This window comes from Micropterus salmoides, unplaced genomic scaffold, assembly GCF_014851395.1.
Source record: "Micropterus salmoides isolate LMB-PRFRI ecotype aquatic unplaced genomic scaffold, ASM1485139v1 Ms_hic_scaffold_9, whole genome shotgun sequence".
Classification (NCBI taxonomy): Eukaryota; Metazoa; Chordata; class Actinopteri; order Centrarchiformes; family Centrarchidae; genus Micropterus; species Micropterus salmoides.
This window is the reverse complement of record NW_024044681.1, coordinates 29091163-29161601: the sequence shown is the minus strand read 5'-3', so window position 1 is coordinate 29161601 and position 70439 is coordinate 29091163. Positions and strand designations below refer to the sequence as shown.

The following is a 70439-nucleotide window of genomic DNA, read 5'->3' as shown; positions in this document are numbered from 1 at the left end:
CAATATGCATACTGAAATGTGTACCGTGCAGTTTGTCAATTTGTGGGGAGAATCTGTGTATAACTGGCTCCCTCTCATGGAAGCAACTGGTCGCTAAAAGGTAACACTGTTAATGAGAGTCACAAAGAAACACTGTTTGGTTTGCAGGCATCATTTCTAAACATCAATCCACTCGCACTCAAAGTGGCTTTACAGTGCTGATAGAACACATTTTTCACATACAATTTAACAGTGTACTGATTTACTGTTTGTTTGATTTCCTACAATTTATGATGAGGTTCAGTGGATTACATCATGCTGTAATGTGACGATAACACATGCATAAAGGCTTCCTAATGTGGTTATGATGCCTTGTTACGCTTGATGTGCAACGCTTCCAAACAGCCTTGCACTGGGCTGTTGCTCTCCTACTGAATTGTTTTATTTATTACAGCTAAAATTACACAGTTTAGTTACTGATGGTCCACGACAGTATTCCGTACAGAAGAAATGTATCCAGTGAAGACAGAATTTGATAAACAAAACAAAGTTCAACATTATGTTGTTGTTCTTTCTTTTGCAAAAACTTTTATTTCTTGCAAAACCCAAGTGAGGTTTATAAACTATGGATCTTTTTTTGGAAGTCTTTGTGGCAACCCCATCAAATATTTAATATAAATCAATCAAATCTAAATTATGGTACAAAATGGGTGTGTGCCATGCTCACTGTTCCTAAGCATTAAATATTGGGAGAATACTTGCCTTGGCAGCAACACTGTGTTTGAATATTCCTGATTAAATCAGCATTCATATTAAAGGGCCCAACCCAAAAGCCATTTATTTTGTACTTGTAGAGTAATTTTGCTGGTGCAGCATCATATTTGTCCTGTTTAAGTAAGTGGCCTCTTTGAGGAATGCTAAAAATGTGAAGGATGTAAAATGTTCCCTGTGATCTCTATTGAACTTAGCAGCATGCTTCCAGACAACAAAACCTGTCTGGATTTCCAAACTGTACGGAATGCTGCCAGTTTACATGTATGTTGTGTCGATAATACAAATAGTGTATAAACTGATGTACTGTCAGGTAAAGTTTTTTCAGATATATACTTAAATAGTCGGTGTTGATGATTTTTTTTTTGTCTTTCAGTTGTTCTACCTTGTCATGTTTCCTTTATAATGCACACTCCTCAGAAGGAGGAAGAGCTGTTGTTGCTGTCCAGGTGGTCTTACCTATTTGGTGTGTTTTTGTCTTTGTTCGGTGCTTTTGTATCCACACTGATGTGTCCCCTGAGTGAACTTCACCCAAACTGAATCCCACTGTGCGACTGAGTTGTGTGTTTGTGAAAGATGCAGTGCATTCAAGTGAAAACGGCATATAACAACTCTTAAAGCCAACATGTGTCCTGTCATACACAGCAATGACCTTGTTGGATCTCAGAGTTACGCTCACGCACGTCTTCCAGAAAGTTCCCGCAGCCTCTCTCCCCCTACTCCTATGGACTCTAGGTTTAACTCTAATCTTCTCGTCTTCCCAAAAAACTGACAATGAAAAAAAACAAGATTAAAAGAAAAAAAGAAAAAAAGCCATAACTAAAAATGGGCCTTGGCGCTTATTAACCACAGAGAGAAGGCCTGAATCCTCAGGCACCTCCTGAGTGTTACCAGGGATTTAGACACATGTTGGACTCCTCCTTACAATAAGAGCCAAAGCAGGCAGCAGGAACGTACTGGCTTTTTTGACCACTTTCGGGAAGCAGCAAACAGGAATAATAACGACCAGCAATATGCAATGAGAACTACCAGCCTGCACTCAAGGAAGGGAAACAAATTCACCAGGCTAACAAACTACAATCAGGATTTGCAGGCTACACCGACAATCAGTGGTCTGCAATAATAACTGCTAATTGTCCAGACTGACAGGGGAATGAATCTTCCTTTGTAAAGCATGCATACGTCACTGTTCTTTGGCTCATGAGGGATGACTCCCTCTCAGTATCTACAGACACAAGCCCTCGATTCACCCTCTCTCCATGTTTGTCATCAGACCTGTGTACATTTCTACAATAACTCCTACATGAATTGAAAGGAGATGTCTTATTCTGGAATATTATTCAATAAAATAACATATATTTGTATGATTGTACGCAGTGCCCTTTGATGTTTTGTCTTCTCTTTCCCCATTTCCTTTTAAAAACTTCTAAAACGCTGTATTACTTTATTCATGATCAAGGCGCTGTAGGTTATCTGCATACCAGTATGTGTCCTCCTTCTATTTGCCCTTGCGGCCAATGAGTGGCATGCTTTAATAAATGAATTGTCTGGACCATATAACATCACAAAAAATAAATATATTTAAATAGGCAAATATACTGAACAAATTTATAAAACGCAACATTTGTTTTTGCCCCCATTCATCATGAGCTGAACTCAAAGATCTAAGACTTTCTCTATGTACATAAAAGGCCTATTTCTCTCAAATACTGTTCACAAATCTGTCAAAATCTGTGTTCTCCTTTGCCGAGATAATCCATCCCCCTCACAGGTGTGGCATATCAAGATGCTGATCAGGTGTGCCTTATGTCACGTTCGAGACCGGTCGGAACTGGGATATTTCCCAGTTGAAACTTCTGACTTCCGACCTCAAAGCGTTCCAGGTGCATGGTGGTGCATGACGCCGAAAGTGAACGAAAACCATGGCTGACCGTGACAAAGTGGACACACAGTTGCACCCTCAGCAGTGTTTTAGGAGTTAATTAAAAGGACGGCAGTTTAACTGCAACAACTGGCATGAATAGCCTATACTTTACTAGTTTTGTGTACCCCTCTAGCTACATCAGTTGGTAACCCTCAAGTCAGTCAGTGTTGTAGGTTATACTTCCTAATGTTTTGGCATTTTTAACAATAACTTTTATGTGGAGACGATGACTTTATGAGATTCTTTACTGTAGCCAGCTACCTAATAGGCCTAACATATTTCTACATCAGTGTACATGCACAACAGGTTTTACTATATGATGATGATGTATTATTTTAATTTAAATACATGCAAATATACTATTTGTTGCTTTTTAGTTTATGGTTTACCATTTACAATGTGTGCATCCATGGGCGCTGACATTGTTTTGTGACGTAATTCAGTTGCTACTCGTGAAGTCAGGGTACATATTTTTTCTCCGAGTTCACAAGCAGGAAATCCGACTTCAGGTGGCGTTCCAGGGTTGTTTTTCTAGTTGGAGGTCTGAAATTTCCCAGTTCCGAGTTTCCTGGAACGCAGCATTAGGCTGGCCACAATAAAAGGCCACACGAAAATGTGCAGTTGCATGCTGACTGCAGGAATGTCCACCAGAGCTGTTGCCCGTGAACTGAATGTTCATTCCTCTACTATAAGCTGTTTCTTCCTATATCTTTAAAAGGGAGTGTGGAATTCGCTATGAGATGGCTTGTTTTTTTGGAGTGGTGGCTATTGAGTGCTTATATATTATCTCCAGGTTTTTGTACTCTTACTCAAAAAACATTACCAATGTTCCTAAAAAATCTGCCTGTGCTTACTGCCAAAATCATATTTATTAAAATGATAAACAAATTTATAAACTTTCAGTGAACATACTCATGTTCACACAGCTCCTTTCAACATGTAGTGTATTTGACAATCAGTCTAATTCAAATTAGTCCTCTGGATAAATAACAGTAACACTAATATCTCAAGACTGTATGTAATCTCATAAAGCTACACCACAGATAATAATAGGCCTACAATAAAACCAAATCACTGAGAGGGCCCACATGCCACAAATACAGCAGCTATAGTCTACTTAAAAATAAATAAATGCCTGACCTTAAAATTTGAATTATTGAGTTTTGTGCAATGTAAACCTGAGATTGGTCTGCTTTCACATACAACTACAGCAGAAACACAAACGTCAGCTTTTCTAATGCGCACTTCATCTCAGAGTTGGATGTGGTTGTGATCAACCCCAGATGCAGAATACAGAGGCCACATCAGAGGCCAGGCATCCCAGGGGATTCCCTGCTACACCCAACACTAGTAGCCTGTATGAAACCCATGCTGTTTCCTAACAAAAACATAACATACTGTAGTTTCACTCATGAACAACACTTTCATCAATTGTGGATTTTTTTATAAACTTAAAAAAATATCAGCTGCAGTGGAAAATGGAAGGAGACAGAGCAACTTGCTCTAAGCATATCAATCAATCAAACAGTCGTTTTTTGGCGATTTTCTCAGATAAGACAATGCTTTTAACCTACAAACCATCCATCTCTGTCAAACGTCAATGATATCTGGCAACTTCAAGTCATACACTTACAGTAAATTATACAAACAAAACAAGAGTGGCAAATACTTGGCCACACAACTTGTTGCACTGCTAATAAAACGAGCAATCTTCAAATATTAGCACCAGTGGCAGAGCAAGCTGTCTTACCTTAAACCAGGTGTTTGTCCTTTGCATTCTTCTGTTAGAAGTTTCCCGCCACAGCAATAAATTCCAAAGCTTTCAAGACGGTGTAACCTTACTAGCGAAATTTCAGCTACGCTAGCTTGTTTCACAGGTTCTTTATTTAAGGTCCTTGACATATTTATTCCCACTAACTCCTCAGTTTTCCTCAGAGTTTGTGGTTGAATATCATCCTCGTAGGCTATTGTTGTGGCTGTCTGTTTCTTCCTTTGCTTCTTTCTCTGTAGCAAAGAGGTTTAGTTAGCCATCTGCAATCTGCCTTACAAGAAAATACAACATACTGTATAGAAAAAGTCTATCTAAGCAGCATCAGGGTAATTCAGGCTTTGCCAGGCTTTGTGATGGTGTTCCTCTCAATGGTCTAGACCTGGTTATCCTTAGTGATTATAAAATGTAATTGTCTTTGTTGTTGTTTAGTTATTTAATACAGAGCCTCTATTAGTCAAGCGTTTGGCATGTGCAAGCATCATTTGCCATCTAACTCTGTACATCCAATATGTAGGCTAGACAACTAATCTCTGTACAGAGAAGCTATTTCTCAAAATTAAAATTTTGGTTTAGTCTGAAATTGGTCCCAGTAAGGTTAGAGTTAATGTTATGTATTTATTTATTGCTAGATGTTAATTGGGATATCAGTTTGACACAGCATGCCCTGTTGCTACAGTGCATGTTATTACAGCAGGCTTTGTCAGGACAACTGATTTGGGGCAATTTGTTTTTGCCATTTGTGTTTTTCTTGTTGTCTTTTAAGTAATTGTCACACGGCCCTGATTGATTAGCCTTGGTTGAGAGGGACACAGCATGGACCTAAGGGTGTTAGGGATGCGGAGGGGGGGACTGAGGCAAAAGTCTGCTTAGGGGGCAGCCTCATCCTCTTACTTTTTGGTTTTGCACTGTTTTTGCATGGCCATAACCAAGAAACTGACCGCTTAGGAAGATTTCTAACTAACGACGACGAGCATCACCAACCGGAACTACTCTACTTAGGACACTAGAGCCCTACAAAGAGAGTGGTGACCGAGTGTACCATTGGATCTACACTCCTGCAGGACTTACATATCAAAAGGTGCATAACCAGAGCTGTTAGTCAGTTTTAACAAAGCTGGGCTAGCACTTTCTCTCTACTTCCAGTCTTTAAGCCAAGTTCGATTAAACATATCTGTATCTCTGTATTTGGAAGAAATAATTTGTAATGTTTCTCAACATGCTCAAAACCATGGAGATGAGGGAAGACTTTGGAAACGTTTGAACTTATGTATTAAAACACAGATAGGCCATCTGTCAGGTAATTCCATGTTAAGCACAACACATACATGCAGCATATAAGGCAAATTGTGATTATATATGAAAAAGCCCAGGCAATATACCGTGTTCATCTAGTCTGAGATTAACAAACTAACATCTGTCTGATCTACTGAAGAGTCATCTGTCTTTTTAAAGAACTAAGATAATTTAACCGATATGTATCAGATGGATTACTTACTTCTTGTTCACAACTAGTCAATTAGACATTACAATCTCTCAGTGATAACCATGGTAAATGGATAATGCCTCATGTCCCACAGACTGGGATAATTAAGTTACATGTCATAGCTGAAGTAGAGCAGCATCTGATCTGGCAGATTATTGTGTGCTCTGGGCTGTCATTGACTTTCACAACGAGTTCCCCTTTGAGACGTGACCTCAGTCAGGGTCAGACAGCCCTCTTTCTTCCTCTGATCTTCCTTATGCTTTACTGGGGCATCTCAAATCTCATGGAAGCATGACTCGTGCATTTATAGAAGATTATTCTCAGTAAACCCACACAGAGAGAAGCAGTCTGTGCTCAGACTGACTGGAGCTTTATATTTCTTAATGCAGCAAATAAGGATTAAGGCATTAAACCAAATATAGTTCTCACGATAGCTGAAGGAACCAATTACCCTCAGTATGCGCATGTTTCCATTACGAGCATCTACATGCTAAATTTGAACAAACATGGGAAAATCGCAACCTTGGAGGTTTTATGTGCGTATGTTGCATTGAATTATGCTTTTCCCAAGTACTGAATGCTAGTGTTCTTTTATTGATATTATTATCAGTAACACAGTGTCAGATGGATAGAAAACAATCACGAAATGATTAACAAAGTCCCCAGAAGTGCATGTGGTGAGGGTAATAAACAGAAAATGCTGAAGCAAAATATATCAGTGAAAAATTGTAATACAAAGACAAATTACATTTGAGATACTAAATTGAAGCCATTTGGCATTTCATTACACTATATTTTCAACAGACAGTACAGAAACAAATGTCACAATGAAAAATAACATCATATATAACTAAATTTTTTAATAAAATGTGCCTTACAGTGCCATTATCTATAAATGGAAAGAATGAGGCCCTGAGCTTCACTGTTTTTTTCTGCTTTGCTGCAACATAAGTAAAAGATCATTCCAAGCTATTGCTCCACTTCTCAGATACAGCTTCAACCAAGCCATTATACATATTATAGTTACATTTTAATTAATTACATGTCAATATGGATATAATTCAAACACTTCTAACTGTAAGATCATTGTTGATTGTGTTTCATAGCTGACAGTTTACACAGACATAACATTATGACCACTGACAGGTGAAGGGAATAACAAAGATCAGTGGGTGGAATATATTAGGCAGCAAATTAACATTTTGTCATCAGAGTTCATGTGTTAGAAGCAGGAAAAATGGGAAACCGTAAGGATTTGAGCAAGTTCCAAACTGTGATGGCTAGACGACTGGGTCAGGGCATCTCCAGAACTGCAGCTTCTGTGGGGGTGGTCATGGGTGGAATCACTTGGATGGGGGAGTGTGTGTGTGTGTCCCTTACTGGGGTGATCACAGGCACCAGGATGCACTATGGGAAGAAGGCAAGCCAACGGATGCAGTGTGATGCTTTGGGCAATGTTCTGCTTGAAAACCTTGGGTCCTGCCATGTATGTGGATGTTACTTTGACACGTACCATCTATACGTTTAGCATTGATGCAGACCATGTACACCCTTTCATGGTATTGAGCTTGATGGGCCGAATGGCAGTGGCCTCTTTCAGTAGGATAATGTGCCCTGCCACAAAGCAAAAATGATTCAGGAATGATTTGAGGAACACAACACAATGAGTTCAAGGTGTTGACTTGGCCTTCAAATTCCATTTCAATCCAATCAAGCATCTGTGGGATGTGCTGAACAAACAGGTCATGGAAGCCCCACATCTGCTGCTAAAGTCTTGGTGCCAGATACCACAGTACACCTTCAGAGGTCTAGTGGAGTCCTTGCCTCGATAGCTCAGGCTGTTTTGGGGGCAAAAGGGGGACCTACACAATATTAGCAGGTGGTCATAATGTTGTGCAAGCGACAACTGTTTTATCCACCACTGTCCCTCATGTGTGAATTGAGAATGACTGAGAGGACAGCCTTTGTATTGTCTTTGTCTTTTCACAATTTTCACAATTTTGTCATATTTGCTAATGTAATAAAAATAAAACAGGAAAGTTAGGAAATTTAACTAAAGAACCGCAATTTCTTCCTCTTTTCTGGAGTATTATTTTTATACGTCACTATATATAACCCCACAACAAAGTCATAATTTTGTAACTCATGAACTGTTTATTTCTTATGGCGCTCCTGTACAAAGAAAACTGGGAATCACTATTTGTGTAAAATGGATAGTTATTTTTTCAATTTTTCAAAATATTTCAAACATACAATATTTATGCACTGTTTATAGACAGTAGGAGTGTATTCTGGGAATACCTCTCCGCAATTAACCAACTGTTTCTACATAAACAAAAATACAGTGAGTTTATTAGATACTTTGAGAAATCTACTTAAAATTGTTCTCAAGCATGGTCATCTAAACATAAAGCAAGAAAGGCTGTTTACAGCTTTGTTTTATATTCACAGAAACCATCAGATGGCAGCATAGAGTTTTTTTCATCTAGCCTTGTGGAACCTTTTGTCCTACAGCCTGTTCCCTAGAGTAATGGTGCAACATGCACACTCAGGGTAAAAGGATTACAGTAAGTTATTATGGTAACATCAACACACAAGTGTCAAATAGTTAAATCCTAATTGGAAAACATCTGATCAGAGAGAAGAAAAAGTGCTTCTCCACCCAAAAGTATGACTCAAAATATCAAAGGAATTTTGGGGAAAGATGTTCAGGCAGGTAATAACTTTACCTTGATCTCTTTAGTTGCTGGGGAAGAACTTCTTAATAGTGTAATTTTATGAAATTGCCTGCAGATATACGCGATCCAACCTAAAAATAAATTTACTTTAATAGTAAAGGCTGTTACTGCTCCTCTGTTTTTGAAAGTTCGGGTAGCTCCAGAGCAAATAATACTGTACAAACTGTACAAATCAAATCAAACTTCAAATTATTTGTGTCACTGACTTGGGATTTACCTTCAAGAGTGTAGTGAATAAATTATTACAGAGGACTGAGACAGCTGACCCAGAGTGGACACGCCCTGTGAAGCAGGATAAACACATAGGATTTGTTCCATTCAGTGTCATCTGTCTCTCTTCAGATGAGTCATTTGACAGGTCAAAATACTTGTGACGAGTAAAAATGTACTACTTTATTTATTTACTTCTATTTTACCTACAGTATGTGATGACTCAGAGAGTGACTGTGGTATCAATGTGAGAAGTCTCACTGTTGCGCAAGTATCATAGTACTTTCGAAAACCTCACACTGACTGTGTATGTTTAGATCTCATCATGCACTCCAATACAAATGTGTGAGAAGTTCACATGCCTGTACTTGTTAGGCTTTTTTGTGCATGGGAATCGCTTTTTGGCGGCATATTGAAGTTTTCTAATAACCGCTTACACACCAGCAGCTGCTCATTAAAACCTGTTTGACCTGTGAGATAACAGAATCCACTCCAACTGTAAATTCAAGGCCACTGTTGTCGAAAGGGAATTAGTCAAAAGAGAAACTGAATCTTCCAGGCGCCGTTTTAACATGTGAAATGCATTTTCACCATTATACATATTTATGTGTGTAACAACCGTTAAATTTGAAAATCCAGTCCTCAAGAAAATACCACAGCAAACCTGACATGGTGTACAAGATATCCGGCTGAAAACTGACATTTAAGCTCTGGGATTTCCTCTCATGTTGTCATAGTGAACAGGTCAGAGCACTGTCATGTCAACTGTCATGTGAAAACAATTCTCCCTCAGGAGTGTGCACAGTGCTCCTGAAAATGAAACTGCCAGCTGAGCTTCCTGGATTCATTCTTAGATAGCTATCTTTTGCTAGTGTGTCAGAAGAAAGTCGTTTACTTTAATGCAGGCCTCTAGGGAAATGACTTCTTGTTGTGGTTGTTGGTGGTGCCCACATATACAAAGTGCAAGGTACAAGGTCCAGGGTAGATTTATTTATTATTTTACAACGCATAACGAGAAGTTTTATTTCCCTTTATGTTACTCACAAAAGCAAATGTTATATATAAAGATCAGAAACAGTAATGTATTGTATGCTCACATAGTTACTAATACATAAAGACTAAAAAGAAGAAAAACAAATAGAAAAATATTACAAAACTGACAGTGAAACATACAAAAAATATACATATATTAGACACCAGCCCAGAAGCATGTATGATGTGAAAGTTAGGCTTACAGAGGATAAACACAGTCATAAGTGGGATATGACTGGAACAAACACATTCTTTTTTCCAGTGAGTAGATGTATTGGAAAGATCTTAAGGACATTTACTTACTAGTCAGCTAACCCAGACCCTAGCAAACATCAGGAAACTCTGACTCATACTCATAACTGGTGATAGTTGCATTGAAAGTCTACATAATACATCTGATGTTCTCATTGTTGATTGGATATAGTACTATATGGTGTCATAACAGCAGGAAAAATCAATACAAAGTACTCATACCTACAGCTGAACTGTGTCTCAGCTCTGTAAGCCTGTTTGTTGACCTCCTCCAGGGCAGAGCAGAGTTCAATTCATTTCAGCGGACCTATGGCAGATAAAACACCTACTTCTATCCGTGCAGTCTACACTTGTAACTCAAGCACATGACAGTCACACACACGTGTTGAAAATAAAAGTTACAAAGCCAACAAAATTATATGTGTGAAAGAATGTGATATTTTTCTTTGTATGTGTTTCTAAATGTGATACCCCAGTTAATGGCCCTCAGCTGCCATTTTTAGATGTTGATTTGTTAATTTGCTATTCATATGGTCCTGAAAATAGATGGTGAAATGGCTTGTGATCACATTACACAATTTAATGTCTTCTTTGACTCATCCCCTGACGATATTATATTTATTATATGGAACGTAATTATCCATTCAACTTCCACCCACATTAATGCAACTTCCTATTTTGGCACTCTTGTGGAGCTTAAACTGTAAAACAAACAGGGTGTTATGCTTTGTTTACTTCACCTAATGTATGTATTGACATCATGTCTTGGGTTTTATACACACACAGCAATATAATAGAATCATGACTCTCTCTTTGGTACTCTACAGAAAATATGTGATTATATGAAAATATATACTACTTCTCCAACATATATGGGGCTGGAATTATAAGCCTGATCTAATACATTAGCCTACAATATACTGTTTTCACTGTGTTGTTACACTTCGTAGCAATACATACAATTATTCTAATGTATTTTAAATGTAAAATAATATGATAATGTTGCAAAATGGTGGTTTTGAATGTTGTTTTTTTCCTGCTTACCAAGCATCTCTGGCTACAGACTTCCAGTGGCCTATGAACAATGCTTGCTCAAAAGTGTCAACTTTTATTGTTGTATATCAAATAATATGACATTTAAAAACATTGGGTTATTATAAACAGTTATAACATTAACTTTATTAGTAACATTATTATGCTTTGTGTTGCATAATAATTTATATTGAGACTATTTGAAATTATACAAACCAAATCATTATTAACCAAGCTTCACAAGGCCTATATATTTTTGTAATTGTTAAAATATTTGTAGGTTGTCAGTGTTTCAAGCCTGTTGAGGTGTTTCACCGGGCTAAACAGATAAACATCATCTATCTGTCTGTCTGTCTATCGATCCATCTATGGAGTCTGTCTCAGCGTAGGAAACACTGACATCATGAAACCTCAGTTGTTTGACGCTACGTAAGATGAGTCGATACTGCGTGCGCGTCCCTCTCCCTCCACCTGTAACAGAAACCGCCTAGAAAAGCTCGCTCCCGCTCCTCCCCTCCCCATTCAAGGTGCGGCTGAGGAACAGGTGCGAGAGGAATCACTGAGAGACTTTATAAACTGAAACATCACCGTTGTCTGCTGATTTGTTTTCAGAAAGCTAGGGAAGACGCAAAGAGAAAATAAGAGACAGACACTTTCCTCAGCAACAAAGCAAACATTGCTAAAACCCGTCCGATTGTTAAGTTAGTGGGGGATTTGTACCTTCAGAGCAGGTGGACGTCGTCTTTGTTGATTCGCCGCGAAGTCGTTGAAGCAGAAGTAGCGTGGTGGAAATGGCCAACAAAGGTCTGCAGCTTTTGGGATTCGCCCTGGCCCTTTTGGGTGTAATTGGACTGATAATTGGCACAATTATGCCTCAGTGGAAGATGTCTGCTTATGTTGGGGACAACATCATCACAGCGGTGTCCATGTATGAAGGACTGTGGATGTCCTGTGCGTTCCAGAGCACAGGCCAAATGCAGTGCAAAGTCTACGACTCAATCCTGCAGCTCAACAGTAAGTAACACACTTACTGGATTCAAATGATGTGTCGTTGAAGGCTTGGAACAAAGTTTAAATTGTTTTATGTTTATACCCATACTACGGGCAGGCCTTATAGCTGGGAAGCTGTTAAATGTTGCCGTGTGTGTGTGTATGTATATTTTTTTCTGTAGGCCTCATAGGCCTAATATCACTGAGCGCTTAGCTCGGCGATGAAACTGGCTTTAAAGTTAAGTCATTTTAGTGACTACAAAAACATGTAATTGTTTAACAATAAATGCTGTAACACACTGGCATGCACCTGTTGGAATTTAAACCTAGCAACTTTTTTTGTTTTAGGCCTTTTTTACAAGAAGTTCTGAGCCGTCTTCTATGACTCTTGGCTGTTAACAGATTCCTGTGGCTTGGGCTGACCGTTTCTATCACTTATTAACCGTCTTTCTTTCACTCAGAAAGCCGTCATTTTGTTTAAACCGCACCAAGGCCTCACCTGTAGGCTACTTGTAGCTTGATGACTCAGTGCCGGAGATTTCTTTCGACTTGATAGGCGGGAATGTGTGCATCACCTTCACACTTCCTATAGTCATTGGCCAGTACAATTGCCCCTGCATTGTGGAAAACCCCGTAGTGTCGGGCTTGCATTACAGCGCAAAGGTAGTTACAGGTTAAACACCCAGGAGCCACTGTTTAGGCAACAGGTCTCAGTGCCAGCCCCCACAATAGTTGTTTTGTCTTAGGCCTAAAGGGCATCAGATTACCACAAAACCCTTCTTTGCTATGTTTTTGTGGCCCAAAGGGTTGACTCCTATGTAATGTCTGGAAAAACTACTTAATTGACTAGATATACTAAAATGTTTTAGCACAACACTCCTTTTAAGAACCAGGCTGAACAATTACAAAAGGCCCTTCTTCCGGTGTATGGTATATGGCGGTATTGTTGTTTTGAGATAAATGTTAGTGTTTTTCACTGGCAATCATACAGCCCATTTGGGGGGGAAAAAAAGAACATGTTAGGTTAAATGGGACAGTTGTCACATTTCCTTAATTTTTTTTTTCTGAAAGTCAAATCACATGTGCGGTTACTATCTATCTTTTATGACACATCTTATCTTTAAGAGCACTGGCAAAATGGGTCAACAGCGGTTGGATTTCCTATTATACAGGTTTTGATCAGTTCAGTAACTGATCTCCTCAGGCATAAACTGCCTGAGGAAAACCTTCTGTACACTTAGGTGTATTGGTCCCTCCCTGTGTTTAATCTTTACTTATATTCACTACAAAGCACTTAAAGCTTCAAGTTACTTATTGACTTGAGTTAGAAGTTCACAAAACCGTCTATTTTCTCCATATAGCTTAAGTGTCTTTTCTTATTTCTTTATTTTCTATCTCACTTATCAAAACAGCTGATTAAAATATCTGTAGCACAATGAGTCTTATCGCCTTTTCAAACACGAACACAAAACAACTTTTGATAAACATTGTGTGATTAAAGCTGTGGTTAGATATGGAGCAAGTGTACAAATAATGCCTCATTATTCAGAAGTACCTGCTCAAGATCTAGTGAGTCTTTGTTTGAAACCACACGAGGCATTCTTCACTTTTTTTTTTTTTTTTTTTGAGAGGGCCCGTGTCTTGGTAGTTTGGAGCAAAAAGCCACAAAATGTCCACCTGCTGAAAAGCAGGCTGCAAGTACCTGAAATTGGGAGTGTCTTCCTTATAATGAAACCTGAAACCTGGTTAGACCTGTTTTCTAACACGCATACAAAGCCGCCCCCCCCCCCCAAGAGTTCTCACTTCCGGTTAGAGCCGGTTTCTGCTTTTCTTTTTTTTTTTCTTTTTCTTCTCACTGGGAGCGGCAATGACACGCTGTTATATGAACAATGCTTATTTGCACTGCTTCCCCCCCACTCCAATGTTGGATGCGAAAGCATAAGTAGAGGCTTTTAATAGAATCACTGTAGAAATTAATTTCAAATGCTACGTTATTTCACTCTTGTTTAAGCCTGTCAAGTCTTGCCGCACCCTCGTCCCTATGTACCAACTATTAAGTGTTAAATATTTGCTATTAAATGATGGATTAACCCTATCCTGTCCTCTTATCCAGGTGCCCTCCAGGCAACCCGCGCCCTGATGATTGTGAGCATTATTGTAACAGTGGCCGGCTTGGGCGTAGCTTGCATGGGAATGAAGTGCACCAACTGTGGAGGAGATGACAAAACCAAAAAGGCCAACATTTCAATTACTGGTGGTGTTATCATCCTGGTCGGAGGTAAGAAGCCATTTAATGTTTGTTTTTGTTTTCTTCTCTTTGGACGGTTTCAGTGATTTATCTTTACTTTCCCACAGCTTTGTGTTCTGTTGTTGCCTGCTCCTGGTATGCTAATGACATCATCAAAGCCTTCTACAACCCTTTCACCCCTGTCAATACAAAGTAAGTATTTTGAAAATTTAAGATGGAAACTACACCTTTTATTCACACCTTTTGCATCTTGTGCTGTTATTTAATTTTTTATTAAATAGGCTAAGTTTTGCAGTCCCACTCAACAATAGGCTAAACATTTCCTTTAGCTCAGTACAATATCTCCGAACATGTTGGATGTGCTGGTTTGTTTAAGATACCAGCTTGAAGCTCTTCCTCCTCCCCCTTGTGTAGCTAGACATTTGCATGTGTCCAGCCACTCTTGCAGTGCTGATGAATGCATTGTGTATGTTTGTTTTTATATTAGCTGGGAGCTCAGCTGGCATCTGTTAACCCTGTTGACTTACTGTAACGTCTCTCTCTGAAGGTATGAGTTTGGTTCTGCCATCTTCATTGCCTGGGCTGGCGCAGCCCTGGCTGTAATAGGAGGTGGCATGATGTCCGCATCGTGCCGCAGACAAAAATCTACACCGAAGTATCCCATCTCCAGACCTCCCAGCAGCGGCAAGGAATACGTTTGAACAGGCAGGACTCGGTGTTAGAGGCTGAAGGAACACTTTGACATTCACCCTAGTCCAACTCAGAGATTGAAAGGTTGAAAAGATATATCCCAGGAAGTGATCAGTACCAGTTTTATTTTATTTTTTTAATTTGTCTCTTAGTTTCTTCAGGGAGAACCTGTGATGTTACTGTAATATTTTAACAAATACATTAAAGTTTTAAATAACTGCTGTTTACTACTTAAAGAGCTTATTTGCTTTTCCCTGTCTACAACTTACTTACTATGGTGTATACTGTCCACTTTGTTGACGTCAGTAAAGCACTAAGTTCAAATTAAGGAAGGGAAACGCCAATATTACACAACTTGGTAGTAGAAAATATCTTTCACCTGCTGCATGCCACAGTGTACAGAGTGTTTGTGAATGCACTGAATAGAAATCAGATATGGCAGTGGACACCATTTTGTTACTGTGTATGCTGAATCTATGTAGGTTAATATCTGGCACTTGAGAAACAATTTCCATGTATTTGTGCCTTATTTTGTTTTTTTATTTATATGAAAATGACAAATCATTCAGTACCACTATACACTGTGTTTTAATCAAGTGCCGCAGTGAAATTGTAACTATATAAAACGCAATAAATTCCTTTAACTCAGATTGATGACCTTTTTGCTGAAATACATACAGCGTGATGATGTGATGTATTTGGTGACTTGTTCTGTAATTGCTGTTGGTGTGGAAGCGCTTGCTTATTGCTTTTGTTTTTTTTAGTCAATAGTTTCACTCATCACATTTTCATTTTTTTTAACCTTTTCTAAAATTGTGATTTGTGAAGTTTGTACATAAAATAAAAGTGGAAAATGTACCCTTTCTGGAAATGCTGTTTATGCATAATGGAACTTTCATCAAAGGAAATGCAGCTCCGAGTGCTTTAAATAAAACGGATTAAAACCATTTAAATTTGAAATACTTTTTTTTTTTTTTTTTTTTTAAAAGGAAGTAAAATGAACACACGAGTACACACAAGCTTTGTCCTTGAAATAGTGTTGAATACAAAACAGGCATGCCCTGAACCATACAGCTGCCATGAGCAGATGTTATTCAATTATGAACACACTTTATTGGCATTGTAGGTGAGCAAACCTGCCAGACTCAGGTTGTGGATGATTTTCTTACTGAAATTGTAAGGGCCGCACTTTACTCTTGCTGGAAGCCATCTTCCTTTGGGTTGACGGGTGCACAGCATCATAATGGCTAACGAAGTAAAATGTGCTTTGGTTTTACTGCTACTGCTGGTGTGTGTGTGTGTATATAGGTAACTGCATTTAATTGGCTCAGATGTTACTGTATGGGTGGATGGATGTACTGTACATTATACATAGTGTTATATTTTCAAGTGTCAGTAAAACTTATTGTGTGTGCTGGCTCAGGACTGCATTTTTAGAGCCATTTTAAGTTGCGGGAATTAATATTTCACTGCAGTGGGGCATTTTCACTTGAATTCACCTCATTCCTCTTATCTTTTTACATTGTCTCCTCTACATCTCCCCTCACTTTGTCAGTATATGTCTCCGATTAATGATTCTCCAGCAGTGTCTTCCGCAGTTCTCATTCTGCCTGCCATTCTCTAATCATTCTTTCCTCCCTTTGGGCCAGATCAGAAAAGTAATAATGATTTTACTCCTAAGTGCCCAAACATTTTCCTCCCTGCACAAATACATCACAAATACATCTGTAGGCTCCTCTAATCGAATCAGGAAGGTAGGGCAATTTATCAGAGTACATGCAGGCCATCACAGCACATGCTTCTGTGCCACTCAATCACTGAATGCTGCTGATGAATTATTACTGGTTATCACCCTGACAGTAGAACTGCTCTATTTAAATGGTCATTTATTGGACCATTACAGGTAATAGTAAGCAGGAAGGTCGAATGACCTTATTATCATGACCGTGAACCCACTACCCAAACTGTCAACACATAAACAAACGTGCACATGCTAGTTCTTGAATGACTCGAGACCTATGCAAGAGACTTGTGTTTTCTTGTGGTAGAGCTGGGGTAGGCAACTTTGGAGAAACTAGCAAGACACAGCTAGATTTTTTAAGTATCAAACCTAAAATCTCACCCCCTCCCCCTCAAAAGCCACTCTCCCAAAATCCATTTTCATGCGCAGTGAGTGCACAGGGACAGTATCAAGGCAGGCTGACAGGCAGGTAGGCCAGCTGATCATTTCATTGCTTATTACAGACCTGCGATGGTCGCAGATAGCTACTGAATTCTTTTTTTTTTTTTTTGTCAGAGCATTTGATTTATTGAATAAATATATTGCATACCCAACAGCTTTAAAGCTGCATAGGACAAGACAATATTTGTTTTTAATGTGAAATAAATCCAGCCTAAATCACAAAGCATAACTGGCTCGTGTCCCCAAAACTTTAATTGAATCGAGTTGATATTAGATATGATTCTCCCACTACGCATAATAAATAAACTCAGTTCAGCTTTAATTTTGAGGTCTGCATTCCCTGGACTTTTTAAGTACCTTCGTCTTAACGGACAAATTACCTGTACGTCTGCACACGTCAGATGATTAGTTCAATAAAGAGCTTATAAATTAAAATGTAGTGGGATGGTGAGCAATATTCAGTGGATTCTGAATACAGACATTTTGCTCAATATTCTAATCTGTCAACCTACAGTAATGTACTTCTTCGATATTTGTAAACATCTGCTCTCACCATTGGCAGCAGTGTTAAAAACACAACTTTCTGTCACTTTAATTTTTCTGTAACGTCACAGTCCTCAGTACAGGGCGAATCTGCTGTCAAGACGACTGCATGACCATAAAAAAATGAATGGTGATTTGATCAAGGGTCACAAAATACAAACAGCGCCAGTGTAACGCTCTCTGTTGGCCAGTGTGCAATAAGTGACCCTAAATATAATCACAGCAGTGCTGCAGTTTGTTACAACAGAAACAGAACATTACAGTTATAGCAGTCTCAACATTGTGTTATATTCTGAAAGACAAAAGAAAACATCAGAGACACACAAATCGCAGTTATACTTCAGAGATTTGGAGGTAAAAGAAATTAAGCCTCCCCTATACTTTTCCTCACTAAAATCTTATGCAATCTTAAGGAAATCTTATATATATATATATAATGTGTTTTGTTTATTAACAAAACACATTTTGGCTACAGAATCTGATGAGTGCAATATGAACTATATTTACAGAAACATAACATGATATGAGTAATACATTATATTATATATTGAAGAGCCCTCATGCCAGCTTTTGAATTTCATAATTGTCTTACTAAAGTACAGAAAATAAGAAACCAGTTTGCTACTTTCATTTTCTGTTCTCATTTTTTCTAAAGTGGTAGGATGTTGTTCGTGACATCACTTTCAGGTTTGACACAGCTCCCCCGGAGCCTCAAAATGCTTCATTTAACAGTTTTCAGTAGTACTGCTCAAGACCTGCGAACAGACCTTTAAAACAATCTCTAAAACAGACCAGAGGTCCCAAACCGGGTTCCAATTACCGCAAGATTAAAAAAAGAATTCATGAGTAAAGCACTCTGTAGCTTATGGGATCTCAAGATGTAATGTGCATCTTCACCTCTTTAGTTTCAGATACCAGCTTGCGCCTCCTCCCCCTTTTGTAGCCAGATATTTGCATGTGTCCAGCCGATCTTGCAGAACGAATGCATTGTGCATGTTTGTTTTATATTAGCTGGGAGCCCAGCTGGCATCTTAAACACTGCACATTCTGCAGTCTTCTGTGCAAATATAGAAAGAAGATGACTTACACCTTTGATTCTACACCGGATGTAGAAAGAAACACAAGACATCTTTGTGTGCTTGAAATTTTAATAGATTGTTGCACGTAAAACAAATTAAGAAAAAAAAAAAAAAAAGGGTCATAACTGAATTTATCTTCTATTTGGGTAAAATGATCAACCCAAACCCACAGCACATTCAAAGTCATCCAACCTTACACTTGCTTCTTGAGAACAATGGAATGATCTTCAGCTATAAGGAGGCCTCGTGCATCAACATTTACATTTAATTTGACTTAAACTGGTCAAACAAGAAGAGAACGTGTGGCTTAATTAAACTTTTGTACAGGGGTGAATTTCTTAGAACATTTTAACAACTGTAAATCCTGGTTTGGAAAATTATGAGCAACTCACACTGGGAAACAAAAAACAAAAAAAACCCGACAACATAATTTGCAGATTCCTTCTCTTCATGCACTTGCAGAGTAACTACTTAACCCGTGGCCTATTGGCTATGAGTAGTCATAGCAAAATTAAGTCAGAGACCCAATCTCCACGTAGGCCAGCGTCAGTGCTAAAATGTGAAGGCAGCTTCATTTATGAAATAGTACCCCACAAAAGGTTAACGCACCTTGTTGCCTAACATCAAATGGTCGATTATCTCCGGACGGTAGTATAAATGAAGTGTGACAATTCTGACACAATGTTTGAAACTGAAACTAGAAGGACACTTCCTGTCACGGGAGATTTTCCTTTGGAATCTCACAATAGCACAAACATTCAAAACATTTTAAATAGTGCAGCATTTTAACCTTTACTACTGTACTTGACAAATCAATATTGCTCATCAATATCATAATCACTGTTGACGTCAGCCAAAACATTTGCTTTCCCAAAACGGAAAAAGGATGTGACCACGGCAGACATTAGCCGTTTTGACTGCTTAAAATGGATTAGAAGTTTCTTTAGCCGCTTTTGTTGCTGGTGTTCTGTGCTTTGAAGTGAGTGATAATCTGATGCATTTCTATTATTCTGCATGAGGCCAAATTAACCTGTTTATATAAAAAAAAAAAAAAAAAAAAAAAAAAAAAAAACACACATGAAGATGTCCTCCATACTGGGGTGCCAACAATCCAGCCGGAGTTTTATTTACACAGTTACAAAAGATGCAAATTTGTAAGTTGGTTCTCCCAGAGTTAATTCAACAAATCATTTCTCTGCCCTAATAAGAGGGTGGTGGAGGAGGGAGCTACAACCATCCCTCTCATCTCTTCATACAGGACGGGCGGTGGTGATGGACTGGGCTTAGAATTAATGACGTGAGGCACAGAGTTTGGCTTCAGAGGGGTTTGAGGTGCGCTATGGGTATAAACAAGTCATAAAAAGGAGATAAAACTACTGAGACTGTTATTTTGCATCCTTCACCGTCTGTCTCCACTTCCACAGCTCCGCAATAACCTAAGAGAGAATCAAAATTGTTAAAATGGTGGCCCAATACACGTGGTTAAAATGTCTAATTACAAACGGAGGGAGAATCAAGCCAAATCAGTACTGTTTCAAGTATTTTCTGTGTAGCTCCTGTAGAATAAAATCATTCAGTGTATTTACTTTAAAAAAAAGACACACAAAGTGTAATGTTTAACATTTTAGCCTTTGGTGCTCCCTAGTGGTAGGATAACAAAATATCAAATTTTATTTGAAACATGCCAATTTCCTTTCATTATTACTTTGAACTAATATTACAAAATATAAATTCACATTTTAAATATCAATACTTTGATTCATTATTTATATAAGACCACTGGTTAAGGTTTGTCCTTCAGTCAAGTTCTTTTTATAGTAGGTAGAGTGAACTAATACAATTTAGGACACAATACAGCTGTTAAGTGAAAGTCTGTGGAAAAGTTAACCATGACTTGGGTCAAATAAACTGTTTGAGTAGGTTGAAAATGTCAGATTTTATTCAGACAGATGTTATGGGAAGCATCAGCAGTACCAAATTTGTCTGTCGAAATCTATTAAGCTTTTTAGAGCAAACAAACTCAAAATAATATAATTTATAGTTTCCTGATGCATTTTCAGAAAAGCGTCTTAATATTTGCAGGCATGTTAAACTTGTACGGTACCTTGGCATCTGTGACTTTATGACCATGCTTCAAGAAGTTCTCAAACCTGGGCTGGACCTTAGGTAATGCTATTCCCTGTTAAATGGAAAGAACAACAATGAATGAGCATTTTGTCATTAGTCATGCCATATTACATTATTAGTGAAAATAAACAGATTTACAAAAACACAAATAACAAACAAACAAACAAACAAACAGGGACACCAACCTTCTTCACTGCCTCCATCAGCTTGGCTTTAATCTCTGGAAGTGTCACATTTGCTTTGGGAGTTGGTGGGGTTTTAGGTGACTTGTCACCCTTACCTTTAGGGGTCTTTTCCTATAAAGAACATTGAGTTTAGATCTTGTCTTATCAACTGGGGGAAGTAAACTGGATAAGAGAAAGCTTTACAGGCATTTATCATGTTTGATAAAATATGAATTTACTGAACAACAGTGGTTAAGCAGTCCGGTTTGTGAAAACTAACTGTTACCTGCTTTGCGGCGGGGGCGCTGGGTTTAGGACTCTTGCCATTCTGAGCAGGGCCTTGCTTGGATGGTGTTGGCTTGGCCTGTAACAAATAAACAGCTGTTAGATGGGAAAGGAGTTAATTTATGCTAGAACTGCCAAAACTGTATCAGACAGGTGCTTGCCTTAACAGGTGACTCCTCTTCTTCGCTCTCTTCGTCCTCATCATCATCATCACTAAAAAAACAACCAAAAAAAAACAAAACACACATTTAGAAGTTATTTAGAACTGACGCAAAACATTTATAGGTCTGGGAGAAAGGCTTGTAAGGAAGCAGCAGCATTTCCACTGTTGTTCAATTAAATCTGTTAAAATCCTCTTTAAGAAAAGTGAACTGTTTTGGTCTTTTAGAAAAAAGAAAGTAAGCAAATACCAACTTAATATGGTCTTCTGGGTATTATTAGTTTTTAAAAAGGAATTTAAACATAACATTTTATTACCTATACGTGACCAGGTTGTAACCTCAACTAAAAATTGAGGCATTCACCAACTTTCTCAGTTGCCTATAACAGCCTGTTTAGGACTACAGTTTTCTATGTGAAGGACTCAGATTTCCTGAGAAAATCCATCATCTTACACAGCCTGTGATGTTTGTGCGCAACATTACTGCAAAACATGTGAAACAGTGCGATTTTGTGTTTTAGTTGGTTCAAACTAGATAATGTTAACTTGCCTGCAAACGCTGACCAGTTGATAACTACCTGACGCCTTGTTATATTTCTGACCTTTTAGTCCCATACACACCAGCACGTACCTTGAGATCCTCGGGCAGAGGTCTGCTCTGTTCCAGAGTCTCGACTGAAAACTAAAGGGGACAGAGCGTTTGCTGTCAGGGCCCCGAGGCTCTGGAACAGCCTGCCCGAGGAAATCAGGTCGGCTGAGTCAGTGAACTCTTAAGAAGTCCCTTCTTAAAACATACTTTTATAGGAGAGCCTTTCCCGATCTTACTTGACTTTATTTTATCCCTTTTATTTTATTAATTTTATATTAATCTGTATTTTAGTCTTTTCAATGTTTTGATGCTCGTATCTTGTTTTTTGTATTATTCTTTACACTTGTTAAAGCACTTTGTAACTTATTTTTGAAAAGTGCTCTACAAATAAGGATTATTATTATAGTAACTTATTTTCAGTCAGAAATATGTAAAAGCGTATGCTGTTGGTTGCAATCTGAAACCTTACTGCTAGAAGCCACTAAAAACCACACAGCCCACCTTTACCTTACATTTACTATAAATAGATTTTGAGACTGTAAAACTAAACACTCTTTTTGTGGTAACTTTCATCGACCATTGTATCAGTACAACATAATTCAGAAGGGAACAAAGGTGAAGAGAATAAACTGAGTGATGGATAACGTTGGTAGTATAGGCAGTGTGGCACAGACATTTGCGATCAACAGCTGCTGTCTGCATCCTAAAGCTGATTTGTGTAAACTTTAGTAAAACAGATGTAAAATAGAACAAGGGGAACGTGTTGCTCTCAGGAGGAGGCTAGAAGCAGCAAATATTGGCACAATGGCATCCTGGCTTTTATATTAATGTTAATTATATGTTGTTACTATATTCATTATAATCTATATTCTATAATAATTTAGTATATAGCTTACCACTATTATGATATTAATTCCAGTTACAGCTGTTTCATTTTGGGGTTGTTTTTTATTCATTAACTTTGTGAAAGAAAAAATTTCTACAGTTAGTCTAACTTAAATTTTAAGTAGGCTACTAACTCGTCAATAATCATAACTATTTAGGCAGAAGGATTAGTTCAACATTTGGAAAGTTTGCTGTAGCACATCAAACTTTAAATAAAAAAAAAATAATAAAATAAAAAATTCCTGCTTTGTCCTGGCTGTGATTAATCTGTTCACGAAAAGTGACGATGACGAGCGCATCGGCTTTATGAAAAGTTGAACGTGTTTCAATAAAAAAAAAGGCACAGATGTAGCTAAATTGCCAGCTAATGTTAGCCAAACCAATATGCTGCCTATATTTTCCCTGTTGTCTTCTTTCTTACCGCTTCACCTGCTGACAGCGCATCTTGCTCTTGTTTTTGAGTAACGGGGCTGTTCAAGCGGCCACAGCGCTCAGTCCGACCATGTTTTGAACAATTAGCATTGGGGATCCGGCGTGGTGGAAGGTTACGGTCGGTTGTGCTCGTAAATCAGTTTTCCGGTTCGCACGGATCTATTTTTAGGGGCGTACGAGAGTGAAAGGCCCACACGGTAGATCCTAGATCCCTGCGCCTAACGTTACACAGAACAACAATTGAGACATGTCCCCAGCTTCCTCAGTGTAAATGACACCTATGAAATAAATACAATATTTGTCGCACTAAGAATTCTAATGGTGCGATACCAAAAATACAAAATAAATTGTGCAGTACGAGTTGTTACAATTAGTTACACCTTGGCTATATATACGGTAATGTGACAATTGCTTCAGTGATTATTCATCCTTTTCGGTTTTTACATCTAAATGCTGCTTGAAATATAGTATTGGCTTGGAAGCAGCAAGGATAAGGAGTTGGGCTCCAGTTTGTTTTTTCCTTGTCCCGGTGAAGTTTAATGTGCGTTAGCATGTTGGACGTTTCCATTCACATGACAGTACCCTACAACAGTGGCGCAACGCCGACACACAGACATGGTCCTCGTCTCTCCGTTGCTCTTGTAACGTCAACTGACCAGTAACCTGCAGAGGGTCTTCCAGCTCAGCTGTTTCATTACCGCTTGCCACAGTGTGACTGAATCACACACCAAGCCGCTTGTTATGCTAACCTCAGCGCCACTGCCCTCAGCATCGTCTGCCAGCTTGTCATTGTCACTGGCCTTCTGAACTTCAGACACTTGCCCATTCTGAGTCAATGAACTTTAGCTTGTTAGTACCACTTCAGAGACGTTTTGTTTTCTTTCCTAACAACTGGCTGATTCACACCAGAGCTTGGATGGCAGAGCTTGTGCACCGCAAACACTCAACAGTCCACAGCGTAAAGCTAAACACTGACGTAAACAGTAACGCTACCTGTACTGCTGTTTAACATCCAAGTAACACCAAACGGAGGAAATTCACACGCACAAAAAGTATTTACTGATGACATTACGGCATTTATTTAATGCTACGAAAAGACAAGAAAAAATTTAAGACCTTTGTATATGAAATTTAATACTTTTAATGCCTTATTTTTAGAATATGAAATTTAAGACTTAATACTTTTAAGACCCCGCAGGTACCCTGGAAAAAAAGCTTAGTGTTGTGTGACACTTGACACTCACTCATCATCTTCATCCTCGTCATCCTCCTCTTCCTCTTCCATTTTCATTTTTTTCTGTAAGGGGGCAGAAGGTGGATCGTCGTCATTTGATTTTTGACACATTTGAAACTGAAATAGCACATGATGTAAAACAAACCTGAGACTTGGGGGCGGGGGAGGAAGCAGGTCTTTTCTTTGATGTGCTGACATCTTCTTCCTCCTCCTCTTCTTCATCATCATCATCTTCATCAAAAGACTGATCAGCCTCCATCACTTCACAGTCGATCGAGAGAGATGTTAGACGAGTTTTAAACACCAACAAAACCAAATCAATATTGCTGTGCTATAAAAATCCTACTTATTCACACTTCTGATTAAAACTGGTTAGTAAAGCATAAACCCTGGCAATCCCCACAGTGACCAGACACTGAAAATACACACACACATTCAGTTTGTCCCCCTGATCAGTTAACACATGAGTGTACTCTTGCAACAAATACTCACTGACAAGGTGCTGTCCACTGATATGGATTGGACCAGAACCTGCCTTCAGACGGAAAATTGCTGGGGGTGTGATTGTGAAACCACCGAGACACACCTGCAACAAACACGCACATGAGCATCCACTTGTACAGTGATGATAAATGTGCTCTGTACCCAAGCAAAGACAACAATACGTATACTCACACTTGGCAGGGTAGAGGGCTTAAGTGAAACCAGTGCTGCTTTGATTTTCTGACCCTCCGTGTCTTGTCCTTCCACCTCCACCATGTGAAGTTCATCTTTCGTAGCGGGGTCCACACAGGCCTGAAGAGAATAAGGCAACAGTTGATTGTAAATCTGTGTCAGCCTTTTAGGGTGTTCTTCACACCTGACCTGTTTGACTACTCATGTGACATAATTTATGGCATACGAGGTCCAGTTAAAGTCTATACTACAAATGCTGATTATTTCTTTTTGACACCCGGACAGATAAAACAAACAAAAAAAAGGAGGTTCAGTCAAGTGCAACGTGACTTGCTGCCAGCGACTGGATTTTGCTTTGAGGAAAATTTGGGAGAACAAAAAGACCGGCAGGAATGATGTTTGCATGTCTGTACCTTAAAATTAAGATGGGGGAAAAGGTTATACGTTGCTCTTGTTAGAAGGGAGTTAAGACTCAAATCGTGTTTCGAGCTCAGGCATGTGACATTCTGCTGCTTGTGCCACATCAGGGCACAGCGGACCTTATTCTCCAAATGTTGGGTGGAGGATCGTTTCTCAGAGGCTGCTAAGATAATACTATTCACTTAGCCAGCCTCGAGCCACTTGACACTATGCTAAAAAAAAATAGCAAGTAGTTAGGTTTATTCAATCAACTGTCAATCTGTGTGCATAGTGGGAATTGCCATGCAATGTGAGGCATTTCTTTAACGCTCGGTCGCACATATGGTACCCTTTGTTTCACCAATGTTCAAAGCTGCTATAATCCATACACAGTGGTCAACAAATTTAAAAGACGTGGTTTCACAAAGCGCAAAATCTGGTCAGCAGAGAAATATACAACATCTGAAAACCTTAAACAGCTTAAGTGTCAGGGTACTTACCATCCTTAGATCTAGCTGATGCTCAAAGTCGTCATCCTCAGGATTGAACACCACCTCTTTACCAGCTTCCAGCACGCACCCTGATAAAAGATTTCAAATAATAAGACAACTTTCGCAAGTGTTCCAACAGTGGCAATTTGAGGTTTGAAGCATATAAATACTGAGACTTTAATCTGTGATGGATTAGTCATTTTCTTTATTTTAAATGTGGCAAAGTGTCACTTATTCGGGGGTAAAGTGCTATGTTTCAAATGCACACAAGAGGGAGCCACACTGACTACCGATTTGAAGATTCCCACATGGCCACAGCACAGGGAATCCCCTCAATTGGGTGAACTAACTAAAATAATTTCCTTGAATGGTGCAAATTTAACACCCCACCTATTGGGTGAACGTGATGCTTCATAACAAACAGGTGATAGTGGGGGGAAAATGGCAGATAAATACAATTTACATGTACTTCTTAATTAGTGAATAAAGCTTTTTCAATAAATAGCTTTTTTTGGTAAAAAGTACTTTGCTGTGCACAGTGGCCTCACACAACACCCAAAAAACAGAGCGGCAAATTGACCAAAAATCTGCGTCTAAAAAAAGAGAAAATAATTTTCACATGTCGCATGTGTGAAAAATATGAGTAATTTCAGCATCACGAGAGTGTATTATCCTAAGCTCCTGTATGCGTTATAAATTAAATCATATCATGGGTAAAAACCTAAATGACGTGTTTGCTGGGAACGGGTCAGATAAGGTAAGGAGGTCTACATTTTTATCCCAGAGGAGGAAGTCAGCAGGGTCCGCATGTGTTGAACCCACGTTGAGACGGCTTTTCCAGACGAGCTAAAAATACTGCCACGTCTAACTTTAGCCTACAGTGTCCAGTTAATCAAAAGGCGATGTAAATTCAACTCTAAAACATTGACAGCGTCTGGTGTGAGGAACATGCTTAAATACCAACTTTGTGCACAACACATGGGCGCCGCCATGTTGGTAGTCAAACACGTGCAAGTTCTAGCTAATTCAGACTTGTCTAAAGCCTCGTTCAACCTCCTGCTACAACATTAGAATGGGGAATAACGCGCGCAGGATATTTATTCCACTTTACATGATTTAATAGGACAATAGGAACATTAATGTTCATTACGTTCAAGTACAAAGCTGAACCGTTACATTTAATCGTGCTCTTGTCCCGAGCTCAGCACTCTCACACGAGGACACGTAACGTTACTGCTAAACACCTTGAAGTCACATGCGACATGCACAAGTTATTTTACCGTAAAGAAAGGTCTGTGGTGCCATTGGTTCTTCGTCCATTCCGTTCATTTCTGCGATTAAAACGCTGACAACCTGCTGCTTGTCTGCGAAGGAAGAAAAACCAACTACTACTAGTTACGACTTACTAACGTGGGACTCCGCCTCCGTTCTTCTTCTCTGTTTCATGCTGAGGAGAAAGCCAACGAGAGTAACAGCGACACCCACTGTGGCACAATGTGTGGAGTCCGACTCAACAAACAGCACAGCACCTTGGTCATTAGCCTATATGTATAGATAAATAAAAATTAAGGACATACATGTATTTTTGTGGAAGCCATACAGCTATAGTTGAAGCGCTGGCATTCTTCTTCTGGCCATTGAAGTAGGCAAACAGATAAAAAGACTGTGTGCACTCTGAGATTTTTTGGGAAGTGGAAAGTGTAGCGATGATTTATGAATGTCAGTTTTCCACGAGATGGTTCGACAAAATCCTGAAATATCCTGGTGTACAGATGATCAAAAATAGAAATGGTTGTTTAATTCTGATGTTTCTGTGTTTGTTAACTCTGTCTCAAAAGCCTGGAAAAGAAGGAGAGATGGACTATTTCTTCAGCATTTACTCGGATTTCTCCTGTATTAGTTTCGTAAATAGTTGTATTTGTGGTAAATGTTGTTGTGTACAATGAAGGTCTAAAATTTGGATTGGGGCTTATGTGAATGTGTGGTGCTCTGTAAGCCCATGTGGGCTGGGAATAGTCATGTGCATGACACTATAATACAAATGTCAGTCACCCATTCATTAATCCAGTGTGGAGGTTGTAGAAAAGGCTATATAACTTAGCAAACATTCTGCACAACTATGTGCATGCCTGTAGCTTTTCAGAACAATTAAGAAACCACAATATAGAGCAATAACTACCAGTTACACTACTTTTTTATGTATGCAAATGTATATTTTGTTAGTGGGATCAACATACCAGAATATTACCAGAAGTTGAATTGTATAAGACAAAACAAAATAAAACCAAATGGGTTGGAATTTGGGGATTGTGAAGGCCATGCCATATGACTCATGTAATGTTCACACACATCAAACCATTCACACATGCCTTATGCTTATGGAAGCACCTGCATTTGTTATTTTTCTCTACTCATTTATTTAGGTTTCTCCTTTGATTTATCATTATATTATACATTTTCTTAGGAGCATACAGATAATGTATGCACACAGCGACAGACACATGGACACACGCACATTTGCATGCAAGAAAGGGCAACTGTAAAGTAAAACACCACTCAATTTAAAAATGTACATATTTATTCTTATGGCTTGGAATTCGTTTTCTATCTTTGTGAGATTTAACAACTCTGTTCTAAACCCAAATATCAAAGACCAGAGGTTGTGATGTCACACTGATGTACCATACAGCGGTGAGCTGCTCCACTGAAAGCAAAAAGAACAATGATGAATATTTTAGTGCTTGAACTACTAGATCCTTGTGAGCTTTCTATTATGGTGGTACTTTCAAACACACCGCAACTCATAGAAAATGATGTGCAGGCAAATGCATTAGTCACCCTGTTCCGTCTGTACGTTCTTATATACAGTCTATGGTCTGTACCTGTACGCTAGTGTGACATCACGGATTGAGATTGGATGGAGGAGACAGTGCCAAATGTTCACTAATACAGATGGAGCTGTCCTCAGTATCTTCAAAACATTCCAAAGCTGCCATTCAGTAGTATTTCCCTGCAAGATCATCTGAAACTTTCTCATACCAGGACTTCATTCACACAGCCCAGAGACTACCATCTGATAATTTCTTGTGTAATGACATACCTTTGAGGTTATACCATAAAAATATTTTACTGTCATCATTGTGTTACTCTCTCTGTTACACCTTGATCACCTGTGCAAATAAAGATGTTGGTTTGATGATCACAAGCCTCTTCCCAATGAATTATTCAACATCTTTGTTTTGTGGGCACTCCATCATAAAATGTATGCACATTTATCACAATACGTTTTTATCTTTTACATTTCTGACAACACACTGATTTGACCACAAGAAGCAAAGCAGCAGGTGAAAATAAAAAGAAAAGAAAAATAACCTATCTTATCTTCTTTCTTTTCACTAAAACCTAAGTTCCAACATTGACAAAGACAGGCACACACAAGAAATGTTTCCAAATTGTTTGACTTTCTACGGTAAGCTTTAGATAGACTCTTAACAATAAGCAACATACTCAGTAGGCAAGCGACAGCCAGGTAGATCATCAAAAAGGTAGAGGGGTCACTGCAACAGTGAAAGCAACACATGACATTTGAAATATGCCATATCTGTCAACCATCAAATGCAGGAGATAAATACAGAAGTCCTTATGGCCAAATTCCCATCACAAATCTGACACATGTTTTGAGAAAAAAACTTCTTGCAAAAGCATGCAATTATATTTTAGGCAAAAAAAGAGCTTATTTTGGTAAATAAAAATAAAAATAAAATAAAGTTCCACTAGTTGAACATTTACAGCATTTTATTTTAATGTAGGAGCATCTTTATCTTTTAACAGGCCTATCTTCAAGACTGAATTGAGAGCAATGTCTTATGTCCAAGTCTGTCACAACAGTCACTTCGTATTGTGTGTTAAAACTCTGCAGGAAGGGTAAAATTCCAGTCCAATTCCTTCCTTCAAGTCATTGTGGGGCAATCTGGCTGCATCCAGACCACAGCTGGATAAGATGGGAAGAGGAGGAGGGACTGGACATATTGCACATATGCATCCACACACACACACTCACACTAAGCCCTCTCATTTTTCATGTCTTAGTCGTCATCATCTCCTCTTGTCCTACATCACGTTTTCAAACAGCTGCATCGATCTCATCATGGTTTCGTCCTGCGGAGACAGAAGAAGTGATCATGGCAGAATGATGCAATTGACAAGCATTATGTTACTAGCATTTTAGCATGGCCTCTGGTTTCATGAGAAGAGCTAGGCCTTGTATATTTAAGTTATTATTATTATTATCTACTAGCAATCTACTGTACCCCTGTGTACAGTAATGTATCGTCAGCCTTGCTGAATAAGCTGCACAAAGACAGCAGCTAACCGATACAGCATAATTTTTCAGTGCATTGTACATATATTATTGTTTATATTTTGCAAAATATAAATTTAGGCTACATGTAACAAAATAATTCAACCTCAAAGGCCCACTTACTCGTTTTTGAAACTTTAAAAATACATTGTATTTTGCTTCACTGTGTTTAACAGCTCCAAAGGCTAGTAAGCAAACCTTTGTGATTGCATTTAATGTTGCATATTGTTTTCCAAAGGCCAAGAATGAACTCTCATGCTCAAATTTTAAATGTATTTTTACATACATTTTATGATATTTTTCTTTAAATATTCTTCCCACTTTGGCACGAGAAAGTTGGCAACCTATGGTGACATGTTTTAAGATCTTTTCATATATTTTAGTAATATTACATACAGACATAGACGACTGAGATGTTGGGCAATACATACCTCCTGGCAGGCTATGACAAACTCCTCTAAAGTCACCACTCCATCTTTGTTTTTATCCATTTTCTGTGGAAAAAACAATGTAACATAATGTGAATCGGCATAAAACAGAAGCGAATTTAAAAAAAATATGTTGTGGAAATGTTTTGTGTGAGTTTAAGTTGCAACCAACAGTAACTAACCAGATTTTTGCAATTATTGCAATTATTTATGTGAATCTTATGTCTTAGAAATTAACCTGAAAAAAGGCATCCACATGCTGCTGGGGAACGTCTCCCTTTAGGGCCGGGTAGGTGTACTTGCCCATCATGTCATAAATGGCCCTCACAATATCAGTCATTTCCTAAAAGAAGAGAATATGCACATTGTGGTGAGACACTTTAGGTGACACACAAAGCACTGTTTATGTTGTTGTATATTGTGACAGCGTAGCCTCACCTCTCTGTTTATGTAGCCATCTCTGTTAATGTCATAGAGGTGAAACGTCCACTCTAGCTTTTCTCTGAGTGTTCCTCGCAGCAGTATGGACAAACCCATTACAAAGTCCTGGCAGCAATGGAAGAACAGAAGACAAACTCAGATTCTGAAAGCATTATAGCACATGGAATAAAGAAAGGAGCAATATTTTACCCAAAACGCAATTATAAAGAAGGATGACTGTTTTTCTTTACCTTAAACTTAATGGATCCGTTGTTTGTAGTGTCAAATGCATTGAAAAGATAATGTGCGTACATGCTTGCATCTGCAACACAAAAAAATGAATGTGTAAGGTCTCCTGTTGTGAAAAAGATTGAGAGAGCAAGGAAAGAGAAACATTGTACTTTACCTCCATGAGGGAAGAACTGTGAGTAAATGTGTTTAAATGTTTCCTCATTCACCACACCACTTGGACATTCCTGTGGAAAAAAAGAGGAATTAAGGTTACTGTACTCAGTGACATGGATGATTTTGTTGGAAGAATTCACCAGAACTGTGCAGTCTCACGCATGTGACCCTAATTATCTTTGTCCCTGGAGTATATTCTGACACAAACATATTTTAGCATGTTAAATGTTCAGCAGTAAATAAACACTTCACAATATTTGTTCATAGCAAGGTCTTTAGCTTGGGACATATCAGCTACAGTTGAAGATGGTTTCATGAAAATAACATCAGTTCTGTATTTCTAGCCACTGTAGCAGACTGTGGCTTGTCCCACCAAACACTAGACTAAAATATCTCAACAATTAGTGGATGGATTAAATGTTGTAAATAGTCATGGTCCCCAGAGGAAACATATGACTTTGGTAATCCCCTGATTTATCATCTAGCGCCACCAGCAGTTCAAAGTTGATACTTTTTGACCAAATACTGGCAAAAATAACAAATTCACATCAGTCTCAACTGTTCTTTGTGTTTTGTACTAACTAGTATTCATACTAATGTCTTCATACTGACACACTCACATTCTCAGTCATCTAGGTAATAGGAAGGTTAAAATCAAGTGCAACTGGAGTTAGAGCATTACAACAGCCAGGAGCACTGACAAACCGAGCAGCATCCATCACCTTGATAACGGCCCCGCAGAGGTTAAATGGCTGAGATTCCCTACCAGAACTGAATGACCTTGGATGGGAGGCGAGGCGTCTTCAAACGTGAGCTAGCCAAGTCCAGCTGCCCTTGATTTTAACCTTCCTTGGATCATTGTGAGTGTGCTAGCATGCTAACGTTTGCTGTGCCCAAGTAGAGCCTCATAGAGCCGCTAGTACAGCTGTAGTCTTGTACAAATAGAAACATTCTGCATGGCTAGATACCACTAGGGGCAAATAGGAGTTAGGGTTATCTAATTTTTTTAATGTTTGAAGTATCTGGAATGAATGCTATGTATGTACTAAAGTAATCTAAAAATAAAATCAGAAAATGTGTGATTTACATTCTTGAAACCACGATAGAGGATCTGCAGCTCCTGTTTGGTGAAATTAGTTTGGGCTTCCAATTGCTCAAGACCCTCTGGCCTGTAACACACCGTTGTCATCTCAAGCTCATCATCTGTTTTATCTACAGGGAAGAGAAAGAGAGAGTGAGACAGAAGAATAGTTATTACAGAGAGTCATGTCAAGACTTCTACAATCCCTGTTGAACATATGTTCTTCCCAGTTTTTGGAAATATCAAAACTATTACACACAGGAAAGAGAACACTCAGCGAAGCTTGAGATTGTTAAATTGGCAGGAAACGTCAAAAGTTTCATTCAACAGCAGAAATGAGCTTACAGAGATAACAACTCAAGCAGTGGAAAAATGAGGCAGAATGAGGTCAATATAGAGAGAGAAAAGGCTGGATTTGAGAAGAACTACATGTACGTCACAAATAGATTTGCCCTTAGGAGTTAAGGGACTTTATTAATGGCAACATGGTGCTCAGTATCGGGTGTTGTGGAGATGGATGGTGGTTAATGATGTGAAGAGTTCTGGTGCTGCTGAGAGCAAGTGTTTGTCACTATGACTGCCTTCAGCTACAGGGCAATGCTAACATCCTGTTATCCGGCAGTGGACACAATCCACACAGCAATGAGTTTTCAAACATGAGCAAACATCCAAGAGAAAACAGCAACATAAAGTGCACTCTTGATATAGTTTATGACACTCACTGGCAGGGGCAGAACATTAGGAAAAAATGGACAAGAAACTAAACCTAAAGTAGGCGGATCACACACATCTGCTGCTTTATATTAGTCTGTAAGGATGACATGTTTGCACATGCTGGTCTCAGTACTTTGGATGATTACTTTTAAGTGAAATTACATAGTACATCCTTAGATTAATAATTTTAACACAAAGGTCAAAACCCCATTCAATCTCGCCAAAGTCCACAATGAAAGCTGACCAGAAAGCAACCCTTTTACGACTTGACAAATGTTCTCATGTGCATACACGTGAGTCCAAACAAGCTTTAGTAGCTGTGTCAGCTTAAGAAAAGGAGACTGCTTTTCGATGGATATGATGGCTCACTCATTTATGCCCATTCAACAGGGGTGTCAGGATGAATCCTCAACACTGAAACTATATCTGGAATCATGCATCATCTGTCAGAGACAGGCTAATCTTAATTACAATTTTATATCAAATATCCTGTTTGTCATCCACATCCATTATCTGCATTTGTGTCTACTTTAATTTTTGAATCATCTTCATTTCCATCCTGCTTGTTATTTATTAGATTTCAGTTATGTAAGTTACACACGGTATTTCTGTGGCTACCCTATTGGCTTTATGCTCATATAGAACTAATGTGAAATTACAAAATATGAGTTTGAAAGAGATCTTCCACATGTATGGAAAACTATAAGAACAGCCCAGAGAGATCAGTTATCAGCTGAACATACAGTATATGGTTATGTGTTTCATTTGGTTATGTAGCTCATGTTCCTCCTCTGTGGTTCTTGTTGTCATGGGGATAGACAGAATGTGAACAGTAGTGGGCACACTGGATCAACTAATCAAAAACAAAAAGAGCTATCAAACAGAATTTGTACATTTATTTTCCCAGTGAATAGAAGCCCCCCCATCACACGAGGTGTCAATACTTGTATGCATGTATTCTTGCTGCCGAAGGTGGATTTGCTTTCCTGCAAATGTGACAAGTGTGATAAAAAAACAGATGAAATGATGTGAGGGTGAGAAAAGGAAACAGGCAGAGGTGTTGATTAGAAGGGGTGAGACATGGGGCGTTGGGGGAGAGAGAAAGGAGGCGGAGTGTGAAGTAAAAAGGGGAGTGAAAGAGAACAACACATGGCAGGATTACACAATATGTTTGGAGGACACAAAAAATAAAAAAAATGGGATTTTATGAAAGACAAACACTCAAACACTGAGCTATTGATCTGTGAGATTTTTATGGAAACCGCAACTATGGGCTTACAGTCAAGTCAGTGAGTCAAACACTGTCACTAACCTTTCTGACTTCATGGGGTCAAGTGTCAACTACTAGAACGTAATTTGTTAACAGAAGCAACTACTCAGTGACTTCTTTACATAGAATGGGACACATCCTAACTTGGACTTCCATAATAACACACAAGGGAGCAAGCACGCTAGCTCATATTGCTTATAAAGACCAGAACTATTGATAATGTTGATTGACAGTAAGACAGACCAATCGGTTTGTTGCACTGGAGTCTATGCTTATTGCCTTTCCTCACAGTGGCGACAAAACACCAAGAAGCTTCTCTTCCCGTGCAGCCAGGAATTAATTGTGGCACATAAACCCCACAAAACCACAACAAGTCTTTTCATTTTCAATTTTTATACATTTTAGTTAGTGAGCTTTGGTGCTGGTAGGCATATTTTGTCTGCAGAAAGTGCCAGGCTAGCTGTTTCCCCTTGCTTTCGGTCTTTATGCTAAGCTAAGCTAATTGGCAGCTGGCAGCAGCATCATATTTACTGTACAGACAAGATAGTGGTAATCTTCTCATCTAACGCTACAAAGGCAATAAGTGTACTTCCATAAATGTGCAGTAGTGTCTGTAGTATCTGATGACAAAGAAGGTTGTTTCAAACTGACAGCAAATACTCATTGTTTTCTTTTACTTTCTATTTTTTGATATTCATGTCATGGAACGACAGCAGCTGTTGCTACAAATCAGCAGTGACTTTGGTCTGTGTCCTCTGTTCAAACTTGTGCTGTGATTTCTTACAAACCAGGAACCACAGACATATCTACTATACTTGTAACATATACATATAGGATGGCTGTACTGGTGGCCAGCGATGCAGAAATATGTGTTTTTGACATTTACTGTATGCTCAGTGGCCTACAACATATCGTTGTATATACTTTGGTTTTTCACTCTGACTTATTTTTATTTTTATGCTGCTTCAGCCTACTTCTCTGCCCTGTTTCTTGTGCTGCCATAATACTTATTTTCCCTCCTGTGGATCAATAAAGCTTCATCTTGTCTTATCTAATCTCAAATACCTCTCCATTGCTGGTATAACAAGACAAACTTTAATGGACCTTAGTGTGGTGTTTTTTTCTTTTCTCTTTTGCTCAAAAGCTATTTTTTCAAAACAAGGATGAATGATCCCATCTCATCTGTGCAAAAACAATTACCAAACACGCCCCTTGTCCTGCGGGGTGTTTGCTGGTTCATCTATTTTATCTCTATGTCATGTTGCTATAAATTCATCATTCACCCTAGCTGAGTGTTGTTCACACTCTCCTCTTATGCCCCTACAACCCAGTCTCCATGACAACGAGGATCTCAGGCATAAGGCCAGGGAGAGGTATGATATGTGAGCTGCATTTTAATTCCCATGCTCTCGCCTGAACCCTTTCCCTTTCACATATGCACAACACACACACACATGATCACCTAGTCAGGGGGAGTGATTTTGCTCTCTAGTTATTTTCAAGGACATCCTGGCATACTGTAATTTCTCCATCATCACTGCAGTACATATGTTATGCCTTGCACCTCTTTTCACTTTATTTAAAAATAGCTACTCTTACTTTCTGTTTATCCATACGCTTGTATATGCATCAATGCTAGTGGTTAATTTACTTTACATGTTAGTAAATCCATTAGCCTGTCAATTTTTAAATGATTTCCTTGTTCAATAATTTACAGTCACTCCACAGAAATATGGCAAACACGTGATGTCCTTGCTTACGCTAAATGTGCAACACATAGACAAACAACAACCACATGTTATGAGTGACAGCTGGTCTAAATTCTCATCTTATTCCCTCTGCTCTCTCTCTCTCTCTCAGTTTGGTCTCTTTCTGTTGCTCTTCTGTCTTCTCTCCATCTTTTTCTGACTAATGTTGACGTACCTCTGGATGGTCTCCTCCTCTGCTTGGTTTGCATGGTCAAAGTGCCCACCACTGCACCCATGTTGTCACCGTGGAAACCAGCCTGGTCAAACAACCTAGAGAGAAATATTCCTCTATTGTCTTTTTCACGATTTTGTCAGCCAGTCGTTCTGTCTTCATCTGCCTCGACAGCTCTGTATCTTTGCCCCTGTTGTTTCTCCTCACTGATTTCAGATCTGTCACTGAGGGACGACTCTATTCTGTGTGAGCTGATTCTCTTGGATTTCTGATCTCTTTCTCCAAATACACACACACACACACAAGCTGCTCCTGCCTTTCTGCGCCACTCCCTCTGTTCTGTTCTTCATTCTACTCATCTGTCAGCCTTTCCCCCTCTTTCTAGCTCCCTGCCTCCTCATGCCCTCATGTTACTGTGGAGTGCTGGTAACCGATGCTGTACTCAATAATAACAGTGCTCACAAGTGAATGGTAGCAGGTGAAGGACGTGCGTTTAAAGCAGACAGATCGTGATCACTAAATTCTCTCTTTACTGCCCTAAAATACAAAGATACACATATATAACACAACTCAATGGTTAATGAGGAGATTTAGTAGTGCTGCTCTGCTCCCTGACGCATGATTTGTACCATAATGAGCCTGTGGATACATGATAGCCGTGAAGGCTGCCCACTTTGTTTGTGTAAAATCCACCAGAGCAACGCAGCTAGACCTTTCTCTCTAATGTGGAGGGCAACAGAGAGCGAGTAGTTTTTTTTTTTTTTTAACTGTGGTACAAACAAAAACATTAATGGTGTCAATGTGTTTTCACAGAGCGGCTTCAATTTAAGAAAATGGCTGTGTGCATTGGGGGAAGGAAAGCAGTGGGAGTAAGTAATGTTTATTTCCCTACCAGTGGTTACTGGAAGCAGAAGTAAACATTTATTATATTAACAGTATATCATTCAGTGTGGTAGAAGCAGCTTCTGAGTAAAAATATAACTTAGACAGGATATTACTGCAGTCTGTGTTAGGATTTGATATATTATCTGACATATAGGGGCAGTGATTCTCTGCTGGAGTCTCAGCTGAAGATCAAAATTCACAATTATGTAATCTAAGGTAAGACATTAAAAAAGTTGCTGCTTTGGTCTAGGTCCATGTGCTGTATGGAGTAAAGCACAGAAAATGTGAATGTCTTTTTAAATATTCCACTGGCTGCAGACCATAAATGTAAATGCCCTCTCTGCCTCACTCTTTCTTTGTGTGTGTGTGTGTGTGGGCTTTAGAAAACCTCTCTTGTTTTAAAAAATTCATGGACTGCCATTTCTTCAGTGGCGTTTCAGCTTTCTTGTTTCTTGAAAGTTGCGTTCTACTTCCTCATTTAGAACTGTAAAAAGAGTGAAATCCATCCGCTGGCGTTGACTGACAAAAAATACGGAGGCTAAACTCTGTAGTCTTTCATAAATACATTATTTATTCCGTCATAGTTATGTGAGCCTTCAAAACTTGCCATATCCCTGCTATGGCTTTGTCTACAAAATTTAAATAGGAGAGGACTGCACAGAACCAAGTATGCAGGTCACTAGTATTCAAATAAGTGTGTGTGTGCGCACGCGTGTGCGTGTGGTTTGCTTAGAGCAGTCCTGTGATTGCGCAGGTGGACCTGAGGTAAGAACTTAACATGTGCCGATTAATTAAACATAAAGTCATGTATAATTCTGATAAATCTCACACGCTAGGTGTCCTACCTTTTGCTTCCAGTCCCGTTCCTTTCTGCATGCCAATTTCCACCTTTCAAATACTATCACACAAAAATAAAGATCTGACCTTATCACATTAGCAAATATTTAACCCTTGTGCATTTTATGCAGTGATTTCCCTGTTCCCAAATATTCTTATATATAAATATACTTTTCCTTACTATAAAAATCAGCATAGTCAGGTCATCTCAGACCGGGAAGCATAAATTTCAAAGTGATATTAATCTTTCTCCTCCTATTCTCCCAATATAATTAAAAATAAGCCCACTGACACATCAACACACATATAAACACTTGCACATGGATAATTAAGTATACAGATTACTGTAAGTAACAAGTTGTAATCCCCATGACAGATGTTTGCCATCTGGAACTGCTTTCCTGCACTAAATCACCCTGCACAGTGACAAGCACCGAGGACACCGCACTGCAGTCAGACTTCATAATCTCTTCATTATCCTTTAACCAGTTCATGGTCTACACATGTCAGCTCACCACCACCGACAGGACTCACCAGTCACAACTGCGTTACAAGCACTGTTGAAAAGGTGAAAGACTAATGGAAATAACAATCGAGACACAACCAGCATGAACACATTTGTTACCTTTGTTACTCGATTAACCTTTTATCAAGATTAATCGAGTGTTCACTCACTTTCTCCTCTGTGTGCCAATCTGCCAATTCACATCCATAATTATCAATTGATTCATGACTTGTTTACTTCAATTTCTGAATTTCCTCAACTCTGCCAGTCTCCCACTGCATTCTTCTTTAATGTGTTCTGGAAAAATACGAAAAAAGTCACGAAAAGCCATTTAACTCCTTTATCACATAATTTCATGTAAGCTGATGACCCTGTCCTCTTCCTTTATCTGACTGAAACCGTTCTTTAAATGTGATAAAAACACTTCATTTTTGGAACGACCTGTCGACAGTTTACATTTATGCTCACAATACCCATGTGTATAGAGAAAATTATGTTACAGTAATTGACACCATCTCCACATTTAAGAGTAGGCATAACACTTTTCTCTTTGATAAAGCTTATAGTTTGGGCTGGCTCAAGTGAGTCCTGTACCATATTTTGGTTATTTGAAAGATATTGTAACAAATATTACTTTCCCACCTATTTCATTAAGTGGTTTGGCAAAATACTGATTTTAAAATTGTGTTTGGGGAATTGAACATCTTGAATCTGAATTTTTCTCTTATATGAATAATGTATTTACAGTATGTTAAATGAATGAGAAGTTACAAACGTGGGGAGCCTAGAGTAAAAGACCTGTTGTCTTCCACACTGTTCTCATAGTGCTCATACTGTACAGAGAGGAGCCCTAAAAACAAGACAGATAGTCTTTGGAAAAATATACCACTGGCTCTGTTCGATGAGATGTATTGTATTTGGAGCACAAAAGTCAAAGCCAACTTTTGACTGAGCAAACACACTCAAGTAACTATGTCTAAAGTGAAGAGTGTGATTGATGTAAGCCAGCACAGCCACAAATACACACACTTTCACCCACATAATTATGATGGTGAATGTATCTGTGTGCTTTATTGGTTCAGATCGTGAACAGTCACAACTCTTTTGTGAATCTTTTTTAACTTTGTTTTGTTGTGGTGTTACTGTATGAACAACAGGTGGCAGCAGAGTACACTATTTCCTCATGCAATAAGCAGCTTGGTTCTTTTGCAAGCTCATTTTGCTCTAGACTCAATATAACTTGAACAAAAATTAACAAAGTACAACAATGACCATGCAGGCAGAACCTAGAGTAACCTACCTCAATACTACACATCACCCAACCATCACCATACAGTTAACTGCACCAAATACTTTTCTATCAAAAGGGGATTCTGAATGTAAATATCAGATGGTAAAACAATGAGACTGGTGATAATTAATTTGGAGACTGAAGCACACAGAGGAAGCAAGAGATAAAAATAAACCTAGAAGAAGACGGTTACATAAAAGTGTGTAGCGAGGTGATGTAAAAAATTAAAAGCGGCCACACACTGTCAGCTCCAATCCACTGCTTTCACAGCCACAGAAGAAGAGGACGAGACTGAGAGGAGAAGGGAGAGAAAGAGTTTTAGGGGATGACATTTCACAAATGCAGGGTAATGCTGTGTAATTATATTTTGGTCATGGTAGAGGTTTGGTAAAAGTACACAGTACATAGATCTGAATATGTCTCTGCAGTGGGGGATGATGTGAATCTTGCTGCAAGGTTATGCACTTAGAGGACACTTGTGACTTGTAATAGCGAGGGACAGGTGCAGCATGGGTCCGGATGAGTGGGTTTCTGTCTTCACCAACACTCCTACTGTTTCCAATAGGACCTGAGTCTATACGAAAAATGGTGTAGGCTCAAACACAAGAACTTGTATATTATAGTTTAGGCAAACATATCAAAAGAACCCACATCACCAACCTGGTTCTTTAAAGAAACACTGTAATTTCTGCTGAATAGTGGCTACTGTGGCTACACATGACAACCATGGGACATACTACAAAAACTACTTTTTGGCATTTAACTAAAATGCCAAGCTATTTGTAACTGTAGCAAATGGAGAAGAGTGATCAAGTCAGTGAACTGACTCCATACACTTTGTTATACAGCAATGTTTACCTCAAGTTTGCTAACATTAGCCAAGATTAGTCACTCTTCTGAATTGAACTTTCATTTGCAAGTGGAAAAATATGTTATTTGTTCTCTCAAATGTTACATACATTTAACACGAAACATTGTAAAGGAAGATGTATTACGTTTATTTTAAGGGGCCACGTGTAATTGTCATTGGCCTCTAGCGGTGAGGTTTCAGATTGCAACCACTACGTTTACAAGCGTGTTTTCCTGCGCATGCTCAAACTCGACATCAGCCTAAGCAGAGACAGAAGGCAAAATGCCAGAAACTCAGGTAAACCCCCAATGCAATGTTACAGTAATATTTTTTATCATCTTGACACTGAACTAACGAACGCTACGCTGACAGCATTTAGCCGACATGATACGTTGTGTATTTTTCACCAGAGAGGCACAGCAGTGTCAGCATAGCTACAATTTATTGAATGATAACGAAAACGGTTAGTGAGCTAGACTGAATGTTATAAATGAGATTGTTGCCACACTTTAGACACTTAACAGTTAGACCGCAGTAAGTAATGTTACTGGATCTTTCACTGTGTTGTGGTTCTGCACCATTATGTTGCATTATTGTATATGATATGGGTTATGTAAGTTACTTTTGGGTGTTTTTTGGTGTTCACATTCCCTATTGACAAGTTAGCACTCAGCATTGGCTAACAAACAAGGATTTATTGAATGAAAACAATCCACAACAATGAACTGCTGTATTGACCAACTAGACTCAATATTATACTTGTGGTAAGCTATATAGCATGCACAGGAATTATAATGAATACACTTACATGAGCCCTAATCAAACCTTAACCACAGTGTTGTAATATCAGAAAACAGTTGTATTTGTTAAAAAGTTGAAAAAAATTGTTGAATCTAAATCTTTTTATTAATTTATACCTAACTGAGCTGATACATACCCCAAAATGTGAATGGGGAATACTGGCACCTATTTTTTTTTTGCAATTCAAGCAGTGAGTACAGTACGGCAAAGCCCAGCTGGTGGTCACTCAATTCTGGGTTGAGATATTAACCTTTAGCCTACCAGTCCATATTACACATTACCGTTACTATCCCCAGTTTGTGCCTCTGTGAGTTTCCTAAAAAGTGTACCAGGCGAAAAGGAGTGCTCGGACTCCACTAACCATCTGGATGAAAAAAATATTCAGTTTTTTTTTGCACAATAAAAGAGATTTTTTGTTTCTCAAATTGTGTCTCCTTGTCCCGGTACCTACATTGGAGGTGATTGTGGGCCCCTCCACTATCCTCTCAACCCAATTATTCTAGCAAAAATGACTGTTTTCCAGTCTACAATTCAAATAAACCTTTACACTTATAAGACTGACACGACGCCGTCATATTGTTGTTCTACTGCCCTAAAAAAGAAATCAAGCAGCAGTTGCTATTTTATGAAAAAAAAAAACAAGTTTATCTCACACCAGCCAGCCTACAGTGACAAATTCTTATTAAGTTTCAATTTTGGAGTTGATTTAATTTATGTAAAACAAGTTTATAAAGTATAAATAAATACTTGAGGACCAAAAAATATATTAAGGGACCTAGGTACAAGTTGCAAGTGCAAGTTAGCTGAAGGCCCAGCCCAGGGCATATCACCACCCCTGTTTCCCCATCTCGACACTACAGCTTGCAATGTTTAAAGGTCTGAAAATGAATATGCATGCTGCTGCATTTGTAAGTAGAGCATTTTAAAGGTGAACAGGCAGAGTTTCATGGCTCATGTCACTATCTGTATGAGTGTGTGTGGAGGAAAATTTGCATAATAAACCAAACTACTGTGTTGGAGATGAGGGACTTACATTTTTCAGTCTACCTGACCTGCTTGCGTGTGTGAAGCTGAATATGCATGTGTGTGCATATTCTCATGTCTTCTTCCATGCATATGATGCTGTGCAGCTCCACAATGAAAAAATAAAGACTATTGCCTGACATGCTATATGACCACATAGCAAGATCAACTGTTTCCATTCTGTTTGAATATGTCTTGTATGTCATCATGACCAACATTTATTTATTGTTCTCCATTGTTTCACATGACCACTAAAATTAGATGAAAGACCAATGACATTTATAACCTTGCATGAGGGTTTTGTAAACATTACCCTGTAAATGGAGCTCTCAGTCTGAGAACATATAGTCCCCTCCAAAAGTACTGGAACGGTAAGGCAAATTCCTTTGTATTTGTTGTTCACTGAAGACATTTGGGTTTAAGATCAAAAGATGAGTATGAGACAAGAGCTTTTATCTTCTGGTATTCACATTGATAGTATTGTGAATGATATTCATCTTGAGTGAGTGCTTTTCTGTAGGGGGCAAACCCCAAAAGAACCCAGTCCAAGAGTATTGGAGAGCCTGGTGATCAAGTAAAATTCTTCTAATAGCTATGTGAAATATGTGGTGGTAAGGCCAGAAAATATTTTATGAAATCCCGTACGACATTTAGTAATTGTTCCCCTCCAAAACTATTGATACGGTGAGGCAAATTCCTTTGTTTTTGTTGTTCACTGAAGACATCTGGGTTTAAGGTCAAAAGATGAGTATGAGACAAGAGTTCAGAATTTCAGCTTTCATTTCATGGTATTCACATCTAGATGTGTAAAACAACTTAGGCCACATCACCGTTTTTATTAGACCACAGCATTCTTAGGTGACCAAAAGTAATGGAACAAATATTCCCAAGAGGTGGTATTATGCTTTTTGGCTTTTCCCTCTCCTTTATTGAGTTATATATCTTTTTTGTGCATGTAACAGGTTTGCAAAGTGAAAAGCCCAAAGTCCAGCCCAAAGGGAGTTCCTATCTCCCACAGAAATCTCTGCTCTGAACTGCTTGAAAACAGCTCGTTTGTAGTCCAGCCCTTCACTTCCTTTACTTGTGACATCACACAACGCGTCATAAAGCTTGCCAAGCAGCTAGCGGGGTCAGGCACGCCCTCAAACCAAGCTAGTCTGAGCGGAGGCCCTTTGGCTCGACTCGCCTCCGTTTGATTTTCCATTGTAGAAATGTTGTACCTGTACCTGCTTCCAGGTTCTTTGTTTCGTATCACCTCACCTTCATCGATGTTCCAAGCCAGCTGAGGGACACTAAAATGTAACGTGAAAACAGACAGACTGCTGATTGGTCAGAGAGAATATTCACTATTCACTGCATCATCACTGCTGCACCAGACAGAGGCCAGCAACAGAAAGTTTTATATTTTACATTTTACGTATGGAATTTCATCACTAAATCTACTTCTGAGGTGAGAAATCAGCTGTGAAGATTTCCAATATTGACAGTTTTATGAGAAGTGATAGCGGAACAAAAATGTGCTTGAATATTTTCGGAGTTGAGGAGCTCCGCAAGTGGCTGCGGGGGAAGCCTGTGCCAACCCGCGGGAGGCGCGTGTGAGGCCGGCCAGCCGCCCGCTCACAGAGCCCTCTGCTCCCACCGTCACACAGACCGCTGCAGCAACAACGGCAGAGGAAAACACAGCTGGAAGGTTTTCATACCGCTTATGTGTCTTTACATTCTGAGGAACGTTGAAACGTTTTAACTTAAAAAAGAGAAAGCTGTGTGGGTCGCTGGTGTGTGTGTCGCATTGAACATTACATTGCGGCAGTTGTGTGTGCCGTCGCTATGACGACCTGCTACATACTATCTCTGGGTACTGTCTGCAATGGAAAACGGAGCAGGGCCGAGTAGAGTCGAGTCTATCGATTTGCGCTATGGTAGCATTTTTCGGCGAGGCAGCATAGATCATCAGAACACCTGCAACAGCTCAACGTTTAGCCCTAAAAGACGATGCTACTCCGACTCTGTTTGGGACTGGAAATTCACAATCACAACCTGTATGTATTATTTATTGGTTGTGAATTATATTTACAACTTCCAACTAAGATTTTGTACAAGTAAGATGCATCACTCTGTAGCTCAAGAGCGGAGCGTACAACACATAGGGTGAAAAGCCATGTAAACCTGTTCTGGTACAACCCCTAAATAAGATTTTAACCTGAAAATGAGCATAATACCACCTCTTTAAAGTAAATAACATTTAACATTTGGTGGCATAACCCTTGCTTGCAAGAACTGCCTCAAGCCTGCGACCCCATCGACATCACCAAACTGCTGCATTCTTCATTTGTGATGTTATTCCAGGCTTTGTACCGCAGCTTCTTTCAGTTCTTATTTGTTTTGGGATGTTTCTCCCTTCGGTCTCCTCTTAAGGAGGTGAAATGGGCAGACAGAATGTTTCTGTCCACTTCTGAATTCATTCTGCTGCTACATCATCAGTTACATCATCAATAAATATTAATGAGCCTGTTCCAGAAGCAGTCACGCACGCCCAAGCCATGACATTACCTCCACCAGGCTTCACAGATGAGCTTGTATGCTTCGGATCATAAGCAGTTCCTTTCTTTCTCCACACTTTGGCCTTTCCATCACTTTGGTAGAGATTAATCTTGGTCTCATCAGTCTATAAGATTGTGCTCCAGAACTTTTGCGGCTCATCTCTGTACTACTTTGCAAATTTCAATCTGGCCTTCAGATTCTTCCTGCTGATGAGTGGTTTGCATCTTGTGGTGTGGCCTCTTTATTTCTGCTGTCTGAGTCTTCTTCCAACAGTGGATTGTAATACCTTCACCCCTGCTCTGTGGAGGTCACATTGGTGAGGTCACTTACTGATGTTTTGAGGGGTTTCTTCACAGCTCTCACCATATTTCTGTCATCAACTACTGTTGTTTTCCTTGGCTGACCTGTTCGACGTCTGTTGCTCAATACACCAGTAGTTTCTTTCTTTTTCAGGACATTCCAAATTGTTGTGCTTGCTGTGTCCAATGTTTGTCCAATGGCTCTGGTCGATTTTACTTGATGTGAATACCATGAAATGAAAGCTGAAATTCTGAACTCTTGTCTCATACTCATCTTTTGATCTTAAACCCAAATGTCTTCAGTGAACAACAGAAACAAAGGAATTTGCCTTACTGTTCCAATACTTTTGGAGGGGACTGCACTTAAAACCTAATGTATATAAAGATTAAAGGCACAATCTATGATCAAAATGTAAATAAAAGCTAACCTTGCTATTAAAATCAACACACAAACTTGCACATTGTGATTATGCACATTAATTGACAGTGGTCAACCACAGAATTTAATCAAAATATTCTCACTCCCATCTCGCCACATATGGACGCTTGGACAAGACTCCTTGGCGTTGCCCTGGGAACTCCTGTAGTGTTGTTTTTGGACATGTAGGTCAAGTTAGTAACAATGAATATGCAACATCAAGTTAGCTATAATAAATATGCATCATCCATCTACACTTTCAGAAAAAAACTAGTGGTTATTTTTGTGTTGCAATATGTCACAATATGGTTAGGTTTAGGCAAAAAAACAACAACAACTACTTGGTTGGTTGGTTGGTTGCTACTTGGCTTCCCACTGCGTTACAAACTGACACCAAAGGTTTGGTTGAGAAATACAAATGTTCTATGTGAATCAGTTACTGTTTATTAAGTGTTTTAGCTATTACAAGATTCTTCTGTCTGAAATTGTTGCAATGGGCTATTTTCTGTCGCTATGGACTGTCACTGAAAATACGTTGCTTGAATTCTGTGAATCATTGTCATTGGGTTGTGTAGTTATCTGAGCTGTTATATTATTTGTGTTGTTTTATGTAACTTTTTGATAATGTTCTTTCAATAAAAAACACGGCCACCATATGGTAAGCCAACCTGTTCCCAAATAAGTGATTAAGATTTTGTGTATAAAATTAAAGGAGCGTGTTGATTTAAAGCCAATTTTCAAAGGTGGAAGCAATAATCTTGTGGGTGGACTCGTTCGACTCCTGTTGCGGGTTGTCTGCTGTGGGTGGGCATGAGCTGTAACTTCAATCCAAACGCCTACGTCTCTGTTAACAGTATGTGTTTTATAGCCTTTGATTGTAAACTTGGAAGTTACTCATTTGATTTTATATTTCCAACAGTATGTGCCTAATATAAATAAGCATTGTAGGCATGACAGATTATAAACCCATATTGCCTAAGCAGTATTCAAAACTATTAACATTGACAAATTATTAGCAATAAATATAAATAATAAATAATAAATAATATGCAAATATCAATAATCATATCAAATACATAATAATATAATAAAGGTATTAAATGGCAATTACATTCTAGATATAACCAGAAAAGTTGTCCATAAAGTGGGGAGGAATTACTTAAAGTTAATAAATGGGCAGCTGTAATACCTTTACAGATATATATCACATATATAACTCAGACACATTTACTACAGAGCTTGTTTCTCTTGTGTATAACAACAGTCAACATATTTTGCAGCTTATCCTGAACACTGACCTTTACCCCCAACATAGACAGGGCAGTTTCTGAGGATTGGAGAGATGGATAAACTCAAGATACATGTTATTACATATTATTTATTTTGTCAAATTCATTCAGTCTGTCCATTGTCAACCATTTCCTTATTTTTTTTTATCAGCCATTGTAGTCAGAAAAAGGCTCTGCCACCATGTGATTAGATATAATTAGATATATTTAATATAATGATTTTAGTGTTGAGATGATTTGGTTGGGCCAGATTGTTTGGTGTCGTGTAGCCCTGGCGTGTGCAGGCAGAGATTCAGGATTAGCTGGCAGAGAGGACTTTTATCTTTCTTCAACTCTTGGCACTGATGGGCCTTGTACTGGTAGGACTGAGGGCCGCTAGATAGGAGGTTTTTGTAAAATTTGATGACCCACTTTTGAATTTTAATTATTAGATGGCATTGGCCAAGTTCTGCCCTGCATACATTATGTTGTGTGTCTTGTGTGTTTTTGCACAGTTCTGCATGCACTACTGCCAGCGGATGTTTTTTCAATAGTGGCAGCTCTTACATTTACATTTATTCTTTTAGGTGACGCTTTTATCCAAAGCGACTTACAAGTCTTTTTTTCAGAGGTTGCACGCCTTTGAAACCACTAGGGGATGTGTCCCAGTGGGAATTTAACCCGGGTCGCTCACACCAAAGGCAAGTGTCTTATCCACTGCCCCATCGCCACCTTATTATATGCTTTACTACCATATAATATTACGGGGTCTATTACTGTATTTAGAATTTAAACCCAGGTCCTAATTGGTATGTTGATCAAAATATTTCTATTGATGGAGTAAAAAGCCCTTCTTGCCTTCTCCTTCAGCTCATTCACAGCCATGCCGAAATCTAGCCAGCCAGCCAGCCATCGTTAACTGCTTATCCTGCGTACAGGGTCGCGGGGGGGGCTGGATCCAATCCCAGCTGACATCGGGCGCAAGGCGGGGTACACCCTGGACAGGTCCCATGCCGAAATATCCAATGGAATTGATGTTCAAGGCTAAATCTGTATAATGTTTTGTATGTTCAATTTCAGTATTTCCTAATGTTATTTTTAATTATGTCATTTTTTTTTTAAAAGGTCAATATTTTGGTCTTTTCTATATTTACAGTTTGATGTCCAGGCTCTGCTGTAAGCCCTCTGAAGCAAACATCAGACATTTGACCTCTGTGTCCTGCAGAGTCACAGCAGGGGCTGTGGAATTTTGCAGTGCTTCTGTAAATGTATTTATATATATGAGGAAGAGGGCTGGGCTCATATTGCAGCCCTGTTTCCCCCCAAGGTAGGCTTAGTAATTGGTTATTTTGTTTCCAATTTGAAATGCATATCTCTTATTCAAATACATTGTTTTAAATAAAGTTTTATCCCTATGCTACACGTCATCCAATAATAAAGCACTTCAGCGTTGTGTGTGTTTTGTATGTATGTTGAATAATGTTGATGATATCATTAAAAGAAAACCTTATTTGAGAATGGTTTGGTTTACTGGAGGCCTACAGGAGGGTGGCAGCAGAAATGTGCCTAGTCTGTCTGTCTATTGAAACAACATCACACACACCACAGTTACAAAAATAAGTAGAAAAAAACAACATGCAAGCTATACATACAATGAAAGCATTGCTTTGCAACAGTTTCCTGGCCAAGAACACATTTCAGAGAATACATTACTGACCAAATGTTGATAAAATCAACACTTGGGCTGGGTACCCATTTGCTGGTGCCCTGTTGTTGCTTTACCTAACGTCTAGTCACCATATCAAAAACTGTAGATTATGTTCCATTACTTTACAGGGTCAAAGTTAATTTAATTAGGGTTTATGAGAGTTTAGCTAACTTACTGAACTCTTTGCAATATCTAACAAACTAAAGTTCATATATTGTTAAATTCACTGAACAAATGTTATGAAAATAAAACACAAAGTTTGAAATCAATTCGGCCAAAACTACATTGAAATGTTGCACTGAGAATGAAAGGATAGAAGAAAAGGCCTAACGCCTCACGTTTATTAGGAATGTTATATGTTTTGTGCTGTGGACCAACATAGCTACTACACATTTTGATATGTAAAGAAATCAGGTCGGATTTTCTGCATGTGCGCTCCCAAGCCTCTTGCCTACTGATTCTGAACTGTACTCACAGCGCCAATACCACAGCTAACAAAAAGGAGTCTGCTAACACCCACTAATGACCCACTCCCAGCACAACACAGACGCTAACACAAACTCCATGTAAGGATGAAAAACAAAAACAATCATGTGCTGAAGGCCAAATGAGAATCAGATTGACATCTGGTGAAAACACAGTGCACAGATCACTTAATTTGTGCTCTTGATTAACAATATGTGCGGCTAGATTACTTAATTCATGCTCTGGTGCACGGATCACTGAATCTGAAAAATATACAGGTACATATATATGTGTAGAGGATAACTGCTGCCTCCACACACAGGACAATGTCTGAACGTTTTTAGTCCTTTGCTACAAAAATAGGTTTCGAGTTGTTCACCTATTTCTTTGTTATATAAAAGGATGGATAGTCCAAAGTCTCACCACAGATATGTGGCTACATTGCATGACCTAGATTGTCAACCCCTGCAGCCATAAGTAGGCTGTATTATTTCAAGAATAGCACAGTAGCTGACAAAGACACCAGTTTAGAACACGTTTAAGTCTCAGCAGGTCTGTAAGAGTTTGGTCACTTGATGAGTACGAAGGTAACACAGTACAGATGAAAATTAAATGGATTTCTATTTTAAATGATATCGTTGCTACTGTCAAATGCATATTAACACTTCGGACAAACTGCAGAAAATACCTGTTGGGTTAAGATCAAATCAAATATTATCCAATCTACCAGTTATTAAGCTGTTTTCTTACAACCCTTGAAAAGCAAAAAACGAAAATCCAATAATTAATACTTACAGAGATGCAGCAACTGCAACTTTCTTGGCTGACTCTGATTCCCGATTTTTTTTAAAGTCTGACCTGCCGATTCTGATTTTGTTGATGCCGATTTCCTTCATTTCTAATAACTCTATATGTCTCTCTGTATATTTATATCTATAACTAAACTACAGCATACACAAACATTTTTGTAACTTTTCTTTAATGGATTTTTGTTTCTTTAGCACTAGCATAAGCTTTTGCTATTCGTCCTGGGGTCCATTCAGTTGTATGTTCATAATAAAAACATTGACTATTAAATTACTTTTGCATTTTCTCCAAAATTGCACCAGGTTATAGGACCTTGTCTCTCATTCTCACTCAAACACATCTCAAAGTGCTCCAGGTTAGGCAACTGGACAGACCTTTTCTGTACAAATAAAATCCAATTGAAATTTAATTGCAGAACAGAATGACAGGGAGTATATATTTATATTTAACATTTGAAAGAATACATTATCCTTTTTCTAGAAGGTTATTTCTTCTCTCGATTTTAATTCTACTTACTTCTCCAATTTATCTTATCAATTTATCAATTTATTTATTAACAACTTTAATCTGCTCACCTTGCTTTTCCCTTCAGAAACACACACCTACACCTGTCTCTCTTTATATTTTATAAAGTCACCTAAAACACACAACTCCCATTTTGTACTTTTGTACTTTTGCACCTGCAATTCTGTTTTCAGGACAGCAGGTGAGCAGCGTGCAGAAAATACTTATAGTAATAATCATAGTAATAACAATAAATTACATTTATATAGCGCTTTTCTAAGATGGTTTACAGTGGGTAAGATGAAAGTAATTGGTTAAAAAAAAAAGAGGCGGGGAGAGAGGGGAAGGAAGTTTTGGGGAATGCATGACTTCTTATTAATGACGTAGCCTAAGACCAACGTGGTACTGAATGCCATTGGCACCACCAGGTGTGTTCACTGTTGCTTTACCTCATCCTTGCTTGTAAAATATCCACCACGTCCACGTCTTCTAACACAATACCAGATAACATCTCTCGCTGTAATTCTCTGCAAAGTGTTAAAATGTACCTGAGTGGTCTGCGTAAGTAAAGCCTGTGTGGGGAAACACGGCTTATTTTGGCCATACAGGTATTCTTCTTCATTGGTGATGGCATGTTTTAGAGTTTGTATGTTTGTGTGGCGGTGTGTTACTGTCTGTGCTGCTGTGTGCATGATGGGAATTATTGTGCAGTGCAGCATGTGTGTAAAAATCAGATAGGTGAGACTGATCGGTCCCAGCGACCAGTCATGGCCGATCAAGCTGAAAACTGGGTGATTCTGGTCACCGGCTGACCGATCGGTGCATCTTTAAATTCTTAGGTTTAGTATAATGTTCCAAAAACATATAAAGCTTGATGTGCCAAGTTCGCTTCATTGCCCTGTAAGAAATGAATTCCTGGCAGTAAGTTGTAAATTATTTAAAGCTAGATAGTAAGAGTATCCAAATGTTTCTGGTTGGAACATGAGCAGCTGGTGACTACATGTGTATTTGGAAAAAAATAGACCTGAAATTCATTGCCTGCACCTTCACAAATATTTCATATGCCATACTTGTGTGTAGGTTTAATTTTAAATATATGTCAGACCAGAGGTTTTTCCGGAAGTGAGAGCAGAGTGTGCTTTATCAGTTGTGACTTGACTTGCAGGTGCACTCTGATGTGGTGACTCAGCATTTGTTTTTTTGCTATGAAGCTGAAAAGTAACTTTCAACTAAAGGTTGATGGAGATCATGAGGAGAAAGACAACCAAGAGAACGAAGATGAAGAACACAACACGAGGTTGAAAGGGCACTGCAGCTGTTGCGTAGGCGGTGTGTACGGCTGACGCATACATGACATCATTGATGAGCCTTTACACAGATCACACAGGAAGTCCGACTGAAGCTTAATCCATCAAGTTAAAGGTACCCCATAGACAAACCAAAAAAACACATGGTTTTTAAAAACATTTCATGGCAGTTTACCGCAAACAAATGTGCATTATTAGCAACTTACCACAATTTTCCTGTCTATCACACCTTTGGTGTTATGCACCCTTGGTGTGATGGTGAATAAAATGTGCTTTTGTGGAAGCTAAAAGTGTTAGAAGGTGTACTGGTGGTAAAAAAAATGTAGGTGATAATAATTATGTCAAAATAAAAACATAAATAGCCACTCATTTCGAAAAAGGACAACTTAGTATTGCAATATTGATCAACCTCTGAACATTTTATCTATGAGTTAAATTATAACTATTTTTGTAGCAGTGATACAAAATCATGTTCATAGATGGTCTCCTAAATCAGAGGTTTTTGGCTTGTGACCCCTTAAAATGGAGCAAAGTCCACTTACAACTCATAATAATAATAATCATTACAGGACCTTGAATTGTGGAATTGCAAGCAGTTCAACCAAAGAGTAAATTTTCCTTCTTAGATTATTTAATTTCAATTGTTTTAGAAGCCCCAGTGAGATGAAAATACCCAACATTTTACAAGAACATCTTCTTCCGCTGCTTCAGTCGCCACTGCGGAACATCTGTTTCTATCTTGCTGACAAAGCGGGCCTCACCTAACCTGGCATGGAGAGCTGAGACTTAAATTTGGCATAGGCTTTTTATGCCAGATGCTCTTCCTGACTCAACTCTTCCCATTTATCCAGGCTTGGGACCAGCAATTAGGTATGCACTGGCTTGTGTGTCAATGGAGGCTGGGAAGCAACAGGTTCATTTTCTTGCAAAAGGACACTTCGACATGTGGACAGGAGGAGATGGGGATCAAACCGTTAACCCCGAAATAACATGTCACCTCTTATGTGAGGGGTCACAATACAGGCCCCTAGGGTGGGTAACCCTGGCCTGTATATATTATAGAGGCACAAATCCTCTTTCCTTATCTGGCTCATCTGACCTGATGGCTCAATATAGCTTCCACCAGCACAGCACCAGTTACAGAATATCAGACTATCACAGTGTCCAAACCAGAACAAATGTTTGTTCTTGGAGACGTTAGAAGTTCAGATTATTTCCACAGCAAAGCATGTCACAGTAAGGCAGGGATACTTGCTTTGTCCGGGGGCCACTTTTTGCAAAATGACAGGAGGCCAACAATGTCTGCAGAAGGAGGAGGTTGGGGCGAAAGGATTGATGGGTCTAACACAGGACTTTCACAAGAGTTATTTTAACCCAAACCATGATCTTTTTCTCAAAAACAAAAGTAGTTTTCGTGCATAAACTATTCTGCAAGCGTTTCACTGAACAATTAATAATTGGTTTAAACAAACAAACAAACAAAAAAGTCCTAGGGTGAATCAATTTATTTTCATTGTGAATTAGAAAATGTCCGGCGAGCCACCCGGCACCCTATCGCTAAAAGTGGAGTATCACTGCAGTAAGGGCTCTGTGTGCTGCATAGCATAATTGTCTACACTTTGGCTTTTGTGAGAATTGAATCTTGACCTGGACCACAATATATCTACAAATAATAACTTAATGGAATACATTTGGAAAAGAAAGCTAAATATAAAAGGTATGAGTCTTAAAGTAAGGATGTTTTAAAGAATTGAAGTTGTGGGACATCCACAAAATTAAATTTTTTCACTTTTCACACAATTTTCTGAAAACACCACTGGATAACACTATCCCTTTTTGGGTTTTAAGACACTCTAATATCCCTCTCATAGCCCTTACACAAAACCACATAGTATTTAATCAAGTGAAAAGTAAGTACTGAGTAAAGTAGAGTTAAGTTAAGTACTAAGTACTGTGTAAATGTACATTTAAGTTAACAACGGTTAAGTTAACAACGGTTTACAGTGTCTCTGCATTAGAGTAAAAAGCCACAGTACCTTTTGTGAGCGTTCCTGAGACCAATCTCTGCAGGGACTGGATTAATTTGAGCACCCCCTGCCTGCAGCGACTGGTACAGCCAGCCATCCTGAGGTAGTGGCAAGGACCGATAGGGCCAAGGCTTCACAAAAGAAAAATTTATCTAAAAAAAAAAAAGCTTGCAAGTGTCTCCACAATGTCTTTTCAGGAAATGCTGCTATAGTGTGCAGAGTGATCACTTTTAAAAAGAAGGAACTGCCTCAATAGTTTTTGTGATGTGACATCTTCAGATCTTTTAAGGGGATCCTTGTGGAGAAAAAAGTAAACACCGGGATAGAAATATAATTTAGCTTAAAAACAAAATACGTTAACACGGCCACTATTCACTCTGGTACATTTCACTCACTCAGTTAGAAACAGATTCTCACACTCTCAAAGGAACAAACACATACACACACTGTGGTAAAGTCCAGCAGCAGGTATTGAAACAATACTAGAATTACCGAAATGGCCAGATGGACAGAAATGTTGGAAATAAAAAAATCCAGACATGTAGGTCAAACTTTTACAAAAGCAAAGTTGTGTTCCACAGACCAAAATGAGGCAGAAGGTAAATTATTAAATGGAATCCGAAAGTAGAGAGCCGTGTGCCCTGGAAGTTCTTTTCATCCAAGAAAAAGCAGAGAACCTCGTCGACTTCTTTTTACCTCCTCTCTGTATTTTTCTGATCTCTTTTCTTTCTCCTCCTCTTCGTCTTGTCCTCTGCGTTGTGAGGTAGCAGTTTCTCCTCCAGTATATATTTCTGTGTGAGGTTTTCCTCTGAACTGCAGTGGGAGCCCTGCGGCTGTGGTCTGTGGAGGAGCTCTACTCTGGCGCTCTCAGCAGATCTGTACTGCAGAGAGCGCCTGTAGCCACCCCTGTGCCTGCCCTCCCTCCTCTATACTCCCTCCTCCTGTCTTGCATTTGTGCTTCCTCACTTTCAGTCTGGCTTTCTTCTACATTTTTCATTAGAGCCTGCACAGTTACAAGATCCATAATCGAGTAAATAGCAAGGGGAGTTTAAGGTAGGTGGTTCATGGGTTAAGGCTAGAGCCCAGATCCCAGCACATACATTTAGTCAAGTTTTTATTTACTATTGCAACATATTCTCCCCATTTTGATTACAAATGCATTACATAAAATTGCATGACAATAATTCACAGAATGTCATCACAATGTTCTTGAGCACATCTTATGATGTACTGGACACACCGTCAATGCTGTAAAATTTATTTTTGCAAGAGGTCATATTACAGCTTAAAGTGAAACATTAGTAGTACAGTCTCCTGTATTAAATCAGTACATATTTATGTTTGCCTTATGAATTAGACATTTAAGGCTTTACTGAACTTTTTGAAAAATGTTAAACCTAAAAGTCACTTAAGAGGAGAACAGTGCACCTCACACTTCTTCTATGTAGTATTTTTAACGTTTCACAATTGAAAGTTAATTTGAAATCACATTTACTATCACTATGTTATATCATATTAGTTTAATTTTTGCTGAATGTGCCGACTGACGTATCACAAATGATTAGGAACCCTTCCTTGCAGAAACTGTTGAGATCACAATAAGTTAGCTAGTATTCTTCTTGTGTCAACATATAGAAATCCTTAGTTAAAATAACAAGGTTCATAAATATTATCATTGTACATCAATGCATATCCATTAAGTGTCTGCTTTTTGGCTGAAAAAAGGAGGTGATCCTGGGGATGTTTACAGTATTTATGTATACACTTTCTCTGTATGCATCAGTACCAAGTGAGCTGCTGTGCATCTATCTGCGGATATATTGTAAAAATATGCAAAAAGATGGATCGAAAAAAGAAACCCCTATCTAAAAATACATTGTGGAGCAGAGGATATCCCGGAAGAATGGCTGACTACATCAATAATATTGATCATCATCATCATTATTAACTGTACAGCTAGCGGAAAAGTACATCTTTAATCCTCAGTGCACATTTTTGTCACTATGGTGATCAGCCACCCACCAGAACTGAGAGGCTTTCATTGCTGAAATAGAACCAAAAGGTATGTGCCAGATTCACATACGTGCAAGCAATCACACATAAACACACAGTCGACTCTTTCAAAATATTACTCTAAGACAGGTTATGTAAGCCTGCAGTTTGCTTGTGGAGACAGAGCTTTTTGTTTCTCACTCCACTGAACTGGGGAAATGCTCTGGGAGAGCATGACGCAGTGCTTTCTCCCCCTCATCCTCTGTCTTGTCTATATTTAATGCTTATACATTCTATTTATCTCCTCACAGGCACAGTCACAGTTGCAATTTAGGACATATCTATGTCACAGTATCAGTCTCTATCCCAAATGTCACACATTTAATCAAATCAAAAAAAAAAAGAAGCTAAAAAGCAAAAAGGAAGACCATAGCTTTCGTGACTTCAGGTGGTTGTGCGTGCAATCCTGTTTAGATCCCAGGAGAGGAGCACTTTACTCACAGAGTGGCTGAGTAAAAATAGCAGCACAGTGCTAGCCACACTGTCAAAATGAGTACAAGTATGTGCAGGATATTAGTAATTACAGTTTATGAAATTATAAACAGTGATTATAACAAAAATTATAACAAAAAAATGTTAAAATATAACATATAAGGTGATAATGCAAAAACAAAAATATAGATTTAATTTAAATGTTTTTGTTATAATTAGTGTTTATAATTTAACTGTAATTACTAATATCCTGCACATATTCATACTCTTTTTAACTAATAGCATATTCATAAGAGCAGCAAAACAGCCAACATTCCTTAACGCCACTGCCTGAAATCTCTCTAATAAAGAGACACTCACACACACTGTGTGTGTGTGAGTTTGTATTTCGATTATGTTTGTAAACGCTCATCCAATCGACCTCAAACGTGGAGGGTGTGTGCTACGATACACTGTATAAAAGTCGATGTCGTCATCGTCATGTCACCCATTGGCAGTGTTGGGCAATAGCGCGTTACTGTAATAATATTAAGTGACTAGTAGTGTAACAGATTATTTTTTCTAAATAATTAATATTATTACAGTTACTAATCAAAGTAAGGCTGCATTACTGCGTCACTGAATACACCATCTTGATGTGATTGCGCCATTATTGGATGAGATGGTGGCGATAGCAAGCTTGGTTAGCTAGCTGCAGCTGTGATTCACTTTAACTGTGATTTTAACCAGATGCTTATTTTGGCCGACTCCTAATAGGCTTGTTCAACAGCGCTAATTAAATTTACACAGTAATGGGGATACGAGTCTTTTTGCAACCAGAGGGGTCCCCCCCTGCTCGCTGTTAGATAGAGTGAAGGTTTAAGGGACTTCCACATTCGTCTCAATTTTCAGACCTGGAGGTTTCCGCTTGGTTGCTGTAGACCTAAGGGAGTGCAGTGTGGCGTTTGGTGCAATTTGAACATGCAACATGTTCAGAATTAATAAATAGCCCATACTACAGAACAGCACTGAGCAGAGCTCTGCAGCAGCGACGGCGAGGAAGGCTCGTGGGGGCACAGTGGAGCTGCTTGCGCAGGCGGGACTTGTGCTCCTCAGCTCTGCAGCAGCAAGAGCGGTGTACACTCGAGGGGACAGGGCATATGCTCTAATGTGGTAGTTAATTGAAACGGAGTTATTGTCATCACGCAGGTTTGATATACTCTATGTTAGAAACGATTGTGTTGAAACAAAGTCGTAAGAGTTAAGAGTTAAGTTCTCCACAGTCACAATTGTCATGTTGTTTCAGTGTCATTAATTATGTGTTATCAATTCTGTTGGTCAAGGGTCCACATAAAAATTTGTGTCCAGTTAGCTCAGTCAGTATTGCACATGCCTTTCAATAAGAGGGTTGGGTGTGTGGTCCACCCTTACGTGAACATATTTTTTTCCCCCTCTTCAAAAAATTAACTATGAAGCATGTGCAGGAGTGTGTGCTGCTCCGTGGTCAGTCTCACTGGGAAAGGTGTACTAAGTTTCCACCAACCACAACCATCTCTAGTGTCTTTATTTCCAGTTTTCAGAGGCAAGGCTGTGAATTTTTTGGGGGGACACACACAGAACAGACAGCAAGCAGACTGCAAGTTGATGTACACAAAAAGTGTTTCAACAATTGTAACTGGAAAATAAACAACTTCTTGTTGACTTCAGGGAATATCTCCTTGCAGTCCGCAAGCCAGTAGCCAGTGTGTGAGAGAGAGATGGTAAATATAGTGCATGTAAACGTGCTACACAATAGAGAAGGTAAGTGTGTGTGTGTTTTGCTGCAGAGTTTAAAATTTTGCTGCAGAGTTTCAAGAGTTCACAATTCAAGGAAATACAGTATATACACACACTGAATAGAAGGCATTGTGGTTGTGCACAGTACATTGTTAAAGTGTGCAAGAATATTTTGTTATATAAATCCATTAAAAGTAAATTAACTAATTTGCCTTTTATTTCTCATTGTCCTTTCTCAGTTATCCTATGTGTGGGTTCTGCGGTTTTCTCAGCTCAAGTCAACAAGATCTATTGAGCTGTAGACTGCAACACGGAAGAGGAGCTCACTGGCCCTGTGTCGCATTAAAATCACACCATACCAGATCACATTGCAGGACTGTAAGTAGATATCAACCTTTTTCTGTGAGTAATGTGAATTTGGAGAAACTTGGACTGAGCACAGTTTTTTCACTCATCTGGGACATCATTTAAAAAATCTAAAGACTGTGCATTGCCCTGAAATTGTTGAAAATTAATCCTGTGCCACTGAGACTTATTTTGTTAACCAGCCTTGTATAACAGTGTAAATTTGTTGTCCCCTCAAAATAACACATCACACAGCCATTAATGTCTAAACCGCTGGCAACAAAATTGAGTACACCCCTAAGTGAAAATGTCCAAAATAGGGACCGATTAGCCATTTTCCTGCCCAGTGTTATGTGACTCCTTAGTGTTACAAGGTGTCAGGTGTGATTAGGGAGCAGGTGTGTTAAATTCGGTGTTATCGCTCTCACACTCCCTCATACTGGTCACAAGTTCAACATGGCACGTCATGGCAAAGAACTCTCTGAGGATCTAAAAGAATTGCTGCTCTACATAAAGATGGCCTATAGGCTACAAGAAGATACACTCACTACATTACATTGTTGCAAAGTGTCATTTCTTCAGTGTTGTCACATGAACAGAAAAAATCAAATATTTTAAAAAATGTGAGGGGTGTACTTACTTTTGTGAGATTCTGTACATGTACACTATTTTAAATGACTGTTTTAAAAGCTTACACTGGAATTGCATAATTCCAACATGAATGATACAGTCATGTGTTTCTTTAATGTTTGTTGAAACTAAACATGGAAATTGAAGTGACTTTGTTATCTTTACAACAATAATTAGGGAATATATAGTACATAGAACTCAAAATTGTAAGTTTATATACAAATGAAAGATGATAAGTTATCTGAACAAAATATAATTACTTGGCACAACTATTGATGGGATTTTTCGAAACTTTTTGAGTTGTCCTCAAAACTCAAAAAAAAAAGAACACCTTTGTCCCTCATTTTTAACTCCTCCTTTAGCTTTTTGGCTAGCAGCCGTCTATAACATACAGCTGACCTGCTACACAGTCGTATATTCTCGTCAAAGGCAACAAAACAAGTGAAGTTCTGGTAACGCAGGAACACAGCGTCACTTGGATTAGTAACTGCAATATTATTACTGTTTTGGAAATAGTAATCCCTTACACTACTAATTACTAGTGACTGAGTAACGTGTTAATCCAGGATTAAATTCATCAAATATTTCTTCACGATTTGCTAGCTCTCCGTTTGTGTGCACTCAAAAACAAAAATAAACAAATAAAATGTTATGGATTTTGCCCACAACACATCCAGCCAATCAGCAACAGGTAGTGCTTGTGCACAAGTGAAAAAGAAATATACTTAAGTAGCACTTTTTTTGGATGCACTTATTATATTTTAATTGTACTATACTAAGTGTATATCAAATGTGTTATTTTGGAACAACTTAAAGTATATTAACTGTCATTTTAGAAATACTTAAAGTCAACTTTAAGATAATTGCAATATATTTTAATATACTTAGTTGTGTTAAAATTGACCTATTTTAAGTACCTTTATTGTAATTTAAATATACTTTTTTTTAAATTAACTTAAAATACCCTTTTGTGCTATACTTATAGAACTGTTTAAATATATTTTAAATGTGTTCCCTGAACATTTTTATTAGCATTTCAGCATTTTAGTAATTTATTACTAGTATACTCCAAGAGCCACTTTTAATATCTTGGGAAGCTGCTTTATGAAACCATTCAGTCCAAGCGCTTACTCAACTGTTGTGAAGGTACTCCGTCACAAGCATACAGTACAAATGGTGGAACCAAACTGAAACTGAAAAATGTCACAATCCTTATCCTTCAAGTGGAAGGACGGTTCCCCTTCGAGGGAACTCAAACTGCGTCGGTTACGACACTATGGGAACGCCTCTAGGCGTAGCAGGTCTGAACGTGAATGAAATCACTCCAATCCTATTGGTTTGTTGCTAGAACGGTAAGGTGTGACGGAATAACCGGAGGAGTATAAAGCACACCTGTACACACTCATCATTAGCTTTTTTCTATTCAGCAGGCGCTCTGTATGTTGTTTGAAGAAAGCTCCAGTCCTACAAGCAGTGTGTCTTACCTGAAGAAAAAGTCTACCAGCATGTCCGGCAACCAGAAGCACAGAAGGTGTGTTTTTCCTTGCCCTCGGTACATCACGGATGGAGATTCTCATATGATGTGTGTCTCATGTTTGGGGATGGAGCACGCCCGGGCAGCTCTGAGGCGGGGCGCTGAGGCGGCCCGGCGGCTTCACTCATGGGGTTCACAGCTTGATCTGTCGGAGGATTTTGGGAAGGCTGAGGCTTTTTCCCGACCTTCATCCGCTGGCTCCGACGCTTCCTTTCCTTGTTCGGGAGCCTGTTTCTCGGCTTCTCGCGGTTTGGATCCGGAGACGCTGCAGCAATCCGACTCCGAGGAGGTGGACGTGCTCAGCATAGTGGACGATGACTTCCGGGTGTCAGGGCGGTGTCATCAGGCGGCGCCCGACTATGACGAGCTGCTGGAGGTGGTGACTAGAGCCGTGGCTAAGCTCAACATCAACTGGCCACAGGAGGAGCAGACACCACAGGCTAGTGGTAAGCTTGATGAAAGGTTTCTTAAGCACCACGCGCCACCTCCACGCCGGTCTCTGCCGTTCTTTCCTGATTTACATGATGAACTGAGTAAATCTTGGGGCAGACCCTTCTCTACACGGCTTTCCACACCCCGATCACTGAACTACAGTAATGTGATGGGGGTTAGGGACCGTGGATATGGGAGGATGCCTCGGGTGGAGGATGCGCTTGCGAGCTATCTCTCCCCTCGACTTGCGTCCTCCCTGGAGAAGCCGGCGTTACCCTCCAAGCCATGTCGCACCACATCTACGCTCGTGGGGAAGGCGTACATGGCAGCGGGCCAGGCAGGTGCGAGCTTGCACACCATGGCGGTGCTTCAAGCCTACCAAGCCGACCTTCTACAGGAGATGGTTCAGAGGGGGGGTCCTTCTGAGGAAGATCTGGCGGAACTTCGCAGAACCACGGACCTGTCTCTCCGGGCCACCAAAGAAACAGCCCGCTCCATTGGCCGGTCCATGTCGGTTCTGGTGGCCACAGAGCGTCACCTATGGCTCAACCTCGCGGGCATATCTGAGAAGGATAAGAGCTTCCTCCTCGATGCACCAGTGAGCACGGCGGGCCTTTTCGGTGACGCGGTGGACTCGGTGGTGGATCGATTCCAGCACGTTAAGACGCAGGGCGAAGCGTTCCGCCAGTACCTCCCTCACCGGTCTGGACCCAAGGCAGCTGAGGCTGCCAGGCGTAGGTCCCTTCCCTCTACGAGCTCCTACCAAGAGGAGAGGAAGCAGAGTGTCGCTTCTCGGGGGCCCCCCCGAGGAGCTGGGGCAGCGAGGCGGCGCTCTCAACCTCAGCTTTTTGAGAGACGCGATCTGAGGACCGTCATCCAGTCCCTTTCGGAGCTCAGGGAAGAGGTCCTGAAGGCTGGGGTAGGGGAGTCTTTTCTCTCTTTTCTCTTTTCAGGAAGTTCTTACTCTGCTGAGGAAAGGGGCCGTGGAACGTGTCTCCCCCCCAGACAGAGACGCCGGGTTCTACAGCCGGTACTTCATAGTCCCCGAGAAGGACGGAGGGCGCCCTATTTTGGATCTGCGGGTTCTAAACCGGTCTCTGAGGAGATTCAGGTTCAAGATGCTCACCATCCCCACCATCATGACGCACATCCAATCCGAGGATTGGTTCGTCACGATAGATCTAAAGGACGCCTATTTCCACGTCTCCCTCCGTCCTTCTCACAGGAAGTTCCTGAGGTTCGCCTTCGGGGGTGCGGCTTACCAGTATCGGGTTCTTCCATTCGGCCTGGCACTTTCCCTCGCACATTCACTAAGTGTATGGATGCAGCACTGGCCCCGCTGAGGCTCCAGGGCATCCGGATTTTCAACTACATCAACGACTGGCTCATCCTAGCCCAGTCTCAAGAGTTGGCGGTTCGGCATCGAGATGTCGTTCTGGCTCATCTGCTGCGTTTAGGGCTGAGGCTCAACGCAAAGAAGAGTGTGCTGGCGCCCACCCAACGTACTACGTTCCTAGGGGTAGTATGGGATTCGACAACGATGCGGGCACAATTGTCTCCGGCACGTGTCAACACCATATTGGCTGCTATGAAAGGGGTGAAGTTAGGCCACGCCATCACTATAAAACACTTTCAACGAGTGTTGGGTCTCCTGGCGGCTGCGTCCAGCGTAATACCATCTGGACTGCTGCACATGAGACCCCTGCAGTGGTGGCTAAGGACCAAGGGTTTTTCCCAGAGGGGAAATCCTTTCCGTCTGATTTGGGTTACGCGCAAGTGTCTTCGTTCCCTATCAGTTTGGAAGGAAACTTGGTTCCTGTCCCAGGGGCCCGTGCTGGGAGGGTCTTGTCGCCGGCTGGTCATTTCAACAGACTCCTCCCTCACGGGCTGGGGCGCGGTCATGGGCGGCCGCTTTGCAAGGGGATCCTGGAAGGTGCATCAGTCCGAGTGGCATATCAACTGTCTCGAGATGTTGGCGGTGTTCCAGGCTCTAAGGAGTTTCCTGCCCGATCTCCAAGGCCACCACGTCCTGGTTCGTTCCGACAACACATTACAACATGATCAAAAACATTACATAAACACTACTGTGTATTCAGCCAAGGTGCTGTATATGTTGTATAAAATGTTATTAAACAGGTATAACAAATAACACAAACATACAGACTTGCTTAAAAACTGTTCTGTCTACATGTTATTTCACATTAGCACAGCAGTCAATTTGTGAAGTACAAAAGTAGCAAATTACTTAACGTAGAACAATATTTAAATAAAATCATTTTTTTTACAAGAATATTTGTTTATTTAGTCTGACCCTGTTGACATGTATTGAGAGCAAGAACAGTGATCGTGTGCAGGAGCCAGACATACCTATGAGCACATTGAGCTTGTGAGGGTCCAGCTGGTCCTTTGAGGTTTTTGTGGCCTCTGAGCCATCTGAGTGAGGCAAAGATCCCAGGAAGCTCTAAAAGAAAAGAAATGCAGTTGCAAATGAGATATAATAAATATTCAGTTAGGCCAGTACTTCCACCTGGTTTAGTTCTTCATTTGCGTATCATTATAAACACTGTGATTCTATTCTTATAGCAAATCTTTATTATTATTCTTTATTTAATTTTCTTGAGCTAAGTTGGCAAAGGGTAGGTTCAACTTTTAAAAGTTGAATACAGGATCTGTGACCATACAAATGGACATAAAGTTGAGCAGTACTTTACATAACATCACAAGCTATTATATCGTGTGGTCAGGCATTGCAGAACATTATTTCAAGCGCGTCTTAAAACAATTCTCACATACGCATGTACACTTTAACATTGCTGTTATAACTGAGTTATTGGTCACTGTAATAATTCCCCCTCCATGGTTGCAGTGAAGAGAAATCTCTAAAAAAACAGTGTACCTTTAGAAGATATCCACTTTTGAATAATCTAATGCAGATGCTTAATTAGCTGATGATTCATAGTAGCTTCAACTAAACTTTAGAATGAATTTATACAAAAAATGACAACTGTGGTGATGTCTTTACAGACTATATGGGCAGGAATAATGATTACAGTGACTATAACTTACTGTAAACATGGACATGTGAGTATTAAGGTAGACTATAAAAATGTGAACCTTTAGCACACAGACAGCAACATATTAGTTGCATTTATTACTCTGATAAAGACCTCAATGGTCATTTTAACAGTGTAAAAGCAGAATTGAGGGCTCACCCACACACGCACAGGCCTGCCTTGTTAAAATCTCATCCATCAAATTCCAGCAACAGGTTACTGAGATTGTACATCACCAAAATGTTAGTAACATTAAAAACTGCCTTACAGCAAAAAGCAATACATTACTGTAACGTTAATTGCCAACACTGCTGACGAAAGTTGCTGTCTCCATTATGAAGCTATTAAAATGCTAATTAACGTTAGCTAACAAATATATTAATCCACTTGCTAGCATTAGCTAATCCACACCAGAGCTATCCACCAAGGAAAATATTTCCAAACCCAGAGTGAGCTCAGCTTTAGTTAACTTACACAATTGTGTTGTCTTGCTAGAAAGACTTTTGCTGGCAGTCGCTGCGTCTGTCCTCTCCTGCTTGTACTTGCCAGGCACACCTCTTTAGCTCTTTTCACATTTAACTTCTGCAGGGAGCTGACCAGATATTCATCTCTTCAGTGTTCTTTTTTTATTATGTCTGTGGTGTCCACCTTCCAAGTCCAAGTCGGTAAAGTAAAACAAAGGAAACCTGAGAAACAAAATGATTTCTGGCCAGAAATAGCTTCCCTCTCTCAACGACAGTAAGCACGTTGACTTTCACGCTGTGTGATTGGGTCGTCGATTTGAAAACCTTGATTCTGATTGGTCCAATTGAATGCACTGCGCTAGTGGGCTGGGCGGGAGGGCACACTTCGCCCCGGTGTACCGTTTACACACAGAAACAAGTATAACTGCATTATGAACTGAACTGAACTGCTTTTGAAAAATATATTTTAATGTTAAAAAAATATGTTTTAAAAATCATACTTCTGGAAATCAGGCTGAAACATGTGGCAATTACATATATAATTACAATATTTTGCAGTAGCCTACACAATGAAGCATGTTTTGCATAAATATATTTTTAACCCACTAAAAGTGTAATTGTTTAACAATGTACTTCCACAAAGTACACCTAAATAGTATTTACTAAGAGTTAAATAAATATATTTTTAATAAATAGACTAAAATGTTGTAAAAGATATACTTTTATTGAAGCATATTTATTAAAAGTTTAATTAAGTATGTATTTATTACCAATTTAGTCAAAGTATACTGTTGAGAAGTATGTTAAAGCTCAGGAGAATATGTCTTTAATATACTTGTAGTAAGCATGTTAGAAGTATGAAAGTACTATAAGCATACTATGTGAATTTCAAGAATATTTTCAGTGCCTTTAAGAGCACTTGTTTTTGACCTGGGTGCACAGGAGTAATGGGGAGGTGGGCATTGGGAGAGAGAGTTCTATACACTCTAGGCACTGTGAAGAAAGAGAGACGGTGCCAAAGAGAAACAGCCAAAGAGAAAAAGGTCTGAAGATTATTTGAGAGGAAAGTTATATGACCAGGCAAGGGCGAAGGCGTTTCAATGCCAGAGGAACCTCAGAGATTTGAAGGGAGTGGTGTATTTGTTTGGCAGTTGAGTTCAAATGTCAATAATCCTTCTGTAGAATCCCTCTCCCTTTAAAGGGACTGTAGAATGGAAACTGTATTTCACTTGGCATAGTTGGATAAAAGTGCATTTAACTGACATACCATGAGCCTCAAACGCTATTGTTTCCTTCTTTATATGTAAATGTTGCGCATCCAAAATAGCCCCGAAAAACGGGCGAATGCCAACAAACGTTAGATATAATGTAACATCTGGGATGTTTACGGCCCCAGAGTTACATAGACCATCCCACGTTCCAGAGTTAGTGGTCATTCAAGCTCATAAAGCTAGAGCTGGAGGTTGTGCAGTGCAGTTTGTCTGACAAAAACTGTTTTTACAGTTATGAAGGAAAGGTAAATATTTTCTGTTTTTCCCTCTGATGTCCCCTGGCTGCTCTGCCTCCAGTCTGTGATTTATGACGTTTCGTAACGGACAGATAGCTTTACCTGTTGCTAACGTTACGGGTTGCTAACCACTAGCTGTTGCTAACAGTAGCTTCTGTTTTCAGCTGGCTCTAAACCAGCGTTCTAAACACCAACACATCCATAGAACACTAAGCTTTCACTCTGGGCAGAATCAGAAACGGCTAGTCTCACATAGCAGGCCAAGAAGGTTAGCCAGAGATTGAAGCTAACCAAAGCCTGCATGGAGGGTTCCATGCCATCAGTGATTGGTGTTTGGCAGGTGGGGCGGGACCAATAACACGGGAGAAGCGGAAAGCAGCATCACTACACTAGACATTACATTGTTAGTGTACAGTTGTGGTTACAATACTTATATAATATAATATTGATTGATTGCCGTCGGCTTTAAAGACATTTAAACTGGTATAAAGGACTGGATAATCTAGGACACAGAGCAGAACAATACTACAGTATTGCTTATAATCACATAAATATCATGCCTGATTATGCTAAAAAAGCACTTCTTTGTCCATTATTGTAATTATTTGGTTACAAGATCCATTAAAGTTTCACAAAGACATACCTTTGCTGTGACCACCGACATAAAGTTATGTGAATTTGCCAAGATGGCAACGGCCTGCTTCGCCCACATTGAGCTTCAAAACAGCTCGTCACAAATCTACAGGTAACGTCATGAACACTGCGCCCATTTTTTTAATGCAGTCTATGGCTTGAGTATACAACCATTGCCGCAAAACACCTTGTGAGTCCAGAAAGTAATTGGCTGGTATTCTCATTCGCTCCTTCATCCAGTCACTCAGTGTAACCATGATTGCCCTCTGGAGACCATTAACAGGCATGGCAATGTCTACACACACAACATGGATAATTCCCTGGTCTAATGTCAGCATCATTAATGTGGTCCTCTCTCTATGGCACTGTCAAGTTATTTAGCTACCACTCATCATAAGCATGTCTCAAAGCCTTTGCATACTATATCGAGTAGTCAGCACATTACATCGCAATAAAGTAACCAAAACTAGTTAGATTCCTAAATCATCTTTCCAAATGTATACTGGCGGTTCTTATGATAGCATATTGATGATTTTGGCAGCAAGACCTTGCCATAATCAACATCACTAGAAAAAAACAAAAGAGAAGAGGGAGAAAATACATGAAAAATAACAGTGTCCATGGTGATACAGAGGTATATATAAATTCACAAAAAATTACTTTGGCACGTGTTTAGGGAAAAGATTGTTGCTATAGTGAAGCAAATTCCTTGAGTAGAAGAAACAAGAAGAATATGTGTAAGAGTTCCTAAAAAATAAGCTACACATTTTTAATGATATTGAATTGCTTTGTTTTGAAAGTCATCCCAGTGTTAATTCAATCAATCATTTTCATAAACCTGGTGAGTGAAGCCTCAGATTTTCCATTTCCTCCGGGCTGGCTGTCACTATAAAAGCAGGCAGCACTAAAGCCTGCAGCAACAGCGCATTGCCTCCTGCGCTATTAGGTCTCCCAAGCCCCCTCACTGAGTATACTCAGACAAACCTGCTTCTGGATCCGTAGACAGTAGTTTAGCAGTCATCTACAAATGGAAGGAATGCGAAGTGACAAGAACAGTGGGAGGCCATGGAGCTGAGATATCTGGCAGTGTGAGGCAGAGCCAACAGCTGCTTTATTACTAGATCCACACACAAAGTCACACACACACATACAGGCCCACAAACACATATACAGTAAGCAACACATAGCGTGCTATAGATCTTTAACGTGAAACTTCACTCAGATGATGTGTTTAGGTAAAATGGGACTGTCATAGTTAAAAAAAATGGTTATAAAAACGTTAAAATTCCCTTTCTCAAAAGGATGTGTGTGTGAGAAAAAGGGAGCGAGACGTGCATGTATGTGTGATGAGGCTTACTTGCGTGCATGTAGGCTAATGTTCTGGACCATTGTGGCGAACATGTACTCACTGCATCATCTTTAGTATTTTTCAAGTGACAAAATACTACATAAATCTGTAATATGACATGGTGGACCAACATAACGTGGTAACTCATGATTTTGTGGCACTTGACAGCCTAATAACATGCTGGTTTCACTTCAGAAAGATGCTTATCTAATGCATTCAGGTAAAATGGGACTGTCCTTCCTAACCCTTTCCCAAAAAATGTAAGGTGTATTGTGGAAATATTGCTAAAATGCAACATCCTACAACCAATTTTTGGTGTTATAACTTTATTGTTTAATGTGCAATACTCTTATTACCAAAAAGAGAATATCAACAAGCCACACGATTTACCTTGAAAGTTCTCGGACCAGGAATTAAAAAAAACATACAAACTTCGCTCCGCCCATCCCAGTTTTCAAAGACCAATCAAAAATTATTATTTAATGTAAAGGACATTTGTAGCAACAATCCAATAACATGTTGGCTGTTAATATTTATAGACCCCAAAGATGTAAAACCTCATTTGTCCCATGGAGCCATGCTAGTGGCTCTGTGAGGCTGTTCAGACAGTGGCATAGTAGTGCTTTGAGCTAAATGCTAACGTCAGCGTGCAAACATGCTCACAATGACAACGCTGATGTTGAACAGGTGTTATGTTTACCATTATTATCATGTTTGTTAAGCATGTTAGCATGCTGTAATTTTGCATTACAATGTGTCCTGTATAGGGCTGGACAATAAAACAATAACAATAATTATCGCAATATGATTTTTTCAATAACAATATGACAAATGTTCAATAAATATTCAATAAATGTTTGATTTTATTCACTTGAATCATACACAAATTAGGAATTGTTTTTTTTTATTAAGATGTTAAGATTTGGTTGAGGAAAAAGGACTGAAAAAAGCTTTTGCTTAATTTCACTCATGCATATTTGCTCACAAAGATTTTTTTCATAATTGTTTTGAATGTTCCACCTCAGATTTGTGAAGTGATCCACTGTTTTGCATCAAGTGTTGACCGTAAAGAAGAGTTTAAATCACAGTTAAACATCGAAAAAAGGCGATTTGATACTTATCGTGATAATTATCGATATTGAAAGATGTGGAACTTTTTATTGTGATAACATTTTTGGCCATATCATCCAGCCCTAAGCCCTGCCTGTGGGAAACATGAATTGACAGACCAACAGTGCCATCCATAGAGCTATGCTGCTCGCGTGGCTAAAAATCACAGTACAGAGCAACAACAATGAAACAACATGTCAGTTAAGGAAGAAATGTTGAGAAAAAGAAAATCAGTTCATTAAAGTTCTTCTGCAGCACTACACAACAAGACGCCGCCTCTTTTGCAGGTGGTACTTGTGTAGGTACAAAAGGAAGTGCTGAGAAAGCTCTATTCACATAAAGTAGATAAGTGTTACTTGTGCTGAACACTGCATTACAGCAGAGTTGAAAGTATAAACATAATTCATCACAGCCTTTAGGGCACAAACGCAAGAATGTGCAGATTAGAAATGAGACACAAATTGTAGCTGCCATTAGAAGTTTGTTCATTTGCTTGTGTTTAGTCTGACCAATTGGCAAGCCGCCACAAAATTCACTCCTAGTGCAGCCTGCGGAAGAAATTTGTTTAATTATCCATGGCAGCTGCTGTCCTGTTCAGGTCCACCGGGGACAATTAGGACGTGTGACTTAACAAACACCAACCAC

At 39.3% G+C, this 70439-nt stretch overlaps 3 protein-coding genes across 6 annotated transcripts; 1 reads left to right on the top strand and 2 right to left on the bottom strand.

The window, feature by feature from the left end:
* The first annotated feature begins 11715 nt into the window (after nt 1-11715).
* On the top strand, nt 11716-16069 carry cldn7b (claudin 7b). The gene is made up of 4 exons (XM_038708145.1): nt 11716-12206; nt 14296-14460; nt 14538-14622; nt 14978-16069. Exons 1-4 carry the CDS (start codon nt 11984-11986, stop codon nt 15129-15131), a joined length of 627 nt encoding a protein of 208 aa, XP_038564073.1. The 5' UTR covers nt 11716-11983; the 3' UTR covers nt 15132-16069.
* A 3903-nt stretch (nt 16070-19972) lies between these two features.
* npm1a (nucleophosmin 1a) lies at nt 19973-27800 on the bottom strand. The gene is made up of 11 exons (XM_038708146.1): nt 27646-27800; nt 26375-26454; nt 25476-25595; nt 25293-25386; nt 24946-25061; nt 24811-24863; nt 21662-21713; nt 21502-21579; nt 21237-21347; nt 21029-21103; nt 19973-20360 (listed from the first exon to the last, which is right to left on the bottom strand). The coding sequence occupies exons 1-11, from the start codon at nt 27692-27694 to the stop codon at nt 20310-20312; spliced, it is 879 nt and encodes a 292-aa protein (XP_038564074.1). The 5' UTR covers nt 27695-27800; the 3' UTR covers nt 19973-20309.
* A 944-nt stretch (nt 27801-28744) lies between these two features.
* On the bottom strand, nt 28745-55369 carry kcnip1b (Kv channel interacting protein 1 b). 4 transcript variants are annotated; one of them, XM_038707497.1, is made up of 8 exons: nt 54509-55369; nt 33066-33190; nt 31980-32049; nt 31825-31895; nt 31592-31699; nt 31392-31496; nt 31157-31219; nt 30447-30523 (listed from the first exon to the last, which is right to left on the bottom strand). In XM_038707497.1, the coding sequence occupies exons 1-8, from the start codon at nt 54594-54596 to the stop codon at nt 30476-30478; spliced, it is 678 nt and encodes a 225-aa protein (XP_038563425.1). In that variant the 5' UTR covers nt 54597-55369; the 3' UTR covers nt 30447-30475. The 4 variants fall into 4 exon arrangements, with proteins under 4 accessions (XP_038563423.1, XP_038563425.1, XP_038563426.1 ...); XM_038707498.1 differs by lacking the exon at nt 54509-55369 and adding an exon at nt 36967-37410; XM_038707495.1 differs by having other exon boundaries at nt 28745-30523; nt 31825-32049.
* Between the last annotated feature and the right edge of the window lie 15070 nt (nt 55370-70439).

What these genes read in the sequence shown, in the direction of transcription:
- cldn7b (XM_038708145.1), top strand. Translation starts at nt 11,984, where the DNA reads ATGGCCAACAAAGGTCTGCAGCTTTTGGGATTCGCCCTGGCCCTTTTG. An exon ending in CTCAATCCTGCAGCTCAACA is followed by an intron (nt 12,207 to 14,295) that starts GTAAGTAACACA and finishes CCTCTTATCCAG; the next exon opens with GTGCCCTCCAGGCAACCCGC. An exon ending in TTCACCCCTGTCAATACAAA is followed by an intron (nt 14,623 to 14,977) that starts GTAAGTATTTTG and finishes CTCTCTCTGAAG; the next exon opens with GTATGAGTTTGGTTCTGCCA.
- npm1a (XM_038708146.1), bottom strand. Translation starts at nt 27,694, where the DNA reads ATGAACGGAATGGACGAAGAACCAATGGCACCACAGACCTTTCTTTAC. An exon ending in AGCCCTCTACCCTGCCAAGT is followed by an intron (nt 25,387 to 25,475) that starts GTGAGTATACGT and finishes TGTTTGTTGCAG; the next exon opens with GTGTGTCTCGGTGGTTTCAC. An exon ending in GACGAGGATGAAGATGATGA is followed by an intron (nt 21,714 to 24,810) that starts GTGAGTGTCAAG and finishes TTGTTTTTTTAG; the next exon opens with TGATGATGATGATGAGGACG.
- kcnip1b (XM_038707495.1), bottom strand. Translation starts at nt 54,596, where the DNA reads ATGGCTGGCTGTACCAGTCGCTGCAGGCAGGGGGTGCTCAAATTAATC. An exon ending in TCTATCGTGGTTTCAAGAAT is followed by an intron (nt 32,050 to 33,065) that starts GTAAATCACACA and finishes TTTTTTCCACAG; the next exon opens with GAATGTCCAAGTGGTGTGGT. An exon ending in ATGTGGATGCCTTTTTTCAG is followed by an intron (nt 31,220 to 31,391) that starts GTTAATTTCTAA and finishes TTTTTTCCACAG; the next exon opens with AAAATGGATAAAAACAAAGA.